Here is a 72089-nt window from a genome sequence, read left to right as displayed (position 1 = left end):
TAAGGCGCGGTTATACTCCGACGTAGCGCGCGCGCGGGCGAGAGCCGGTTGTGGTCGGATACGTCAGATCGGCGACGGTACGCCAGGCTCAGTTCGGGAGCTCTACACTCAAGCCGCTCCGACGCGAGGCAGCGCATGCGCAGAACGTTCTTCGTTCGAAAACCGGCTGGGAGAGGAGGGAAGTGGCGAAGGGGGTAGAGCGGAGGAGTGGCGTGGGTGGCGCGCGCGGTGCATTCTGGGTGGGCGGCTTCGGCGCGCTCTCGGCGCGGCCCGCGCGAAATGCAGCCGGTTGCATTCCGCGCCGGGCACCGTCAGACCGCGCCGGAAGCCGCCGAACACGCCGGCGATCGGGCGCCGCTGGAGAATAGAGGGTCGCGTTTCGCCGACGTGACGTCGCCGTGCCGCGCGCGCACGCGCGCGCGCGCTACGTCGGAGTATAACCGCGCCTGAGCGCCGACGTTCTCTAGCGAGGAAAGTTAGCACACGCGTTTCGAAGTGGGCGCTGCATTCATTACGATACGTCACGAGCAGACGCTGCGCTTGCGGCATACTTCCGGCGCTCCCCGTGCGCTCAGTTTCGGTCGCGTGCGGGAAAAAAGCGTCGTATTTCTTCACACTGCAGGGCTCTAGAAATTGAGTTTTTCTTCGTTTAAAAAACTGATATGACATCGTCTTGTTCATGGCATTGGGACCAACCACCCAGCTAGGATAATTAAAAAGTCAATTAGTGGTTTTTTGCTAATTACCTGGATAATTATAGGGGTTTTGCAGCATATTGTGTCTGCCGGGGCAGAGAGTGTGATCCTACACCTAGTTTTTGCTATACTTAACCCAATATTTTCAGGAATTTTTGAAAGTGTTCGCTGAAACACCAGGCATACCTGTTGGGAAAATGACCACCTGCATTATTTTATTTCAAGTGTTAGAGATGACCGAAAAAAGGAAGGGGGAGCGGGTAAGAATACCCACGCACACACAATTTTTGGGGAATAAAAACGGATAGATTGTGGTTACAATTCAAGTTCGCGCACTTCAAAAGGGTTCGCACTGTCTTACACGCACGTCCGCTCAGACCACACACTCTCGTTGCGCTTCCTGCCGCCGACGCTGATGAGTCGACGCGCCGCACTCGCGAAAAAACAAACATCACAAACACAAACGGCGTCCGGACGGCGCCGGGAAGAATGGAAGAGGATAGGCAAGCGATGCGGTATGCATTCCGGACCGACCGGCGCACCGAGCCAGATTCACGTGAGCCTCTTGAGTCGAGGAGACGACTGCCGCCGTCTCGACGGAAGTAGGCGCCGATGAGAAATTGCGTCGTACGATCGCTTACACAAGGAAGACATTTTTATCGTTTGCCAATGCCATCACCATCATCAATATATTTATGCTAGATGTGATGGCGCCACTGATCTCTGCAAGAGGGCTGAATGGCTCATCGGGCGCCCGAAAGTGAAGCCACCGGAAGTAAGCGGCCTTATCCCGGAAGTCAGCCTTTGGGAGTGCACGGAATCGGACCTCAGCACGGTTTTTCAGTTACAATTTTGGTTTTCAGCCTAGCATTTCGTTTTTTCGCCGTTCTCGTCTTTTCCCACTACGATGCCAACCTGTTGCGCTGTCAACTCCACGAGGAGACTAGCAAAGTCTTCGGGAAAGACGTTTCAAAAATAAGGGTCCATTGCATCGCAATGGGACGACACTACGACAGGACGTCGCTACACACCCAAGTATGGAGCCTCGTCTGCTCAGTTCTGTGTCGTCCCGTTGCGCTAGCGTCGCCAACTCTGCTCTTTACTGTGACGCACGTGCCCGCGCTCAAGCCCAAGTTATGCTATCAATGGGAGATAAATTTAAGAAAGAATGGGTGGAAACTTTCACCAGGCAGCCGACTTTTCAGTGACCATTTTACCGAATTAGGTTTAGACCGAAGCGGAACGAGGGTGAGGCTATCTGATCAAGTGCCGGCGTTGTTCGGTTGGTTCATATTAGCGCCTCCAAAACGTATGGTACTGCTTTTTCGACGGTGTGTGTCATGTACTGTTTCGTACTGTAGCAAGTTATGCCTGAATGGGCTTTTATTCGTGATGCATGGTGGAGTTGACTTCTAATAGCGCTTCTCAGGCGCGCTGCAGCATTCGTCTTTCTCGCCAGTCGTTTCTCTCGCGCTGTGCAGCTGAAACGTGGCTGTGCCTTTGAGTTAGATTAAAAACACTTCTGGAAGGTAAATGGCACCGTAAAGCGATAAACATCACCTGTCATCGATGAGAACAGTCATCATCCGCCACGAACTCGAAACTGAAATTGCAGCACCTGTATAACGAATGCCTCTTCGAGTGTAAGGATTTACGCGCCATCGTGCGCCTTTTCTTTGCTGCACGAAAATTCGCTTTTAAGATGACCTAACCTCATCGTCATTCCACTACTTCTATTTTACTCTCGGAAGACAAGAACGAGATAAGAACATGGTGTTTAATGTACGTACCCCTTTGACGCGGCAGGGTGACACCTGCATGCCTGTTTTCTTCGGTTGCTCTGAAATTAAATGGTTCTACGCACAATGCTCACATTTCTCGCGTTCAGCTTGCTTGTTCCTTTCATACAACAGCAGACATTACACAAGAACGACGCAAAAAAACTGAGAACGAAAGGGTGAAAGACGCGACTTTTTGCATTGAAATACACAGCAGACAGCCACTTCCGGGAGAAGCCATCCAACTTCCGGTGGCTTCACTCGCGCTCGTCTCTGAAAGCGGGAATGTGACATCCAGCCACCTAGTGGAGATCAGTGAATGGGGCCGACTGCTGGCGACGAAATGAAAGGGTGCAGAAAGGGAGGCGCTTTTTTTGCTGTCCAAGAGCGGAAACAGTTTTCATTATGGCCTTTTCATTGCTGATACTGAGAGAGCAGAGAAACACAAAGTAAATGTGTTTAAATAGCATGCATGAAATAGCAGACAATGATGATGACCGTAGCAAATGAACAGGGCAACCGAGCGCCCTAAACGGCCAAAAAGCGAACTAAAGTTGGCGCACGCTGCTTCCTAGGACCCTGCCATATGTGCAGGTCTGTAGTTCAGTAGATCTTGGCCGGGCCAAGTGAAGTGGGTTCGCCAAACTCATTACGGGGCAAATGCGTTCTGCGGCGAGTGTCGCTAAAGCTCATCGTGTGACACTTGAGCGAATGACACTTTAGGCGAATGTCACTCGTTCAAAATGACACTAAATGCACCAGTGTGACACTCGCTGCAGAACGAATTTGCCCCGTAGTGAGTTTGGCGAACTCGCTCCACTTGGTCCGGCAAGGCGAGTCTGCAGTCTTAACAGCAGCACTGTATCGTAATATTTTTTTTTTTTTTTCATAATTGAAAGGTCCTAAAATCACTATCTTATTTTCGTGATATTGCTTTTGCATGAGAATTTGTTTTAGGTCTTCAGCAACTGAAGATAATGCCCACACTTGAACGCCTACGCTCGCTCAGCCAAGCGACGACGATCCCTTCGGCGATGGGCGTAACGAGCCCTAGGGTTCATGTGTGTGATTTCGGCGATTGCTGAGAGTGAATTCAGAATTTTTAGCGAATGGAAATGGCCAGCGAGTGCAACTTTGACAGGTGTGACCTGAAATCGACTATTTCCCAGATTAAAGGACGCGCCAACTATGCACCGGAAGCGCGGGTGGGACTGCCGCGCAATGGTTTAGGCAGCCAGCAGCAGTCTTTGCCGTCGTTTGTGGACAACAAAAAGGACCGTTTCAGTTAATGCGAACGGCTACCGAACATGCTTCCCGATAAAGTGATTTAAAATTAAGTTTTCGTCACATCACAGAAAGCAGGGACAATTAGTGAGAAGAGGTGGTCCTGCGCGATGTCAGCAACCCGGCTACCGAGTGTTTCCCAGGCGCGCGATCGCATCGGCACTTCATACACAGTTGTCACACTGCGTAAACAAGCAAGGGTACAGCCGGCACAAAAATGAGATTATTTAATACAACTAGAGCGAACCTTGCGTTTTATGTCATACAAACGAGCACTAGTTGTTTGTATACAGCGGTATAAACAAGAGTACTGGACTACAGTTGTCTGGCTTTGCTGTGGGCGGGGCGAAGCGATGGCGACGGCTGTTGATTAGTACTGGCTGTGTTGGCGTTTCGAAGGCATTCCAAAATCTCGAATGTCTTTGCTCAGCTCCGTTGATTCGAATGTATCTCAGCTGAATGCCTTTCCAAAATTCGTGCAGCAGCAGAAGGCGGCAGTCGAGTCGAATGACATACGGTTGGAAGGCATTGGAAGCGCCCGTGTAGCGGGTGTATTAGCTGTCTCGGACAGTGATGCTTTTTGTAGTTACCAACATGTGTCCAGATGCGGAAATAAAACCCTAAAAATTAACTTGGAGTAATTGGAATTGCGGTAATATTTTCTCTAGGTATTTACGCGAAAACAAATTTCCACAAGGTGCTGCAACATCCATCTCCACTAGCATCATTTCCAAATGACACTTCTTTTTGCTACATGACAGCGTGCACCGAAAGTGTCATTCGTCCAAGGGAAGTGCACCTCGTGAAAGTGTCACTAAACTTGCCCGTGTGACAGGGGGCTCATCGTGTGACACTGCGCGAATGGCACTTGACTCGAATGCCATTCGTCGAAAGTGACACTAATGGTCCCGTGTGACGGGGGTATTATACATGGCAAGTACTCTACTTAGAGAGATGCTGTCTTATTCAGCGACGTGAGTGGTCGGTTGTTTCTGGCTAAACATGAATTAATAATTGCGTAACAGCTCTGCCAGGGTTACGAACCTCGGCAATGATGTGCTAGAGTGATGCAGGGGTCGAAGGAATTCCATTGAAGTACTGCAAACGGTGGTTCCGAATGCATTTTTTTTAAAGGTACAGTCTGTTGACCTTTATAGACAATTTTTTTTTTGAGCAGTCGGAAGCTCCTTTCCCAAATAAACAAGTACTCTGCTGTGGCGCGGAGAAGCACAGCGTAACAATGTAAAACGTAACTATTTCTTTCCACATGAGTCTCGCTTTCTCAAGGTAAGGTAGACAGCAACGGGGACACGAAATGTGGTCAGTAGAGTGACTCTATGACACGACGACTGCCGCTTCCATTAGGCGGCGTGTGTGAAAACCCAGTTTCCCCCTCCGTCTCGAGGCGGCCGACCATCATCACTATCATGCGTCGGGAAAAGCACCGTTAGGATGACGAGGGGAAAGCTCCCTCCTAAAGGAAGCTGAAGCAGCTACGGGACCGCCACCTAGACGTATACGCGGAACTCTGCGGAGCCGAGGCACGCGCGCCCCCCTCGAGACCGGCCGTGGCCGAGGAGACTCGGGAAAGTCTTTTCGGGTTTCGGCCAGCGTCACGAGCGGTTGTGGCCTAACGCTTCTGTCGCATCGTTGCCTCCCGCAGCAAGCGCACGGAGGGACCGTGGCGTTCCGCCGCCAGACTCCTGGCTGAGGCCAGCGAAGAGTCCGGAGCGGAAGACTACCCCATAACTCCACACGTGCAGTGATAATAATGAGAGTGAAATTGATCTAGATGCATAGGTTTTATTAAAAGATATAGTTGAGAGCACTGAGTTCGTTTTAAAAACACTATAAACAAAATAATACAGATGATATCTATCGCAGATGCGAGCAGCTTTTGTCAGCAGAAGCACTGCCATTATTGAACTAGTGAAGAGAGGGCTGCTCTAAGTTTATATGAGAAAATATAACTCTCTGTAAAACACTGGGGCATGGTCATGACATTCAGTATATACACACTAAGCCTCTTCAGGCGTCTGCCATGTTAGCCGCAACGAGAGAACACAGCGGCGCTAGCATTCGCTCAGACCTGACTTTTTTTGCCAATTTAAAATATAAATTCCTGCCTGAACCACGAGTTCCGCCCTCGTTAATGCCACCATGCGGTGAGATCTACCAGAATATACCAATATTTTTATACTCGTCTCCGACAGCAGACTGTCGTTTTTAGAGTTAATGGATGCTTATGCCTGGAAGGTCTGGGTTCGGAGATGCACGACGAAGTACCTATATTTCATGCATCGTGTTCTAATTGGAACAATAATTTCAATCGTGCTGCTCTGGCACGGCTTTGTAAAGTAAGCATACAGGCCTATTTAAACAGTTGAGGTGGCGAATCACTTGTCCTGCATTTGTTAAAGGTGTATCTATTGCATTTCGGTGCACTTTAGTTGTGTAAAAGGAAGCCAAATTGTGTTACCCTACTCTAGAAATGAGCATATAAATGCGTTATAGGCTAGTAATTTGGTATCCGAAGCGCTTATCGAAGTCGCTTTCTGAGGAAGAACAACCGCCTTGACGCAGATGATACACCCCATCAACATGACTGATGTTGGAGCATCGTTTCTCGCTTGTGATTGCTTCCCCACGCGCTGCCTCCTCTTGTAACGAATACTCAAGGTCTGTGCTACAACGTGTTGTAAAATGCTCAACACAGTTGTGGCATCATCAGCCACAACTTTTAAATTGAACCTGAAGTTACTTAAACAAACTGTTGTACTGTTGCGAGATGCACCGTCTTGGCCTAAGTTTCTATCGCCAAGCACTCGCACTAGCACCGAAGGAGCCGCTGCTCACCTTGCTTTTGCGCGATATCTCAGCGCATGTATTAAGTATCGGAGATCGAGCTTGGTCCGAACACTGAAGAAAAAGTTCGCTTCCTAAACCTGCATGCTAAACGCGCTTGTATTGTTCACTGTAATTCAAGCTAGGGCTTCAAGAATATCCTAGGCTTGGTTCAATTCATCTTTTAGAGGAGTCTTCATTGGCAGGGGCCACAGCTAACCCTTGAGGACACATTGTGTCCCTTCAAGGCCGGGAAAGGAAGCCACAACAAACACGTATAAGCTATTGTGTACTATGCAGACTCCATATAAAAAAATCCTTGCACAACGGCCCAAGAAGTATGGGCAAGCCTTCTTTTGAAAAGCTTTGGTGTTTATAAGAACAGCTGGACAGCGTCCGTCGACGAGCAGTGGAGCAAATTGCTTCGTTACGCCCAGCTGCTTGACGTGTTCAGGCAACGGCAGTAGCTGCATTGCTCCCGTTCGTAGAGGCGCCTAGGAAAATTGTAGAAATGTTTTCCCGGGAAATTTTCACACCGGTTTGAACACCACATCACATTAGCAGTTGTTTTTCTTTACTTGGCTCAGACATTACTTTAGGCAAGAGCGCCGATTTATCGTAATTATTATTCTCTACATTCGGACGACAGGCGGCACAACCACCGCAATGCTTGGGGCGTATAGCTCCGAGCTGGGTACTTTTTCAATGTTATCGAACTTATATGTGGTGCCAATGTTGTTTTTTTAGGTAGAATTAAGAACTTGTATAATTCTTTATGCTGAGAATGCGTCTCAAAACTGATAGGATTAGGGGTCAGCGAGGCATGCCCCTCCCCGTTTAGTCGGGTTCACTTGTGATGGCCACGTCGAAGTGTGATAGATTGGCAGTTTAAATCCGGCACTAAAAGTGCACGAGAGAGCGGTAAAATGTACAATGCTGTCATTTAACATTTAAACGTTTTTAGCATGCAGGCTTTCATCACCTGTACAAGGTGCTGAAAGTTAAGCTTTACAGATTTCGTAAAATTAAGCACCGAGAGATACGTTCAATCTGCCTCAGCGCACATGCGGCCAGAGGCCAGGGGCACACAAAGTGAGGTGAGAATTGTCACCGTCTGGCACCTAATCAACTTGAATATGTTAATGAACTTTATAACCTCTGCGGCTGGAGTGAATGTTTGTACGGAAAACACAGAGGCGGTCGCATTTCTAGGCTGCTACTCTATTTGGTAGAATTCTAGAGTACGCGAGTTCCTAGATAGGCGGTGGCAGTAGACGTGAAACTCCTCTCTTGTGTGACGCAGCTTTTGCGTCGGCGTTTCTTTCATTTCGATAGCCGGAAGAGAAACAGCTGTCAGCTTCACTGGTCGCTTTACGCCGTTGGCAGAAGAAACGGCGCGTCACGACGGCCCGCCGGATTGAGTTTAGCGCCGATCGCCACCGTCTTGCATGCGCAGTTACCTGAATCGAGTTAAAAATTTGGACGCAGATACCTAGAAATACATACGTGCTAGGAGAACTCCACCAAATGTAATTAGGTAGGAATACGGTTGCCTCTTAGTTTCCAATATAAACATGCTCACTCACAGCAGTCACTAAAAAGTTCAGTGAGTGATTTTAGTTAATTAGGTGCCTGGTGGTGACAGTTATAATCTCATTTTGTGCCCCTTGACATCATAACTTATGGCCAAAGGTGCATTTCACGACAGCCCCCGTCAAAAGTATACAGCCCAACGGGTTTGCTTGTGAGGCCTGCAGCATGTCTCGTTATGCATGCTCAGCGGCCGTAATTTATCGAATGAGGAATGGCTTCGCGTTCTCAATTCTCCCAAACTTTCGACTGCTAGATGTGCTAGGGAGCCCCGCTAAACAGCTTAGAAGCGAACCTCTTGGGCTGTATACTTTTGACGGGGGCTGTACCTCTCAACGTCTAATTTCACGAAATCTGTAAAGCTTGACTTTGACCACCCTGTATAATTATAGATTGCGCCATAGAAGCAGGGAGTAGTATTGCTAGGCAGGATGTTGGAAAGCTTTTTCAGGAGACAATGATCTGATTAAGAAACACACAGCATGAAACTATCGGAACAAATCGATAAAACAGAACTGAACTGGCAGACATGTCCAAGCTAATTAATAGGCTTAAGGTAAGATGCTCAAATAAGTGTAACATGGAGAAGATCGAACGATCAAAGAAAGGAGGAAGCACCACGTGAGCACATACTACAAGAACACTTCGCACTGCAAGAAAAGTATGACACTTGCACTGAATTTTCTACTGATGGACCAATGACAGAAATGCATGTCGGAAGCGGAGTAGTTCATGTAGAATAGAAAAAAAAATTATACGATGCCACAGTGTGCATCGGTTTTCACTGCCAAGTATCGTATCATGTCATCTCGGTGTCTCTAGAGCAAATAGTTAGAGAGAACATCTAAAACAGCATCATTTACACCGATTTCCTGAGTATGCTCACAGCACTGCACTCTAGAAGTGCTGACGAACCCTTAATAGTAAACATTATACACGCCGCTGGGTGGCGCGCACTCGTAGGCGTGGCTAGTGCTCTTGCTGGCCGCTCGGTATCTGTTTACTTTATAGCGAAAAGCTTTACTCCTTCCATGCTGAGCCCGAAGGTCAACTGGCTCTTGGATTTGACCTCTAACAGGAGGCGCGCCACATGGGCAAAATCGCGCGTGGCAGGTGCCTCGATCTTCTTCATCGACGCCATAGCTGCGCGCTTGGCAGTCACGTCCGCCGCTGCGCTGCCTGCTGTTCGGCCGCTCCTCCTCGCTAGTTGAGGCATGTGATTTGTCAGGTGACTCGCTCTTGCTCTTGGCAGTCACGTCCGCAGCTCTGGACGCTCACTTTTGAAGCGATAGCTTCACTACGCCAGCCACTTCGCTTCGTCGAGCGTGGTCGCACCTTGGCCCTATGCCCGTGGCTGCAGCTGTGCGCCGGAGCCGCCGCAAGAGCCGTTCCCCAACAACCGCCGCACCTGAGCTTCGCCGCTCCGCCGCGCCATCTGGTTGACGTCACCTAACCGTTGTGCTCGCCACCGGCAAGAGCGTTCGGTGCACTATCTGGCATGACGTCATCTAGCCCCCCGGCGGGGGTACGTACATATAAAGGCAGTTGGTTCGTCAGTAGACGAACCGTTAGGGAGGACGATGGGCCGTCTACGGCACTTGCACGCTGGAATGAAACCAAGCGTAGACGGCGTGCCGAGGTGACGGCAGAAGAGCGCATCGAACGCCTGGAGAAGCGCCGTGAAGGGGATGAAGTGGGAAGTGGAAGAGGATGAAGTGGATGAAGTGGGAGTGGGAGGGATGTTGTGTTCGCTTATCAAAGGAAGACCTGCATCAACCCTTACCTTCTTGCACCTGAATATGCAATCAGCCCGAAATAAGAGTGATGAATTTTGTGCATTTCTAGAACAATTTGAGTTTCATTTCATAGTCATCATGATGACTGAAGCGTGGTACAGTGACGCCAGTGTGTTATGCATCTCAATGGTTACAACCCATTAGTTTTAAACCGTGAATGTAAGCGCGGTGGTGGTGTTTGTCTATATCTTAAATGTGGAAATGGCTATGAAATTATGAGTGAATTATCACTGTCTGCCGGTCATTATGAAGCTATTTGTATAAAGAGTGGTAATTTTGTGTTCTCTGTCATGTATAGGCCACCCGAAGGTGAGCTAAACAAGTTCTTCGGTTATTTAGATTTGGTGTTTTCCTCTATAAATCAGTGTAACTACACAGTGGCTCTTGGTGGTGATCTTAACATCGACATTCTCTCTTGCACCGCGAAACAAAAAGAGTTTTTAATGATTCTTGAGTTGCATTCATTTTACAACGTTGTAGAAACCCCTACAAGCATTACTGCAAATATTGCAACGGCAATTGACTTATTTATTGCTAATATTCCTGATAATAATATACTTAGAGGTACTGTAACAGCAGCAATTAGTGATCATTTACCTATATTTCTTGTTTCCGATTCAAAACTTATACCCGCAAAAAATTGCATGCAAAGTTTTATCATTCAGGATGTTACAGAAAATACACTTCAGCTGTTTCTAAACGAAATAGCTATCACACACTGGCATGACTTGCTACGTTACTGTTCACTCAATGACGCATATGACCATTTTATTTCACTGTTTTCTTCAGTATACAAAAAAACATTTTCCATATAAAGTAGTAAAGAAGCCCAAACCTGCACGGAAGCCCTGGATGACTACCAAATTACTAAAAATGATAAAGGTTAAAACAAGGATGTATCATAATTTTCTTGAGAGTCGTGACCTTGAAGTTCTAAAAGATTTTAGAAAATACCGGAACTTGTTAAATACGTGTTTGAAGCATGCAAAACGCAACTATTATGCACATCTCTTTGACGGAATTACGGATTCTAGACAAGCATGGAAGAAACTGAGCTCAATTCTACCTTCCAGGCATCAGGCAAGAACTTTAGAATTAAAAATAGATGGCCAACAGTACGAGGGAAAAGCTCTTGCAGAAAAATTCAATGATTATTTTCTCTCATTAGTCGAGAGTCCTTACAACACCGACGCCCAAAGGTATCTATCTGCCCCATTAGAACATTCCGTTTTTTTAATCCTACTGACGAGTGTGAAGTCCTCAATTTATTCCATGCTTTGAAAAGAAGCAAATGCGAGGATATAGATGGAATAAAAATGCAGCCGGTTAGCTTTGTCATTGACCTTATTGCCCCATACCCAACCCATATTTACAATCTAGCTTTGTATACCGGTGTATTTCCAGAGCAACTAAAGGGTGCTAAAGTGAGAGTAGTGTACAAAAGTGGAGGAAAAGATAACTTAGGAAATTATAGGCCAATATCAATATTACCAATATTTTCAAAACCACTCGAGAAAATCATTTTTTATAAGACTCACTGGTTTCTTTGATGCTAACTCTTTTATTGTAACATCGCAATATGGCTTGCGGACGGGTGGATCTACTGAGACAGCTCTACTTTATCAAAAAGAATTAATTTTACATAATATTGAAAGGAGGCAACTAACACTAGGACTCTGTGGATTTTTACAAGGCGTTTGACAGAATCAATCATAATATCTTACTAGAGAAACTGTCTTGCTACGGTGTTCGTGGTATTTCTTTTAATTTGATTCAAAGCTACTTGACAAATCGACATCAAGCAATATGTATTGGAAATGAAATGTCCTCATTACAAAAAAATAAGCATGGCGTACCTCAGCGGAGTATTCTCGGCCAACTGCTTTTCAATGCTTACATCAATGACCGTGTATCTCTAGTTAACACCTTAAATTATGTTATATACGCCGACGACACCAGTACATTTTTTACAGGAAGCAATGTAAATGTCCATGTCAAATACGCCAACCTATTCTTGGACAAACTATGTAAATGGTCAAGCGCTAATAACCTAAAAATAAACTGTTCCAAATCAAAAGCAGTTCTCTTTCAAGCTAAACAAACAAATGTTCGCATTAATCCACTGAAGTTCAATAATACAGAAATAGAATTTTCTTCATCAGCAAAATCACTGGATGTCGTTTTTGATGAAAATATGCTATGGGATTTTCACGCCGAAAACATAGAAACTAAAGTGTCCAAATCACTAGGTATATTGAGAAAAGTACATTTTTTACTTGTCCCCCGAAAACTGATGCTCTAGAACACGCTTTTTGCACCTCATCTATTATATTGTCATCTGGTTTTAGGTAATGGCACCAAGAAATCAGTAGATAGGTTGATCAAATTACAAAAAAATGCAGTTCGAGCCATTCCAAACTCTCCATATAATGCCCACACTTCCAATCTATTCCTTAAATACAAGATTACCAAACTTTCTACGCTTTATGAGCGCCAGTTGCTGGCATCCTTGAAATCTGAAATCCATAAAAATATAACAACATTACGAGCCGTTGCAAACTTGCAGATTAACATGTCATCTCGCTCCACCCGCCACCATGAGCATTGGCATGAACCGCGACCACGTACTAACTACGGTCTCCAAATGCTTCGAAACAGGCTGCCTAGTACACTAAACAAATATAAGCTAACGGAAGAGCAGCTGCGGGTTCTAACCAAGAGAAAATTATTCGATATTATTAACTAACCCGTACTGTACGATTTGATTGTATTTTTAACTAATGCACTGATTCACTGTTTTTGCACTTATCTTGTTCTGTATATTTTCTCCAATAATAAATGATTGTTCCTTATTATTCTTCCCATCATATATGTTTACTGTACTTCCGAACTGTCGTGCTTGCTGCGATGTCCGGGGAGACGGGGCCAGTCAAGCTGCCCTTCACGCAGCTTTTATCCCGTCACCCTCGCCACACCTCGTACATGCCCTGTACTTGTTGTAGGAAATAAACTGAAACTGAAACTAAGTGAAAGAGGGAAGAGAAGGAGGGGCCGTAATGAAGAAAATGAAAATTATATTTGAGGAAAGGAAATTGCGCAGTAACTGTCTCGCGTATCTCGGTGGACACCAGTCATCCATTTGTAGAGGAAGGGAGGAAGTGGGAGTGAAAGAAGAAAGAGAAAGAGGGACCGTAATGAAGAAAATGAATCTGAGGAAAGGAAATTACGCAGTAACTGTGAATCCACGTCCAGGGGCGAAGATGAAGAAGGAACGCCCAGCGAAACGCAGCGGCGAAAGACTGACCTTGCAATTCGACTGAGCGAGTTCCACTCGGCCAGCTGTAGCTATCGCGTCACTCCAGGTTTAGCCACATCTAAACCACAACCAATTTCTTGCACTCGTGGCACGTGATGCATCGCGTTATTTGCTCTCTCTGAAACAATCTGCTCCCGCTGAAGTCTTGAAAAATAAAGGTGAACAAAAGCTAAACCGTGTCTAACCATGCCTAACCGAGCTTTCGCTTTGCATATTCTGGCTCAGGTGAGTTGAGCCACAGCCACTTTTTTGTTTGGCACAACTCCCTGTATTGATCTGTTTTGCTTAGGTGTGGAGGCCTGCGCGTAGTCACCAATTCCTTGGATGCACAGTTATTAGCGCTTTATGAGATGAAAGACTAAATACATGTGGGCATGACAGGCGTTTCTTTCACAACGGTTACGTGTGAGGTAACTTCCATCAAATAAGGACAATGAATCACGCTATCAGTGGCACCAACAAAGGAAGGTGTCCTCTCAAGCGCGGCATATATGCTGGGCAGCGGCGTTGATTTATGTGCAGGGACTCCGGAATTTTTTTTTTTGAGTAGGGACTTTGAGTTTTTGTTAGTTATTTTTACTTAATGTTTTATTTAAATAATTGTTCTTATTTCTTGTTTATATTTTTCCCTATTTCGCACTGTTCAAAAGTGTACTTGTTAATGCATATGAAAGTTGAAATTAAACGAGGAGCTTTGTAACGCTACTCAAGATGTACTGTACAAACGAGGAGTGATTGGCTGCACTGAAAAAGTTTGCGCGTAGTCTGTTTTGAGTTCTGCTAACCATGCTCATGAGCAGGGGTCAGACAATCAACGACTTCTGCTGGGGCGTCAATGGTTTAGGAATAATCCTTCATTGAAGGACTATGGTTTAGGGTACTGAAACGAAATATTTTACGACTGGCTACGAAACCAACTAGCTCAGCCCCACTGTGCTTTACATTAATAACGTCCTAGAATTGAAGCGTTTGCCAGAAATTTGATCTGTGTGCAAGCAGTTGAAAACTGGGGGGGGGGGGGGGGGGGGGGCGACCGCCCCCCTTGGCCCCCTGCTTTGGGGTTCCATATATGTGTTCCCTTTTCTTTTTAAATGTGTAGTAGCTGTGGCCTGGAACGGCGCTTGGGTATTCCTTGTGGGGTGGCACGGAGGGGGAGGAAGGGGGGGGGGGGCTGGGTGTGGTTGATGCATGGAGCCACATTTCGGAAATCATGATGCCTCCGTGGCATTGCGCTTTTTTAAAGTTGACTAGAGATTCGTACATTCACTTACCAGCAGCAGTTTAATGTACGATGTAAGACATGCAGTTGCGTTGTTTTATCCTTTGTCACAAGGCCGCAGCGGTGGCTCAGTGGCTTTGGCGTTCAGCTGCTGCTCCCAGGGTCACGGGATCGAATCCCAGTCGCAGCGGTAGCATTTCGATGGAGGCAAAATTCAAAAGCGCGCGTGTGCGGTGCAATGTCAGCGCACATTAAAGAACACCAGGTGTTCTAAATTAATCCGGAGCCTCCACTAAGGCGTCCCTCATAGCTCATGCGTCGCATCGGGACGTTGTACCAGTACCTTTTCAGACGTTCAAGCGCAAGGAATATGAAATAGGCACCGCAGAGAGTGACCGATCGGGATATACTGGTGGCATGAAGTGGATAACTGGGCAAGTCGGTGGACTTTTGTTTTGATTGGCGTGGCCCGGAGCAAAGCCGCCTTGACTTTAATGCCAGCCATGACAGCTGGTTTTCGAAAATAAAGCCCTCTCTTACTACATTTTTCTTTTCGTACGGTCCAGGAATTCATTTTACTTGCGTATTCAGCTGTTTTACGGACCAAGGAACCAAAAAATATATTAAGGTATCAGGTGCAAGCGGAGATACTGAATAATAGCAGTGTGTCCTCAAATGAGGACGCCAGGGTAGTTGCAGGAGTCATGAAATGCGCGAACAGTCTTTTACCCACCTCTCTGTCCGCGCAGATAGTTTTATGCGACAGAAATGAAGTCTTCCTCCAAATGAGCTTGAATGAGGCGGAAGGCAGCAATATTAGTGCGCGTGAATAGAATTCAAGCAACTTTTCTTTTTTTCCCATTCCACAGGCACGGATCCGTATTTCGTTTCTTCCACGTGATCTTGGGTTTCGGGGTACAAGCTGTTGCTGCGTCTTGGCCGCACATGGCCGGTGACCATTTTAGGTCGTAGCAAACATTCACGTCTAGGCACCGAAGAAAAACTGAACGTTTGCCTCCGGCACAATGGGGCGGACGCAACAGGAAGGGTAATGGTGGCTTTCCACGCTGTTTGTGGTGCAAAATAGTGCCAACTGTTGTAAGCGCATGAACTGCGCCAGGGTGCAATGCGAGCAAACGCAGTTCCCGATTTTTTCTTCTATTACTTCTAATTACAATTGTGATTAATCAAACAACGATTTTCCTTTTTATTTTGCCTCTAATTAATTTTGTTTACATCTACATCTTCTATGATTCTGCATGTTCTGCAACGTCTACTTCCGCAGGTCCTCACCAGGGCCTCATTGACATAAATGTCAGCGAAAGGTAAAAAAGAAAGGTCCACAGTGCAGCTTCACTGCATTATGGATCCTTCGTTAAACTACCACCGGAATTGCCCCGAAACCATTCCGGTGCGCAGGTGCCCACGGTAAGGCCCACGAGAATGGAGCCGTATGCGCTCAGGTGCAATTTATCGAAGATACAATTGGGGTCCAATCCCCACTGGAGCGCACCAGTGCGCGCCGGTGTCGTTTATCGAAGGTGATACTAGATAAAAAAAAATTAAAATGCTTCGGAGCGCGCGACGAAGTGGCGGCAGCGGAGACGAAAGCAATGGCTTGGTCGGGAGATTCAGGGGGCAGCGGGAGACTGCGATGCTGCCAGGAGAGAACATTGAAAAAACAAAAAGGTTGGAAAATGAGTGTGGCTTCTCTTTAACAACCCCGCAATAGGGTTACGACTGATCAAAGAAGATATATACTTCTAGTCTTTCAGAACAGGTTTATAGTCCAAGGTGTTCTCTCTTTGTCAAATTTACCGAGCATAAAGCAGTATTTATGCTGTTCGAACCCCAGCATTGTCAGCCACAGTTTGACATGGATAAATAGCGTGGATATATGTGGTCTTCATACATTTTAGACATGTTATGAGATAGTATGACACGTTCATCAAAACTTCTCAACAGAGTTCTTCATAACTGGACAGGGCTTCACAGGGGAGGAAAAGTGCTATTGCACATATAACGGATTTACAAACAGGATTAAGTCGTCAGTAACTTTTTTCTTCGTAACGACTGCAACTTTTTTTTTTTCTTTCCAGCCTTGTAGGCTAGATATCGCAACTATGCTTTCCTTCGAAGATAGGTATATGCAGCGGGGGAAATCAAGTTGCCGCGACAGCTTGGCATTACGCTTGGCTGTAGCCGATAAACAGCATGGGTTGCTTCACACCGAGCAGAACAGCCTAACAGACAACGCTCGCTCTACTGGCCGGATTCATTTGCATGCTCTAACCCTTCGCCCACTGTCCGCTCTGGTAATGTGAGCTAGATCACTTTATCTCTGGTTCATTCCAGCGGTGCTACGCCGGGCGGTCGACGGTCGCTGGATATTATTAAAAAATTGCAAGGCTGTAAGATCCCATGGGGTGCTTGATTTGTGTCGTGCCCAATTTTCCTCGTATTTTCCTCATCGTTTTCAATCAGAGTAAAAATTACAGAAGTGTGAGAAACGAAACCAGTATTTTTAGCGATTACAGTTGTCTTCTCAGTGACTTTAATATATGTCGGGCCTGAAAAAAAAACAAACATTTTTTTTACCTCATTTGAGCGCATCAGGGCTGAAAGGGTTAAAGCTTCTTTCTGCAACTATGCATTCAGTCAATGAACTCCAGCTGAATCGTTAATCCTAATGAACCAGTTTCTTACTTTTGATAATTTGCCAATAACTTGGCTCATGCGTGGCCAAAGTTGCTGTTATGAACGCGTGCTATAGCCAAATAAAAGTGAGCTGTACCTAAGCTTGTTCTTCTTCCCTTGTCCTTCGACTGAGCAATACTGGGCAAAACCTCCTCTATTTCAATACCAGCCACATCACTCGCTCTGCAACGGGGCCCGTTTGGATGCCTCGATTCGTTTACTCGTCGCGTTGCGGCGTCATTTATGCAGGGCGCTGGCTTACGTAATACTCCTTAACAAAGAGCTGCGTCGAAAAGCAATATGTCTGTTCATTGCCCGTGTTACGTCGATAGTTGTTTGGCGCAGTCCATTTTTCCATGCACGGGCGCAGCATGCATGAAAGCTGGCGCTTGAGAGAGCGGAAGAAAAATGTAGTAGGAGAGGGCTTTATTTTCGAAAACCAGCTGTCATGGCTGGCATTAAAATCAAGGCGGCTTTGCTCCGGGCCACGCCAATCACCGACTTGCCCAGTTATCCACTTCATGCCACCAGTATATCCCGATCGGTCACTCTCTGCGATGCATATTTCATGCTCCTTGCGCTTGAACGTCTGAAAAGGTATTGCTATGGGTCGGCACAACCTTTACGCCAAACGGAGATACGCTGATATGTACCGAGTGTGAACATACATCAACAGTCATTTTCTGCAGTATTCATCCTCCGCGTATGCGATGCCATTGTGTGGCCATTCAGGGAAAGCAGAACGAACGACTTAAAGAAGCCGCGACCGTCCAGTCGAGTGAGCGTCCCGCAGAAAGCGTCAGCTACTCAGACACTTTTAGAGTCGCTGTCTTCATTTGGGAAAGAAATTGGCGCGAAAAGTCTACAATTAAAATTCTCCGACGAAGAACCGTGGAGAATACCACCGTTGTGCTACCAACCTGCAGCCTGTTCGCTAATAACAAAAGAGGTGGCTGCACCGAACTCGACGCAAACAAACGAACAGCCGACGGTGGCCACTTTGCAAGACAGCAGACCGCAGGTTGGGTCAACGCTACGCAGCTGCCACTCAGCCCGGCGCTGGAACGCAAGAACGATGAGCCGTCGAGCATGCAATGCACATAAGTGGCTGTGCATGTGTTACGCGGCGGCCGTGCTCCTCGACTGCTATAGTAGACCACCGCGGACGTCCACAGCTGCGCTGACGCAAAGCCGCTTTTACTATGCGATCTTGCACTCACGTAGCCCACAGTGGGGCCTGGCGACGCATGCGTGATAGTACACAGGAGGGTTTGTAAACAGCTAAATTGAGCTGTTCGCGCTCGTCACAAACTGCAAACCGAGCCCGACGCGACGGACGCCCCGTGGCGTAAAGCGCACGACGCATGCGGCCCGGGGAAACAATGCAGACAAAGCAAGCGTCGGCCCCTCTACAGATGAGCGGACTGTAATTAGCGTTCTGTCAAATCGCTTCGGGCCTTTGCTTTTCTTTTTTTTAAACACCGCAAACGGTCACTATTTGTCAATCATCTAAAATCTTGACAGTACCGCACGGACGAATCCGAGGCACAGCCTGCCAGCCAGCTGTTAAGGCACAGGTCATTGAGGCGGTACCTCGGGGCCTTACGCTGCTGTCCCATTGAGCTGCTGCGACACTGCAGGGAGCGCTGCTTTTGCGCTCGAATTGTCTGCGCTCGATTTCACTGTCCCCGGCCATTCACAGAAATCTTCTGAAAAGAACATTTTGCCCCATCCCTCGGTTCTTTTGTTTCGAGCGGAAAATTTTCTCGCCATGGCACTCAAAGATTGTGTTTCTAAAGGGTTCCAAGTGCCTAAGAAGGCCAATGTTAGAGTGAAAATTGACAACGGGGTTGTTGCAGCATACGCGCAGGGGGTGACAGTTCCGGACGTCGACTTTTCAACTTTTTTTAGGGACGTCTTTGGCACATACAAGGACGAGACTGCTGTGGTGAGTTTCTAGATTTATTTGCTAATCGTCTGTAGTGTCAATCTTCTGTGTCGTCTACCGAACGCCTGCATTTCGTGCTATAGTTGTCTATGCATTCGGGCCTTGCATAGCGACGTCAGCTGCTTGCGCTGTGGCTAGTGGAAGTTATTGAAGAGTGCAAATGGCTTTGTCTTTTTTTGAAGGGTGCATTGATTGGAAACTTGGATAATTCTGAACTGCTTTCCAGCAGCACATTGCGTTTTGCTCTCGATGGAATAATATGGAAGGAAGACGCGTGAAACGTAGTGGAATGACAGTATACTTAACTATAGTCGGGTACAACTCAAGAACGCAGCGGCTTTTCCCCGTCAAAGGACCCCCTTCCAGCCAGTTGCGTCGGCCGATTCTCATGACCCATCTAGTGTGACACAGCAGAGAGTAGTAGATGTCTCCTCTCTCCACGATCTGGAATATGCCCATCTCTCCACTGTTGTGCCGCTCCCTGCACTGTCACGCTAGCAGGGTTAAGAGAGTTGGCCGACTTGGTTGGCTGGAAGGAGGTCCTTTGGCGGGTAACAGCCGCTGCGTTCTTAGGTTGCACCCGGCTATAGAAGACTATCGGTAACTGCCAGAATATGATCTCGGAAATACAGCAAATTCTCGATGTCTCACTCTAGTTGGTCATGGCGCGAATCGCACGTGCTTCCTACAGTGCTGGAGCCAGCGTTAGCAGCGGAAGACTTGAAAAATGCGGCATTGTCCTTCAAATGGAGTGTGTCCATCTCTTGTATTTTGTTTCTCTCTTTTTGTTTAATTGTTAGGCTGTCATGTTTTATTTTGGGAGGGAAGTAAGACAGGTATTTATGGCTTGCGTATTGGCCGTCAGTGCACACCTGACGGCCAATATGTAAGTAAACAGAAGTGAACAGTCACGCTTCGATGCATTTATGATGCCATGCTTTGGTTTGTCCTGGGCAGGCCGACTCTACAGCGTTGGGTCTTTAACTGCGCCATAATCTGTAACCATTGCGCGAACACTTAAACGGCTCTCCCTATGCCAACCTTAGAGTGTCGTGATTCTGGCTGGTTTCCAAGTGCGCACAGTAGAGCGCCTCCTGAGCGGGACTCTTCGGACGGCCTTTGTCTCCGAGTTTGAATATGGCGAAAAAACAGCACCCTAAAAAAATTTGCCACGTGCTTCCAGTAGCTCCCTCCCCGCATCGGAGCCGCTGGTGACGCAGAAGCGGAGTGCCTATAGCGCGGGAAGCCAGCCGGTCTCACCCGGCATCAATGATAGTCTTAATTTCGAAGATCTGGCGTATTCGTCTGCATGTTCGTTTCTGAAGGTGTCGGGACGACTTGGTAGCAGTTTTAAAACTATGTCATGGCCTTTGTCAGCGGGGTTACGTCGCATATGCCTAAGTTCAGCGAGTGGTTGCTTACGAGATTCTCAGTGTGTTGTAGCGAGTAGCGAGTAGCAAGCACAAGAGAGTCGCTTTCAAATTTTTGAGTGAAGACAAAATGGAAGACTTGGAAATAATGAATTCGGAATCAAAATTGGGCTAGTAATAAGTTCCTTTTACTCTGCATGCATTTTACACTCAGTCTCGTAAATTTTTGGCAGTGAATTAAGAACTACAGATGACGACAGAAAACTAGGGGCCGGGTTCTGAAAACTGCTCTCATATTAAAATAGTGCGTAATTAGCTCGTACACGAGGCTGCCGCAACTGCCGAAATGAGGACAGTGTTCTCGCTTGTTATTCGAATTGAGAAATTCAGCGAGAGCTAGCGTAAACGTTATCAGCTTTTTTTTAAATATCTGTCCTTTCCCTCCTTTCTTAACTGAATACCTTCACGGAACTGTCCAGGTACTCACCTCTGTAAGACTATTACCACGCCTTTCCACGTAACTACTTAAAACCTCTACGCAGAAGCCCGCACCCCGTGGTTTCGGCAGAGCGAGCACGCCCATGAATCGAGCTGTACGCTATGAATCAGGTGGGACTCGTCACCAGCGCAGACAGGCGATAATGCGTCCTCTGCAGGTGTCCCGAATTACACGACATGGCGTAGATGCCGTCACTTTTTTTGTCTACGAAATGTGTGGGCACAGACTCGCGGATGTTTTAGGGTAGCCCGTGTGCGGGCAGCGTCCCTACCAAAGCGTCCGTCTCGAAGCGTGTGGCGGCGTCTTGCGACAGTGTGTCCCACCTGTAGGCGACAAAGGTTGTTCGAAGCGCGAGGCAAAGCGTGTGCCCCCCCAAGAAAGACGCCGAAGGCAGCGTGAGGCACCGGAAGGAGTGGACACGCGATGACGCAAAGGCACCACGCGTCGTAAGCGGGGTTATGCCGGCTTCACGTGCAAGCGAAAACGCTAGCGAACCCTGCCGCCGCGGCGTAAAAACCTGCGATGAAGTTTGCCGCGCTGATCACAATACCGTAACACAAATCTAGTGAGAAGACCTTGCATTTCTTAGGCCCACTCGCAATGCTTTTCACACCACCTTCCTGCGCCTATTAAGGCATGAGCGTCCGCGCTTTGTCGAAGCCACATGTGTCGTGCGTCAATTAACTGGGCTATGTCAAGAAGACCTTGGCAAGGAATGTTATCAGCCAAACGCACGCCTTTAATACTTCGGAATATGGTCTCGTGTTTGTCGGGGCCCAGGCGGCTGACGGCAGCAGTTTATAGGCGCGCAGTGGAACAACTGCGGCGCCGCCAGGGCACTGCAGGTTGCCTATAGATGCGAGGTGCTTTGACAGCTTGGCCCCTGTCGTTGGCGCAGGCTGTATAACTTTCACTTCACTTGCAGAAATTTCTGAGGCATACTACCGGCGGTCACCATTGCATGTACCATTTGAGTTATCCCTTATGGCTCGAAACATGCACTAACCATTGCATTCAAAGAAGCCTGGCACCCCCACCACCACCGATATTATCGTCATAATCATCATCATATCGGGGGCCATATTTTGTAACTATTTATTTCCTGATTCATCTTTGTACCTCTCGTGGCTAGCAGCTGCCGCGTGTTACATTGCTGTTGATAAATAAACAATCAATTTAACTCGCCAGCTCCGGTATCAAAGGCAGTGCTGAGCAATAGCAAAAGAGCAAAACAAAAGAGTGGAACCACAAAAGAATCGCAACATAAATACGCGGCCAAGCCAGATGCATTAGTGGTCATACCATAGCATCACAATAACCAGCTATTTAGGAAGCGCCGCGGGTGATTCAAAGCTTGCACCAACCACCACTCAGCATCCGCACCGCGTTGATTGCCTCCTCTGTCGCCATTATACGTCGTGTTAGTCACTGCCTGCAAGCAGCGACACACTCAATGCACGCGTCACGCTTATGGAATCAAAACTGGGTGCGTGACTGGTGGTCGAGCGCGAACATTGTGACGGAAAGACATCTTCGGATGCATCCATTTGACCTTCATTCTGCATCTGTGAATGAGTGCTCTTATCAGAAAAGGACTGAAACACGGGAAATCAGTAAATTTGCGTCTCTTAAATAATATCAGGAAGAGCCTGGGGTATTCTAGCCGTCGCGTCAAGCAGCAGCTGCGCATTTTCTTTCGTGTGTTTGGCTGCCTCTTTATCCCCATAGCTGAACACTAGTTGCACATGAACCTTGCTGTATAGTGCGCCAGTTTGTGGCATCAACTCCCAAGCACACGCTATACTGTAGGGTCTGCCTTTCTCGGCTTTCATTGATGATCTTGCGTGCGCGAAGGACGCATTCACCCCTCATTCGCACTTTTAGGGGTCTCATTTATCCTTGAAAAGAAGTGCATACCGTACAGATAGTTTCTGTTTTCACCACCGTCATGGCAGCTGAGAAGGTACATTTTGTTGTTCTCTTTTTATTTTCGCTGTTCGTTGGACGAAACAGCCTCCAGCAGCTGCGAGCGAAACTTATGCCGCACATGTCTCTCCTCCCTTCAACGACATCGCGCTGCCCTACCATCTGACATGTGCACATAGCAAATGTTAGGTTAGAAGACTATAAAAACAATGGCTGGAGCCAAGTCCATTGCCATGTTGGTTCATTGGCTTTACTGGCGACCTGGCAGGTGTTACAGAAAGTCAATTACCTAGGCCGCGCGTTTCTGTAAGCTATTGATAAGTACGGCCGATTGCAGGGCTTTGCGGTATGCGCCCTGATAAGTGTATTGCCTGAGTGCTTAGAAGGGAGCACAGGAAAAAAAAATATGAATGCATGTCACTCTCTTAATTACTATCCCTCTACTAGCTATCAGCTGGATGTTTGGGCTGCCGATTATTTTTTTTATAAACTTTTAAAATAATTCTCTTCTGAAGCCCACGCAAGTTTATGGTGCACAAAATATTCACAAGCGACAGACACACTTTATGCAAACACGATAAAAAACAAATAACTGCGGTTAAAGCACGCTGACAAAGAGGCTCCAGTTCGACTTTGGCTTGCTGCAGTGGCCAGCCGAGGATTGTGGACACCACCATCATCATCATCACCATCATCATCAGCCTGACTACACCCACTGCAAGGCAAAGGCCTCTCCCATGTCTCTCCAATTAACCCTGTCCTTTGTCAGTTGCCGCCACTGTATCCCCGCAAACTTCTTAATCTCATCCGCCCACCTAACTTTCTGCCGTCCCCTGCTACGTTTGCTTTCTCTTGGAATCCACTCCGTTACTCTTAAGGACCAGCGGTTATCTTGCCTTCGCATTACATGCCCTGCCCAAGCCCATTTCTTCCACTTGATTTCAACTAAGATGTCATTAAGCCGCGTTTGTTCTCTCACCCACTCCGCCCTCTTCCGATCTCTTAACGTTACACCTATCATTTGTGGACACCATGGAATGCGTGAAATAAATAAACGACTGCACTGACAGTATTAGCGTTTGTAGGGAGCATACTGGCGCTTCTGAGGCGTAGAGCCCTCGGGGCAGGCACGACCTTATCAGTAACGATTGTTTTGCGTCTCGACCCTGAGCTAGAATTACACAAATCAGCAACAGCAGCAGAAAGCAAGATTATATAGCTATGAAGCACTTGTTACTACTATCATTCAGTAAATAATGCAAGACAAACAAAAAAGAACCTCCACCTCTGTATTATCAAACGCAGCCTCCGAATCCATCTGCTAATGCAACTATATTAACGCGGAAGAGTTAAGGCACCTGTTCTGCAGAAGATCCGGTGTCGCGTCGGGATCGAAAAGCAAGTGGCCCACCTGCTACCTACGTCACGTGACCTAGTGACGTCGTCACAATCTGCGAACCGTTGCAGGTGGCAGTTAAATTAATTATATGTCGCGATGGGTTGCTCTCCTCGAACAGCCTGGGTCTCACAAGTCCCATTGGTGGCTGTGTTTGAAGCAGCCACCTGCTGGGGCACGGTCGCATCGCTTAACCGCTACTCCACTGCGCCAGGAGTGGTATGGGCGCCCCGCGATCTAGAAACGTAAAGAATGACCGTGTCTGCGAAGTGACACGCATAGGGGACCCCAGGCCGCTGAAGGGGCCCATTAATACTATCGCATCATACCCTGAAAGCGGAGCTTAAAGGGCAACTGCACCACTTTTGGAGAATTTCGCGATATTCAACGATTCAAATCCATATAGGTTGTAGGTGAAGCATGCCAAGTGTTTTTGCAGTCACATTTACAGCAGTGACGTGATCGATTGTTGAATTTTGTGCTTCTACTCAAAGCACCGGAGCGCAGGGAAGTTCAGTGTGACGTCACGGAAGGTATGATTTCAAATTAACGCTGCCGTCAGCGACCACCTGCTGTGTCTCGTTGGAAGCTGCCAAACAGCGCTCGGCGGACTTTGCCTTCGGTGGCGTTGTTTCTTTCCTTCAAAGCAGGCGTTTATGCATTGGAAATGTACTGATACCTTCAATGATGTCATCATGCGTCCCCCACTTGGCGTTGTGCGCTGCGGAGAAGCTTGAAGGCCGTCGCGATTTTAATTGGCGATTACGTCACCATTTCAAATGCTAGCCCAAAAGGACTTCGCATGCTTAACCTGCAAGTTTCACACATTCGACCCTTTTAAGCTCGTCGATTTCTAAAGCTTATGCAGCTTCCCGTTAAGTATCCCTCAAGTTTGTTTTTTTTTTTTGTAGAAAGTAGTATGTGTGGTTTAACGTGCCGAAGCTGCACGCGAGCTTCTAGAGACGCTGACATCTCTACCGAGCAGATAATCGGAATAGCTCTTTACAAAGAGAGGCAGTTCATGGGAGCGTCATTTCTTTTACCTCACAACATCCTCGAACTGAGTGAAGCTGACGTCAGCAAATCAGAGGCTGAATTAAAAACGCTGATAGCACGTTAGAACTGACCTTAATTGGCCGGTGCCTTTACTTTCGTGCGTCGGGCTACCATAATCGTCGAAGTGATGGCCGCGATCAACACACGAAATGTTCTTGCCTGCGAGATGCTTTACTATTTTGGTCGCTGATTTGCTGGCGCGTGCTGTAGCGTTTTGTTACAAGTCTTACCGAAATTTTGGCTAAGTGGAGTGAGGCTTCCCCGTTAATCCTTGTTCACTTTGTTTTGTGTTGCCAAGGAGCTCATCATCCTCACTTCTCTCTTTCGCGTAATCGCATATGGTCGGACACAACTCAAGAACGCGGCGGGAAATGCACCTCAAAGAAAGCCCTCCAGGCAATGGCATCGACCGATAACACATCGTGGTTAATCCAGCTGATTAGGCTAATCAGTGATTAGTACTCCTGCCGCTGGGGCTTGCAGGAACAAGAGGATTGACTATGGATTAACCGGACCAACTGGATTTACCACGACTTCAAGACATTCGGTAGACGCCATTAGCTGGAGAGCCTTTTTTGAAGGGCATTTGAAGCTGTGTTCTTGACTTGTACCCGACAAAAGACTTTTACCTGATTCCCGGTTGCCTGCTGACACGCGCAGCGGCAGAAGCATGGCCGGTTAAGGCGCGCATCTTTCCCTGCTCATGAGCAGCAGATATACGGTAATCGGACATACGTATACCCTGATACGTCCCTGCTGAGCTAAAACACTCTAATGTTCATACTTTAGTTTGAGCTAGTTGGTTGTAACGAGGCATAATTGCACAAATTCCGTGCCTTCGCGCCAGTTCGCATTTGTAAAATTATGGCTGTAATTCGACACCGTCGTGTGTGAGCGCCAGCTCATCCCCGCCGACGGAGATCCTTCGCCGGAGGGCGAGCAACCCGAACTTTGAGTCCGAGCAACCCGAGCCGCCCGTGGGAGGAGAGAGTGATGTGAGGAGAGCATGAGGAGGACGAGCGCTCGCGCGGCGCGTAAACAACAGACTCAGGTGTTGGACACGAAAGAAGCAACACGGCCTCTTGTTAACCCAGAGCTCCTTTGTAACGAAAAGACGAATAAAAGTCTTTTGAATTGTTCGTTTATCCTAACAATTCAGAAGTGGGATAGAGTCAACGTTCGCCCGAACTTACGAAGTTAACCGGCCAGCCCCACCACGCCTGTCACCCGCACCGGAGCATCTTCAACGGATATGGCAAACGAAGATGGCGGACGACCGAGCAACGATGGCGGGAACGACGACGCCGACGACTCAAGTGAAGGCGGATCCGACAACGTGGTGACAAGTGGAAACTTATCCCTGATACCTCCGTCAACGATTAACGTGGCGGAAATCCTGCAGGCCAGCGTTCAGGCCGCAGTGAGAGAAGCCATCAATGGAATTGCCTTGCTTCAGACGCAGCAAGCAGCGGCCACACCCATCTTTGGAGCGGGAGAGACAGCTCGATTAGTGCCATCGTTTGATCCGGTGTCATCCAGCTCTCCGACAGTAGACGCGTGGATAGGACGCGTGGACGATTTGGCACAAGTCTACCATTGGTCCGACCGGCTGACATCTGGCAACGCACTCTCGAGGTTGGAAGGGCCTGCGAAGACATGGTATGACTCCCTCTCTTCCGACGACAAAACATGGCCGGAATGGAAAGAAGAAATTAAGCGCGCCTTCCCCACGACAGCGGGATTTCAACGACTCCATCGAGAAATGCAAGAGCGACGACAGAAGCGCGGTGAGCCCATCGAGTGTTATTACTATGACAAGCTCTCGAAAGCTCGCCGTTGCAACCTCACAGATGAAGCATGCATTGAATACCTCATCACGGGGCTATACGATGACGACGTAATTAGAGCAGTGAGCGTACGCACGTACGAGTCGCCGGAAGACCTTCTTCACTGCCTGAAACGCCTCGAAGAAAGATTAGGAAACACTGCCCCCAAAAGTTCAAAATCAAGTGGTCCCCCGAACCATTCTCGTTTCCCTGCATATGCCAACGCCCATGGCAACAAAAGCGAAGCAATGGCGTCGACCTTGAACACTACCGACCACAAGAACCTTTCTCCGAAGGCGAGGAGGAAGCCGCCATGGAATGAAAGAGGAGAGCCCCTCTGCTTCAACTACAGCGAGTACGGTCACGTGTCCCTCAATTGCCCGGCCCCACAGCGAAAGGCGAGATGCAACGCTTGCGGACGAGTGGGCCACGGAGAAAAAGACTGCAGGGCAAAAACGGAGAGAGGAGCGCGCGTCGCTCAGAACGCGTTGGCTTTGACCTCCGAGCCGCTGAAGAGGCGAACGAAAAGTACTTTATGATGGCGAAAGCGAACGGCTGCGACATACGAGCATACGTCGATCTCGGTAGCCAATGCGTAACTCTGCGGAAGGAGGATGCCAACCGAATCGGAGTCGCTTACACGAAGTTGACAAAGCCGTTCACTATCGGGGGCTACGGGTGCGGACATGTGACACCGTGTGGGGAAACGAACATCACCCTCACGGTCGACCAAGCTACAGCGGACGTTCCCGTGCTGGTCGTGCCGGACGCGTCACAGTCCATACCCCTACTTGTGGGCCAACCTTTCACCGAGCAACCACACATCACGATTGTGAGGCGGAAGAACACAGTGCGGATTTTTGAGGAGCAAGGAACGAGGACAATAGAGACGACACGCTTCAGTCCATTGAAATTCCAGAGCTCCCAGAACGACCTGTGTGCCTATGGGCGAAGGAAACAACGGTTGTGCCCCCAAAATGGTAGCGCACCACGCTCAGATGTCTTCGTGGACATGCAGCTCAGGTGCCAAGAAGGTCGAGAGCATTGCATACCACGCTGTGTCCTCAGCGTTGACGGGACCAACGAAACAGTAGTCCCTATAATGAACATTTCCAATCATGAACTGACCATCAAAGAGAACGAACGAGTCGCACGAGCGGAAATTTGATACCCAGACGATGCATCGCCACGAGAGGGTGAGTCGGACATTAGCACTGACCAGCCCTTATTGATACCGAGCGAAGAGATTCAAGTAGGTCCTGGTGTTGCTCCTGAGGAACGTGCAAAGCTCGAACAGCTTATTTTTGAGTATCGGGACTGCTTCGCAACCACCGTTTCAGAGATTGGCTGCACAAATGCCGCTGAAATGAGCATTGAGCTAACAACGCTGGAGCCAGTGAAATTTCGTCCCTACCGACTCTCTTACGCCGAACGGGCACACACAAAAGAAATGATTGAAGAACTAAAGCAAGCTGGCATTGTTGTCGACTCCAAATCGGATTATGCAAGTCCTATCCTACTGGTGCGAAAAAAGACAGGGGAGCAACGAATTTGCGTGGACTACCGTGCCCTCAACCGTGTCACAAAAAAGGACCGGTATCCACTGCCTTTAATTGAGGATCAACTGGACCGTCTGAGAGGGAAATGCTTCTTCACGAGCCTAGATCTTGCGTCAGGCTACTATCAAATTCCTATGACCGAGGAATCGAGACACAGGACTGCGTTCGTTACTCCAGACGGCCATTATGAATTCGTTCGAATGTCATTTGGCTTGGCCAACGCACCGGCAGTGTTCCAGAGAATGATCAACGCTGTACTGGGTCCCCTACGGTACACCGTGGCTCTCGCCTACATGGATGACATCCTGCTGCCCACAACGACCGTGGAAGAGGGGCTTGACCACCTGAGAATGCTTTTGGATGTCCTCCGTGGAGCGGGATTAACGCTGCGATTAAGCAAGTGCCGTTTCTTCTTCGAGAAAGTCGATTACCTTGGCTACGACATTTCTGCCAGAGGAGTGCGACCCGGAAGTTTAAAGATCCAGAGCGTCGCTGACTTTCCCGAACCAAGGAATGTACACCAAGTGCGTCAGTTTTTGGGTCTGGCAAGCTATTTTCGAAGATTTGTAAAAGGGTTCGCCAGCACTGCTAAACCTCTAACGCGACTGACGTCTAAGGACGCAGTTTGGAAGTGGACTTCAGTGCACGAAGCCGCGTTAACTGAAGATGAAGTTGACTGAAAGGCCAGTTTTGGCGCATTTCGCGTTCGACGCAAGAACAGAGGTGCACACGGATGCCAGCAAAGACGGCCTAGGAGCAATACTTCTGCAAGAACAAGCAGATGGGCAGCTTCATCCTGTCATCTACGCAAGCCGGCGGACAACTGACTACGAAGAGAGATACCACTCATACGAACTAGAAGCGCTTGCGGTTGTTTGGGCGTTAGAAAAGTTTCGACTGTACCTAATCGGGATGAACTTCAAGGTGGTCACTGACTGCAACGCAGTACGGGCAACGATGAGCAAAAGGAATACGCTTCCCCGTATTGGCAGATGGTGGCTGCGACTGCAAGAGTTCACCTTCGACATGGAATATCGTAAGGGGGCGGCAATGGCTCATGTTGATGCACTAAGCCGCTCTGCATACGACCCTAACATGCATAGCGACAGAAGACGTGCTAACCGTTGCCCAGCTGAATGATCCAAAGGTTCAAGCTTTGAAGCAAAGGCTAGAAAAAAAAGGAGAATATCCGAGAAGACCAACGCAAGCAACAGGAGCGGTACAACAGGAAGCGGGTGGAAGCGCCGACATACAATCCCGGAGATGTTGTACTAGTTGAGCGAGAACCGGCAGCAAGTGGGGAGTCAAGGAAACTGAAAGAAAAATACAAAGGACCGTACGTCATCCGAGAAAGGCTTCCCAACGACCGCTACCGCATCGAAAACGTGCATCCGGCGCGGCAAAGGCGAAGAGCATACAGTAGTATTGCACCGGTTGACAAGCTGAAGCTTTGGGACCGGGAATTCAACGAGACAAGTTCAGAAGAATCGGAACGCGAGGATGATTCCGACCGGGACGGTCGGTGGTACAGAAGACACAAAACTACGCAGGAAACAGGACACAGAAAAGAAGCAGACAGGACGAGCGTAGACTAACAACTGATTTATTGGTCGAAAACAACCTTCCTTCAAAAGCAACGCATGCGCAACCAAACTTAACGCCTAAAGCAAAAGTACACAATCTTATCAACCCAAAAAGTCGAGTTCCTTCTGATACAGGTGAATTGATGCCTCGCTAACACATTTTTCCGCACCGTATCTAGCAATTTGCCAGGCTTCAAAGATATCGCGTGCCTTCTTGTCCTTCGCGCAGCCTATAATCTTCGTTTGCTTGAAAAGCGGCGTACAAAATACTTGTTTCTTCTTGTCATTGATCTTACAAGACTGGCAGTGCCTTGCTAAATGCTGCCCACCGTGCTGGCTCAAAGAGTTATTGTGCTCCTGAAGGCGTTTATTTATTAATGCAGCGCCCCGTCTGCCCTACATATACGAGAATGATCTCTTTGAGCCAGCACGGTGGGCAGCATTTAGCAAGGCACTGCCAGTCTTGTAAGATCAATGACAAGAAGAAACAAGTATTTTGTACGCCGCTTTTCAAGCAAACGAAGATTATAGGCTGCGCGAAGGACAAGAAGACACGCGAGATCTTTGAAGCCTGGCAAATTGCTAGATACGGTGCGGAAAAATGTGTTAGCGAGGCATCAATTCACCTGTATCAGAAGGAACTCGACTTTTTGGGTTGATAAGATTGTGTACTTTGGCTTTGGGCGTTAAGTTTGGTTGCGCATGCGTTGCTTTTGAAGGAAGGTTGTTTTCGACCAATAAATCAGTTGTTAGTCTACGCTCGTCCTGTCTGCTTCTTTTCTGTGTCCTGTTTCCTGCGTAGTTTTGTGTCTTCAGTATGTCTTACCAACTAGCCTCTCATCACACACTTCCGGTGGTACAGGATGGCCGAATGTGAGCGCCAGCTCATCCCCGCCGACGGAGATCCTTCGCCGGAGGGCGAGCAACTCGAACTTTGAGCAACTCGAACTTTGAGTCCGAGCATAGCCTCCTTTATACTTTCTGTGCCTGTCAACTCCGCGCTCCGCGGCCGTCGTCGCCGCTCCTCCTCCCTTGAGAAGTTACGCCGCTGGCTGCCGAGAGATGGCGACAGCGACGTTGGGGCATCCTCGCGAGGCGAGTGCCGGGTGCGCTGTGTTGACGGCAGCCCGGATAGCCACGTGCTGTTGATCTGTCGTTGTTATGTGGGCTGTTTTGCAGTGTTTGCAGTATTAGAGTGCTTTTTTAAAGCTTTGATTATTGCCACGTCTTGAACAGTTTTGCAGCGCTTTTTTTAAGCTTTGATTATTGCCACGTCTTGAAAAACATCCGCTCTCAGTTCCTTGCACGCGACCTTGGAAAGAAAGGAGAGGTTTCGTCATCTCACTTGAAGAAACTCTACGAGATGTAAAAAAAGATAGGATTGTAAAACCTGTGAGGAGTCTAACCAGAAAACATGTTTTTCCGAGCAATATTGAAAAAATGAACGTCTAACGAGCTGTCCAAGGTTTTCTCCAGACGTTATCATCTGCTCAGGAGTTTTTGAAAGAGCACGCAGGACAGAGCTGCCATACATCATTTGCCTATGCGGAACCAACAACTACTACACGACACCAGCAACAAGTGCCAACATATCGAGCAAAATTTCCCTGACGCCGGGCACTTTGACGACAAAAAATGATTCTAGGCTACAATGGCTGGAAGTTACATTTCCGCTATATATCGACCAACTAAAGAAAGATGCAACTTATCTTCGTGCCTTTTTCACAGCCGAAACGTACCAGGCCCTTCTGCTCACAACTTACTCGACTGCTTGCTGCATTCGCTATCTGGTAGCTGAGGAGAAGTTCTGTTTTGTACTAACGCGGAAATTCAGCAGTGACCCAATTGAAGCGCTATTTGGAACCCTGAGGCGGTCACTGGGATGCAACGACCAACTTGACGTGCGGCCGGTACTCAGGACTAGAAAAAGTCTTGAAGACGGGAATTGCCGCGACATCTGAACACAGCAACGTACTATATCATGAGAGTCACCACAGCACTGGACTTAGGACTGCAGGGCTATGTGCACTTGGGAGGAGCGATGAGCTTCCAGAGGCTGCTTTGGAAGTCTTGGGACGCTTAGACGTGCAGCATGTCCCTGCTTCTCTACCTACATCGCAGCTGTCGACCACGTTCTAAGTAGGTGGCTACATCGCTCGTGTGATAAGTGAACATATGGAATGTGAGCAGTGCTGTTTACTCACAACCAAGCGATCTACTATACCCATTCGAGAAGTTCAACCAAGAACAGGACCGTGGTGGGCTGCTTTACCCATCTGACGAATTACTCTGTCTTAGGCTGCGGCTGTTTGTGGAGAGAAGCTTAAAAGAAAACCGACGACTTCAAAATCCATTAAAAAACGGACCGATTCAGCTGTTACAGCCATCTGTAAATCAAGGTTGCTGAAGTGCCCTGTCAGTGACAGCAGTCACCGTGAACATTTTTCTCTACTTGTGGCAACTAGATTCATCAGACCACTGCTGGTGAACTACGCATCTTCGATAACAGACAAGAATGATTTGTATAAGCCGCTGTTTCGGCAGAAGCCACTTTCACGATAAGTCATGAACTGTAAAAGTAGTTACTCTTGTAGCACAACTGCTGTTGTGAAATGCGTAAATAAATGGTGGTGCCTTTCTTCTTAAATTTTGTTTCAGCGCAGCGTAGACTACCATTGTAACTGTTCTATTACCACTGACGCTAGCGGAGCAGTCATGCAGTTTTTCGAGCCATGCCCTGATATCTTGAAATTACAGTAACATATCGTTGATGTTACTGGCTAACAACTAACGTGATCACTTGTTATCCATAGAGGATGTCGGCCTCACAAGTAAATATAACGAATATGTACGATTCATGCTTAGTAGCAGTTATCCCGCGAGGGAATAACAGCGCTCCCATGCTCGCGCCGGCATTCGCACCAGTGCGTCTCGACACCTACATCAGTGGCGCCCTCAGAGGCGGGAGCGGCAGCGCCGCGCTACTTTACCCGACGGCGCCGCTCCATAGTTTGCGCGGCGCGTTGACAGGCACAGAGAGTATAAAGGAGGCTATGGTCCGAGCAACCCGAGCCGCCCGTGGGAGGAGAGAGTGATGTGAGGAGAGGATGAGGAGGACGAGCGCTCGCGCGGCGCGTAAACAACAGACTCAGGTGTTGGACACGAAAGAAGCAACACGGCCTCTTGTTAACCCAGAGCTCCTTTGTAACGGAAAGACGAATAAACGTCTTTTGAATTGTTCGTTTATCCTAACACGTGGGTGTTCTCCCCGTAAGCCATACTGCCAATTGCGACTGCGATGACGGAACTTTAGACATTACTCACATTTTTATTCTTCCAATTATTACTAATAAACAGAAGCGGTAAAACATGAAACAAAGAAAGACAGGCTGCCGTGGCGAAAGAGTAATCTACACTTAGCCGTGCACGATGATCAACAGGCTAAGTTGTGATCGAGAGCTCACGGCATTTCATGTAATGGTGTCGTTTTCTTTTTGTCTTAAAAATTATCAATCGTCAAAGAGAATGTCGCGCCAGTCATTTAAATCGTTGATTTCACATAAAATATGCAAACGAAAGGACAGGTGTAACAGTTCCGGCGGCATTTACCGTAAGCGCTCTGAATAGTGTCACTATACTGTTCCCGAGTCGCACGTGCCGCTTTGTACGGATGTTATCGCGACGTTCAGAAATCGGCGCGGTATGCATCGTAGTAGCAGACGTTTTGCTCAGCTCACGGGCTGTACAAAAAGGAAGTGCGAAACAGCCTTCGTGTTGTGTACGAATCATGCTGCGACGTGATTTGTAATACTTTTTCGGGTAACCAGCTGTGATGCACAAACGTCTTTGACGTCGAACTTCCTGTGGAGCTGTTTCTATGCAGGTCCTATAGGTTTTGCGGAGGCCAGCACACACCTTAAGTCTGGTCGAATTGCTTTCTAGCTGCTCTGTGCTCAAGAAGTAATTGCCGTATCCAGATCTTTTTTATGTGGGACGTGATCCTTTAAATCGTAAAAAAGAAAACTTTTAAAGTGTTCAGATGGTTTGCAGTGCTAGTTGTTAAGCTGAATGGGAATCTCCAGTGCCCGAGCAAGACTGCGCTGTGTCATCGAAGGCGTCCTTGAACTGATAGCTTTGAGCGTCCGAATACAACTCTAAATATAAGATGTCCTTGGTTTTCGAAGGCAACGTTGTCAAGAGGTCTGCTGCGAACAGTATCATACCAGATGTCGATTTTTCGACGTATTTGACGTGTATTTGCAAGGAACATGTGGAACAAGCTGCTGTGGTGAGCGTATGCATTTTACATGTTTTTTTTTTATGCTACTCAGACGGGAACTGTTCTTGAGATATCGAAATTGTAATTCCATGTGTCACGGCGCAGCCTTTGTGTACATTCGGAGTAAAAAATTTATGGAACGCAATATTAGCTGATAATTTTAATTTCCTCTTTTCCTCGCACGCTGGATATGCAGTTTAATTTTTCGTGTAAAAAGTGCACAATGCGTCATTGAGGACTCAAGAAATGCGCCCCGGGAGTGACGAAATTAAATCTCTTTGCTAGAGTTGCGTTCCGTGTACTTTTGACGGTGTGTGTACAAGCCGTATCTGGTCCGCATAATGGCGACCTATAGTTCAGACTAATATTCAAGACAGAAATATCATCTGGTATCCAGTGTTTCATACCGAAGCCGCATAACTTTCTTCATGTTTTCTCACTTTAGGTGATTTTTTAGAGCTGTACAAAATCCCATTGACGTTGTCATGTTGATGTTTGCCCTCAGAGGAAAGATGACTTAGGAAACATTGCATTTTGGATGCTAGCCTGCTTCTTTTCCACCTGTAGCGGACACCACTCGCATGGACAAATAATTCCATTTGTCGAGTAGATGCATGCAGTATGTGATAGCTGCCGCTTGTCCGCTGCGGGGTTGTCAGGTCTGTTCGCGCTCCTAAAACGGAATTGAAGTTTTATGAAAATGGCAACAAAAGTGATTTGCGGTATTTTCGGTGGTGGAATATTCCGCCAGTAAAAGGCCGTGGATATAATACAAGGGAGTGCTGAGAAGGAAGCTGGGAAGGGGGGGGGGGGGGGGGGCGGGGGTTAGTTGGAGGTCACTTTACTCGAGCGCAAGATCATACGCCTTTCGGCTCATGAGCGAGTCAGTGTTGAGACCTATCACCACATCAGGCATTTATGCTACATTTTGGCAGAACCAGGTTGCAATTTCATTTACTCTGTCTTTTCTAAATGTGCATATAGAGAGAGACCCTGAATAATGGAAATGTTTGCTGCCCTACATATGGGGAGAGAAAGAGATAAGAGGAATAGGAGATCAGACCACAATATGGAACGTGTCCGTGGGAGTCATTACCCATTGAAAACACAGGAGGCAGACAGAGACAGACAGGTGCTCAAGCCTGTGTCCTTTAATCATCTCAAGAGCGCTTTCACATGTCTTTCTGCTCAGACGAATGCTGGGCTAAGGTGCCAGGATTCTTGCTCCCGTTAGGGGACGAGATTTTAATCACGGAGCATTGTACCCAGGTATGCTCGTTCCCGATCAAACCGAGGGCACTCACTTAGTGGGCGAGCAATTGTCTCTTCGCACCCGCAGTGCTCACATGCTGGAGAGTCTGCCATTGCAATGAGATGGGAGTAAGCATTTGTAAAAGCCACTCACAGCCAAATGCGACCCAAAATGACCCTATGTGCTGACCGAAAGTGCGAATCTTACCGACTTCTAATGATAATGAGCAAATTTAGAGTTGGCCACAAAGTTTACCCGACTGAGCATAAACGAGAAAATCACTCTGAACAGCGCATCAAATAAAAGGCGAACCTCAATCGGCCACAAGTAAGAATGCAGCAAGAGAAACTAGATGTTCAGCTAAGCGGCAAACGTGCGTATCGCCGCTATCGAAATGAAACCAGCTGTGCACTGTGTCGCTAACACAATAAAAAAAATTAATGCTCGCTGGTATTAAACACACATCGTAGATAATGTCACCGTAGCAAATAGACGCAAGGGTGGTTTAATATAACGATGGTATTTTGATGATATTCCATTCTTCTTGCTCTTCCTCATACACTGAAGCGAGACCACAGCCCCGCTCCCTCTTCGTTATTGAGCGGGCAGCGACGGTGAGACGTTCCATCGCTTGAGGCAGTGGCGAAGGGCGAAAAAAAAAAAGACGAATTGGATCGAAAAGGAATTACTTTAGTATAGAGCACCTAGTGTGTGCAATACAAGTAAAACCGTAATGTAGACGCTCGGGAAAGGTAGCAGTTAGGCTGCCACAGAGGCATAAAAATCCCCTCGCAATAAACGGCAACATAGCTGGTTGTACACAGGTGAAGATGGACATCGTTTCTGCTTCAAATTTCACCAAGAATGGTCACATTTATCTTGTGTCTCTATACAAATCAAGCTGTGAAAGAAAAGCCGCTGGATACGGAATCCATATTGTTCGGATACAAAGATAGCAAGCTTCCGTTTGGGAAGACGATATGACAAATAATACGAGCGAATTAGTCCGCTCAAAAATTAGTGTAAAAACTAGCATGCGTCGTAAAAACGCGTCGCCTATCATTAACCACGCACTTACTGTCGGCACTTTAAGGTTGCTGCCTCGCTCTTCGTATGGCTCGTGTAGACGTACCGGGCTGACCAGGAGGGTAGCGCACGCGTTTATAGTTCATTCGTGGCGTAAGCTAAGAATGGTGCATATCCTGTATGTGCGGACGTTAATGGCGGGAAAGAGAGTTTGTGTTGTCACTTCGCGTTTCGGAAATTTAAGAAATCGGGACCGCTCCTTAACAAGTAGGAATTCTGGATTATGCACCTTTGCCTGCACCGGCCAAGTTTTGCGCATGACAACCGCCAAATGCCGCGGTAGAAGTCCTGCAGTGTCGATTCTTCTGGGTCGTAGAGTATGTGCGGGTCACCTCCGTAATAAATCTTTGTTCTTGAATTGGTTGAAATGAGTGACTGGCTGCGTCAGGGGAAGCCGAACTTGATTTGTTGCTTGAGAAGAGTAACAGTTGGACAAAGAATTGGCATTCGTAAGATTGCGGCTTACGATAATGCGAGAGGAGGGGCAATATTTTTTGCTATACATTTCACTTCCACCTGCGAGGTTCATTTTTTTTTTATTTGATACCTCAAAGGCCCCTGGTATGGGGCATTACATGAGGGATGGGCATGACAGTTATACAATAATGGTCTTGATGGCGTTCTTAAAATGGATGGCGTTGATGTGATGCACGGCGTCCTGTGGTAGATCATTCCAGTCCCGGGATGACGTGACGAAAAAAGATCGAGAATGAGCGGTAGTTCTTGCGGTGGGGGCGTAGACGGCCTTATGGTGGTTAATACGGCTTGAGAGGCGATAAGCGGGATAAGCGCCATTTGCAGCGCTCTCAACTTTAAAAAAAAAATTGCGTGTTAAAAACCGCTCGCTAGCGCCTGAGTTGAAAAGGACAGCCTTTTTCTTTTTAAATATGCCTGGGTTTAGCCGGCTCAGCAGGTGCGCAAGATATCGTCCAATTCAGTTATGCAGTACTATTCGCAATTGCTTTTGCAGTAGAAGCTGTCGCGGTTATTCACTCGGCACCCGCCCTGATTTGACGTCGTTGTTTCTCTTGAATATTAGCATTGGATGAAACGACGTCGCGAGAAGCAAGAGTTACACGATAGAGCTGCCCTTTTCTGTACTTTCTGGTGTCGTCATTTCGAGCGCTGTTATCAAGTCTGCTTTATCAACTTGTCGAAGCTTCTACCTTATGTCTCTGCCGTTCAAACATGATGGAACGTAAATGAAATATCTGAAGTTCATATTACACTTTGGCATACACTTACACTGCCTTTACTTTTACCCTCACCATTTGTAGTGAGTAGCAGCAGTGATTGCAGAATTTCTTTCTTTTCCTTTTAGTTATACGGGCAACGTCCGCAGTCACACTAGTGTAGTAATTACAACCTGTAGTGGGCTTTCTTGTAGCGGTTTTGATACATTATTTTAGCCCTCTAACACCTGTGACGTCAGTGCTGATAGTGAGAAAGGTGACCCTTCTTGTGTAGCTTCTTGTGACTTTTCTTGTTAACTGGCATGTAAGCCGAAAGCGTGCTGTTCATGAGAATTGCTGACACGTAAAGTGCCGCATATTTTTCTCTTGTGCCATCCAAAGCAGTGGATCTTCGCATAATGGACGTATATAGTTTCGTTTGTGCTTCATATCTCCTATGCAACCGACGTGTCGCATCACCACAACTTTGTTGTCCAGTTGGTTACGCTTTTGCTCATTTACCCTTTTGCCCATAGCAGGGCAGCCATCAGCAATTTCGTCTGAAACCTGCCTTTCAGAATCTTTTTTTGTCTAATGTGAATTAAAAGATGGGGTAGTGGAAAAAGTGGGAGTTGGGGCACATAGTCCGCGTGAAGCCGGAAATATCAACTGCCGACAATGGCACTGCAATAAAGTTAATGGTACTGGTGAGCTACTCACTTCTGTAGAGTTTCTACCCAGAGTGAAAGCAGGCGCCCCTGCACTTCATGCACCATGGAGAGCAGCAAAAAATGCCGGGAAGATGAGGTTTTACATTTGGCTTGGCTGTTTTTGCCCGAAACGTGGAATCGGCCATAACTATGCGGCTATTCCCCTGCAAACCTCGAAGAAATGCGGCGAAAATTTTAATTCCAGCCTAGCACTTGTATTAAATTTAGTGAGGATGTGAAAAGCTCGCTAATAAAATAATTTCATATGCGCTCAGAGGGGGGCATCGTGGCGCAGCTGCCTATTAATAGGCAGAATCCATGTTTTCGGCGCAATAATCAGTCTGTAATTTCTGTGTTGGATGATGTACTCTTTTAGAAACTCGCATAGACAGTAACGCCGGCTTTCTCTCGGGGTAATGTTGAGAAACTCTGTTCACGAACAAACGAGCAGACAACGTTGTTTCAGTATTGCTTGTTGCTTCAGTCGACACTTCTGCCTTCACGCCGCAGCTCCCTCTTTTTCACTACCTATACTTCTGTAGTCGGATACAACGTAAGAACGCAGCGACGTTTTCTCGTCAAAGGACCCCTACCTGCCAAATGGTGTCGGCCGATTCTCGTGACTCTGCTAGTGCGGCAAAGCAAGGTGTGGTAGATGAAAAGGGAAAATCCCTTCCCTCTATGGTCGCGAATAGCCTCTCTATCCATTGTGGCGCCGCTCCCTGCTTTGTCATACTAGCAGGGTCATGAGAATCGGCCGACACCATTGGCTGGATGGGGTTCCTTTGACGGGGAAAAGCCGCTGTGTTCTTTAGTTGTATCCGGCTATAGTTCACTACACTTTTGTCCCTCTCTCTCTTCGCAAGACAGGCGTTTCTGCCCTGTAGAAAACTGCAGCTGTCATTCAGCTTGAAGATTTGAAATCCTACAAGTTACGGAACTACGAATCAAAATCCGACCAGGACCTGCGGCCAGTTTATGGAGGTTAGAAGATTGGGGCGCCGCGTGTGAACTTGGCACTCAGGTGTCGTCGAGTTCATTCGATTGCCGCAAGTGGCGTGACAATCTGTTAACCTACAAGTTCTGGCCGAGTCAAAGAACAGCGTTTGGTTACGCCCATGGGCCCTACGGGGAGTTTCGCACGTGGTATGATCAAAGACCCCTGACTCGGGTGGCGCTGCCGATCGCCAACTTGTCCTCACAGAGCAACGAGATGCGTCTCCCTTCTCGCAGGTTGACGCCAGGACGGGCGCGCAGTACACTTTCGGAGAGCTGTACGATGCCTCCCTGCGTGTGGCAGCAGGCCTGCAGCGACTTGGCTTACGGCCGGGAGACCTGGTCGGTTTCCAGGGTGCCAACGGCGCCGAGCTCCTGGTGACCATGTGTGGAACCTTCTTCGCTGGCGGCACGGCTGCGCTGGCGAAGACTAAACTGACCGAAAGTTAGTGTTCATCTTTAAAGTCCCTCAAGTTTATCGCGTTTTTCGTTAGAAGTGCGAGGCATAAAACGAAAAAAAAAGAAGAAAGAAAATAACATAAACGGATAGCCTTAGATCTCTGTTCAAAAAGAAGTAATCTTTCTAATGAATACAGTAACAACAAAGCTAAAAAATTGCTGATGGTTTAGCTTGGTTAAACCCAGTGTGTACGAGAAAGCTTCTCACACGCTGCCGAATCGGTTGTCCGTGAAGTTCTGGTGAAACTGATTCGTTCCAGACTAGGTAGACGCTTGGGCATATTGGTTAGACATCATTGGTGCAGCACATTCGATGAGTACGAGATGAGACACAGACACAGCGCTGTGTCTGCGTCTCATCTCGTCCTTGTTGTATGCGCTGCACCGATAATGCCTCGTTACAGTCCCAAATTCATTGAAACGAATCACGTGGTTAGTCCGTCTCTCTGACTCGGTTTCCATCGGCTGTTGTTGAGTAGACGTCGAGGCGGCGGCTTCGTTCGCGGCTCGTTGTCGTCGTCGTTTAGCGAGCCGGTATTCCCGTTCTTCGGGTGTCTCGGCCGCACGCTTGGCCTTCCTCGCTTCCTTCTCGCGCTGTCGGCCGGCCTTGTACCATGCTACGACTTCGGAATCTGTCGACGTAGCTTCTCGTAGCCTTTGCTGATGCCGTACTGAGTACGTATGCTTGCAATCCACCTCTTCATCTATTGAGCATCTGACAAGCGAGCGCACGCTCACGATCACGCTGACAAGCGAGCACAGCTGCACGCGCCGCCGCGGAAAGAGCACAGCGCATGCGCAGTGAGGCGGATAGCTGAGTGATAACATCACAAGCGGTGACGCGGAGGAGACCGGCGCAGCAGTGGCAACAGCGCGCAGCGAACATCTGTGGCTCGACGCAACCGGTTGCCATGGAAACGACGCATGCGCAGAAGTGGCTTGCGCCCGACCTGGCGAAATGCTCCGCAGCTAGCGTAGTGAAGCTTTCGCTTCGATATGCACGTACTGAGCTCTTGTGTGTATATTTCTCTCGTAATTTGCGAGATCGTCTCTGAAAACAATGTTCAATTCCACCGCGCCACCGGCACCAGTGCCCCACAGTTATGCCAAATGGTCACACGTGCGTCACTTTGCAGTACCGAGAAACGGTCACATTATGGCCGATTCGCAGAGAGGCCACTTCATGAGCATGGAGAAACCAATCACGAATCGCTCGGCCATTTTCTCTGAAATCTACCGACCGCATGTCGTGTGTAATTAGAAGATCAGCTACTATGCCTTGTTTTTATTGGCACCTAATCTACCCTCTACGCTAACATCATAGCTGAGCATGCCTCTGAGTATACCACTTGTGCCTCTGCTCGGTCCTGGAAGGCTTAGACGCTACCGGACACCAATTTTCGGGGAGGAGTGAAGTCAAGTGAAGCTACTAAGATATTCAGTAGTGGCCATTGCTGAATTCTTCCGAGGGATCTTCCCCGGCCAGGACTCAGTTCTAGGATAGTTGGTGTAGAAGGCGTTTCCTTCGAGTAACAAGCAGCACGAGCACCAGCAACCGTTCAAAAGGAGTACCACGAGATGTGCGCATATACTCTCCGTCCGGTCGCCATTACTGCCGTCTGCCCCTAAAGTGAATGGGTTTTTGTGATGTAAACAAATTTGCTTTGCCAATTTTTTATTCTGTAATTTAATGTATCTAATGTTGAGATGTACTGGCACAGCTGACGTCTATGATCTACCTTGCGCAAGTACATGCTCCATTGTGCCGTTCAAGAATATTTGAGGGCGCTTCCTGACATGCTCCATGCTCTAGCGCTCAGAAAGGCACCTGCAACGGTTTCGGCCTTCAAGGACTCGAAGAACTGGCAGGCTGAATTAACTCGTATTTTGGCTCCATACCCTACTGAATAAGCCGCCGCGGTGGCTCAGTGGTTATGGCGCTCGGCTGCTGTCCGAAAAGATGCGGGTTCGATCCCGGCCGCTTCGGCTGAATTTCGATGGAGGCGAAATTCTAGAGGCCCGTGTGCTGTGCGATGTCAGTGCACGTTAAAGAACACCAGGTGGTCGAAATTTCCGGAGCCCTTCACTACGGTGTCCCTTATAGCCTGAGTCGCTTTGGGACGTTAAACCCTCTTAAACCATAAACTATATCCTACCGAATTCCCTCGTTTAGCCGCAATTCCTGGGGCACAAGGGCCAGGTCACTATTTCATTAGCGCTCTCGCTCCTGTTAACAGAAACTGCGATTATAAATGCAGGATGCATCTAGTACCTCTCCAGATCGAACCTTCATGTCAAAGCCTCGTACCTAGTGGTTGCCTACGAACCGCGACAGACGGCGCCACATGCACTGTACGGGGAGCTCCGAAGGAGCACGTGTCAAATTTGAATTGTGAGAGCGGAAGAGTGGTCGTAAATGCGACGGTGAGTTTAAAGCACAGCCGAGCGACGGCGTGCAAATGCAACGCGGCTGCTTGCTCTGAGCAAGACGAGCCAAGGCAAACTGCAGGTGGAGGTTTCACCGGAAAGGCGCTCTTTCCAAAGGAGAGGTGCGTGCTCATCAAACCGCGTAAGACTGCGCTGAAGATAGCTGGAGGAACCCTGCTGCTGATAGCAAACTGCTCGCTCGTGAAACCGAATAACACGTCGAAGTTAGGAAAGAACGCTGCGTGCGCTGCTATGTATTTCCAAATCTACAATGGGCTGCGTTGTCCCCTAGTTTTTATTTTCGTCAAATGAGCTTTCGGTTGATGCATGCTGTCTATTACATTACGTAACACTAATTTTAAGAAATCTTGAGGAGTCTTAGAATCGTTTTTAAAGACTTGTGGGGTCGGAATCAGATTAGCTTGTTTACACATACGGTGTTCGCGCCACAGAACACTAATCCTGCCTGTCGTCGCGCATGGCGCCTTTTTTCGTTTTTTTTTTTGTTTTTCAGGAGAGATTCATTACCAGTTTGCCGACACCAAGCCGAAATTTGTCGTGTGCGACCTAGATGAAGCGCGAAACATGCTGAAGGCTTGCGAAAAAATCACGTCGGTAGAGGTAAGCCACTGTGCATGTAAGCTGATGCTGTCGTGCAGCTTCTATTAATACATAGGAACAAACCAGACACCTGGAGCGGAAAACTAAGAGCTCAGCTCACGTCGCCTCACTCACCTAGTGCCGTAAGCTGAAGATAAATAAAGTGGTAGGTAAGTTGGCGAGAACATAAAACATTTCTCCGAAGTTATTTTATTTTCGCAAAAAAATGTAAAATAGACAAGCCAAATACGAAGAACGAACGAACAGATATCCCTCAGTCCTGTAATGATGATTAATGTTTTTAAAGATTCTTTAGCACGTAAGGCGGACTCCGAAATTCAGTTTTCGGCTGATTGCTGGGGGATGCTACGCCGTCCTTCGGCTATACAAGGAATATGTGCTTCGAATGCATAGCGATCTTTTCCCTGAGACCACGGCAATGTGCGACAGGGCAGTGATATTAACAGCGCTGATGAATGGAACATGATTGGCAAGCCTAGTTGTACAAGTCGAGGATTCTTGGAGGATTTTAATTGTGAGGCAACTGCGGAAGATTCTGAGGTACTTTTATAGAAATATTGAAGGTGGAATGAAGATGATGATCCAGCACCGCCACCAACGACGACGAAGCGCTAGCGCCGCCCATGAAAGGCTCGTGCTGGAGAACTGCCGCTTGTGTGCCGGGCTCTCGCCTCGCTGGTTCCTAGACGACTTGCGCCCGGGTCTTCGTTGCCGGCGCTTCAACGTGCCAATAAACCAGCCGTGGCCTTGAGGTAGAGCGCCCGCCTCGGCTGCGGGAGGTTGCGGGTTCGACTCCCGCTACCGCCGTCCCACCCAGTCGGTTTTTTCGCAAATGGGTACCAGCGTTTCTCCCGGCCAGGCGCTCGGCTCTCTCGGGGATGTGAGACGATTGGTAAAAGGAGCCCGCGCCTACAAATCCCGTGGCCAATTGTGAGCATTCTTCGTCGTCGTTGGTGGCGGTGCTGGAGACGTATTGATTCTTATAGAGTGAAATCTTACTAAGCATGAAAAAAATGCGTTCAGAAGCTATTTGTTGTTGAAAAATGCGTTTGCCGCGAATTACTGGGTATGGTTTTTCGTGTATGATGGTAAGTTCTTTTGTGGTTCTCGTCGCTTGATTGGCGTATGTTATTTAACGTTTCCAGCATGTTATTGTCACCACCGGCTCTTATGAAGGGGCGCTGAGCGTTTCGGAGTTGATGAAGACTCCTTTGGAAGACAGTGACCTCCCTGTGAAGCTCAGCCCGGACGCGGTGCTCGCTATAATTTACTCCAGTGGCTCTACGGGACTGCCAAAGGGTGTACAATTAACCCACCGCAATATCATTGGCCAGGTGGTGTCTTATGGGTAAGAGAAGCCCGTAAACTTTCTGTATTTCTTTTTTATTTAGGAATGTACAAATGACTGTAAGATGCACTAAAGCAGCCAAAAGTGCGCATCGACTAGATTCCCTGATCCACAAAATATCTGAGCTAGAATCACGCAGAAAAAAAAAAACGGAACCAGAAAGCTATTGACCAAAAACAATAATTTCCAATGAATTCTGGTATGACTTCTGGTCTGGTAATGGTATGACTTCTGCCAATGCTAGAAGTCATACCAAGACCACGTGCCGAAATCACTGACTTGTGCGTGATCATTTCACGCTCGTTCGTTTACGCCAAGGCTGCAAAATAACAGCGAGATTTTCGTGCGCATTTATTTTCGTTTTTGTGCAGTATTTTCTGCAGACAAGTGAAGGTAGTTGTTGCTTGATGAAATGTCTTACCTGACCGCAGGGTTCACAGAGATTGAAAATATATGTGCTGATCTAAATTATAACTATTCATAATCTCATGAAGGCTATAATGGCTGTTTTTATTAGAGGTTAATACAGATCATACGTGTTGTGCCGGTCCCAGTTTTAGACAGGTACTATAGATCATGCTGCTGTTTGCATTCACAGTGCTTGCACACAGATATAAAAGTTACTTGTGTTTCGGAAAGGAAATCAGTTAAAAGTACGCGCTTGTATCCTTTGTTTCTTTTGCGCTTCATGTTTTAGCCTTGTTTTATAGCAATTAGGAAGGAGTGTTGTGGTCTGACGCGTAGTAACCGCTTAAGTGACTTGGAGAAATTACGTTCGAGCAACCTGAGAACAAATATCCCGCATTTTTTTCCGAATGTAATTGTGGATGACGCTTGATTACGGGCTCATTGTGGTGCGCAGATACTCGAAGTCAGCTCATTTATCTTGCGAGTGTTTTTGAACGTCAGCTTGTTTATTATTTAATAGGTGCGATTTTCATTAGTTAATTTCGCCGTAAATTCTCGCAAACACAATATTTCGTCAAGGTTTTGGTGAGAAACAGGACGCTTACGAGCGATTGCGAGCGTCTCCAAATATGCGGACCCTGACATCCTCTTGATAATGCGCTCAGAGAAAACATAGGAGGCTACGCTCAGGGGCGCATTTATGAGTTACTCTTAGAGGGGGCGGTTGGAGAGGGCAGTCTCATATGAACCATGTATTTCTTAGACTTTTTTCTTTCAAAAAAGGGGGCTCAGCATGTTTTTTCTGCATAAAATTTCTCGCTTACAAAGGAAGGGGGGGGGGGGGGGAGGGTGATCTTCCCCCCTGCTCCCCCTCCACGAATCCACCCATGATTGCGTGTCGGAAAGGAAACTGCGGCTTGCAATTACGGCATAAGTAGCCTCGTTTGTCAGTAGCTTCGTTTACGTGATCCCGATAGGAGCGTGACGACTCAGGCGTCGTCCTGAGCAAGTCCTTCCCACTCGACTAGACGAATGTCTGTTGCCATGGAGACCGAGGGAACTGCAGGTACGCCCATCGTCGATCAGCGCAGTGCGAGCGCGCAATGACAGCCTCCAAGAGCGAAAAGCAGGTTCCCATTTATCCTCTTCCATCCCGCTAACCCAACTCTCTGACTCGACAGCTTTTACAAGCACCTCGCCTGTCGGGTCTGGCTGGGTGAACGTAACCCGCCCTACAGTCGGGCTGACACAGCCCGACTTGACGGTCACTCAGCCCGCAGTATAGACACCTAAATTTGGTGCCTTTTTTTCTCCTCTATAATGATGCCGAAGACATTACTACTCATGGATCATCGTGTGGTGTTCGCCTATGACCGTTAAATAATTTATAATCGTATTTTTCTGTCATGCTCTTTCGGTTTCGGTTTCAACAGCCGAACAATTACTGTGACGTCAAGGAGCAGCTTTATGTCACGTGAGGCATAGAAAAACGCCGATATAATCGCTGCTTCATCGTTTAAATTCACCACAATGCTGAAGGCAGCCTTGTTCAAGAGCCAAAATGACAACGAATGTTGAAGCAGCGATTATATTGGAGTTTTTTCATGCCTAAAGTGATATAAAGCCACTCTTTGACGTCACAGTCTTCATTCGGCTGTTGAAACCGAAAAAGCATGAAAAAGGAATTTGATTATCAATTATTGAGCGGTCGTAGGAGAATACCAGGTGGTAATCTATATATAATAATATCTTACGCATCGTTACAAACAAGAAAACACGAATCTCAAAATTTTGGCGCCTATACTCCTTTAACGTACACGGTAAACACGAGCCTGACAGGCCTAATCAATCCACCTTTTTCGGGCTCATGTAACCGCCCAGAATGTTTGAGAGTTCTCTTAATGGACGGATGGTCACGAACGTAACATTCGTCTTCTTTTCTTATAGTGAGTGTGCGCAGCGTCAGGATGACAGCCATAATATTAGTATGCTCATTTCACGCTTATCATGCTTATTTCAACAGTAGTGGGGTTGGGTCTTCGGCCGATATGGAGAACCCACATCAGCAAACAGCCGTCGCATATGGCAAGTGACAACGAAGCGAGCGCCATGGCAGCTTCACAGGTAGACTTCGTCACCCTGTGCTACTAGAATGTTCCGCCAGCATCGACGAGTTTGCCACTTGCGATGTAGAAACCGGTAGATACAATGTAAAACCTAGGGATCTAATGATGTAAAAAATAGCGCACAGGGAACACACGGGACGGAAAGTAAACGACGCAGACAAGCCTGCTAAGCCTGTTTCTACCACGGTGAAAGAAGCTCATTCTAATACCGTGATTTCTACTATTCCTCGGAAGTAAAAACATCGGTAGATTTCATTCCTAGCTTAGCTGTCTGTTCTATTCGATGACTGCACAACGGAGCATCACTCCAAGCAATATTAACGCAAATACCTGCCTCTCTTACTGCAGTCATTTCTAAACGACCCACGATGATTAAAAGGGTCAGTAGGCTTGACCCAGGTATACTAATGTGTGGGTAGAATGCAGCGAAGACGTATTAGAAATGAGTTTCCTGTATTCCTTCTGCTGTACATGTAATTCTTCCGGAAACTGAACACAACCGTAGAGTTCTGACCTCCTCTCTCGCTCTTATTCATACAGGTGCCTGGACGAATCGGTGTTTAAGAAGGGCGACATCTTTCTTTGCTTCGCATCGCTAATGCATGTTGGTGGCTTCTGGCTCACTTGGTGTTACCTCGGTCATGGTTGTAAGGTCGTCTTTGTTCACACCTCGGACTTTAGTGTAGTTCTGCCAGCCATCGAAAAGTACAAGGCAAGTAGTGTTCACATTTTCACAGGACTCTTCACGGCAGCGAAATTAGGCAGAAATTAGTGCCAATAATAACACCCTTGAAAATATTTCATCATGCAGTCCACTGACAGTCTACAGACAGTCTGTGGACTGTCTCTTGAAAATTTTTATGGGTACAGTATTCTTATTTTTTTTTCATTTGAGGTTTTTTTCAACCCACTGCAGCGTCTGGATAGCAGTGATGATCGTAAGTGAAGAATAGAAGCAACTGGAAAGGGCGCACGGGTACTACTATCTGTAACAGACGACATGATGGAGGCAACGAACCGAGAAGTTAAGAGCATTCCGCATCATTAAATGCGAAGTAAAGGCCTGACTCGGGGAGACGGGAAACGAAAGAATGCGAATGATTTACTATCTAAAATGGGATAGAAATGATGCGAGAAGAAATGAAAGAAACCTTGCTCCAGCTGAAGCCGTTGTGGTGTTGAGGACGAAGTGCGCAGGTGAACAAACTCTTGTCAGAACACGGGAATTTCGTCTGTGTACCCAAATAAAGGCGTCAAACAAAGACAATTACGTGAAGAACGTGTTCGACAGTTGGCATTTGCGTCAATTTATTTTCGCTATGCGGCGGAATGCGGCTGGCAATACAGCCCGGCGTGTTTCATATGACCGTAGAGTCCACTGACCGTCTGTTGAGCGATCATGCCCGAAGTCGACAGTTTGACAGTGTTTGGAATGGATATTTTCATTTTGAGCTGTCGAGACGTTTAAAAGCGTTCCCGAGATTGGTTTGACAGGGAAAAAACATGGCAGATGTAGGGTTTTGACAGAGTCGTTTTTCTCTATAGCCGGATACAACTAAAGAACAAAGCGGCTTTTCCCCGTCAAAGGACCCCCATCCCAGCTAATAGTGTTGGCCAATTCTCATGAACTTGCTAGTGCGACAATGCAGGGAAGGGACTATCCCCGATCATGGAGAGAGGCGACTATCCCCTTTAATCCGCCACTCCCTGCATTGTCACCCTAGCAGGCTCATGAGAATCGGCCGACGCCACTGGCTGGAAGGGGGTCCTCTGACGGTGAGAAGCCGCTTCGTTCTTGAGCTGCACCCGACTATAGGCAGGCAAGTGCCCTTGTTTCCCGCATAGAGCGAATGAAATGCTTCACTGACTACTTTGAATTTTAGAGCCGGGTTAGGAAAAGCCTTCTTCTTCCTCCATGGCAGTGATTCACTCTGCCATTCACACAATATTATTTTCATTCCTTTTTATTTTGCCCATACTACGTTATGTTTCCAATCGTGAACTACCGTGCGTTACGTGACGTTCCTGCTTGGGAATGTTGGTCTCAAGCTTCCCATCCGCGGGGCCACCACTCACGCACTGTTCGCGCCTTACCTGCTCCCAATCTTTGCTCCTACCATCAACTTGACGAAGTTCATGATAGGCGCGACTGAGCTGCTTTTGGATGCATGGAGCTGCTTTCGGGAAGCTTGAAGGATACCGAATCGACAGTGGCACTTTCATGCTGGCGCATACGACGCTCTTCGCAAAGGGGTGAAGGCAAAAGACGGGGCTGCCATTTGCCGTCTTGTCTCTGTTTCGTGAGTACAAGTGCACTCGTCGCCGAGACCATGAATTAGCCAGATAGAATAATCACTCTTCCTCACTGAAACTGACTGTGCCCTTGATCGAGCACGTGCACCTGCAAACTTATTTGCGACAGTCAGGGTCTGCAATACTACTCGCACTTACTTCTGTCCGAACTGGGGCTTATTTTCAACCCATTTGGAGCTACCCCTAACTAAGCACTACGCATCGTATTTATTCAAATTTATGCTTATAGTCTTTTCAAAGACACGATATATGAAACTCTTAGGTCGACCTAGGTTAGAGGATTTTGTCGTTGCATTCATGAAATACCACAGCAACGCGTAAAAACGAAAAAAAATAGCGCGTAGGTGGCGCCCCCACGAAACGCCAACAAAAGACGGTACTGTAGCCGTTACTACCGTAGCCGATGCCGATAAAAGCACACACGACAACTGGCTGCCATTTTGGCTGCCACGTTGTTTTTCACCGACATCATGGCACCGAGCAGACGGTGCCATAAGAATGCCGGCTTCAAGCGAAAAGTTTCACTCGCTGCAGAGCAGTCTTCAAACCTGCAAGTCAGTCTGGGCTTCGGCGTGGACGAAAAGAATGTTCGCTGTTGACGGAGGCAGTGTGATGAACTTTTTGCTTGCGCCGCAACGAGGAGGGTCTTCACGGGCCCGAAAAAAAAAAAAAACGCCATCCCAAAGTGGAATCAGCACTGGCAGAGCTCTTGTAATCGCGGAGGCCAGCGGCACTTTTAGTGTCCACAGAAGTGCCACAGGCCAAAGTGAGAGAGATGGCAAGAGGGCGAGGCATTCCTAGGGACCAGTGAAACACTAACTTCAACAGTCCGCATCAAACGCGCGTCGCTATAGGAGTTGTAGCTAGCTGGATCGCTGCAGCATGGGATGAAATCCCGGAAAGCTTGGTTGCGCGCTCATTCCGAAAGTTCAACATATCCAATGCACTTGATGGAGCAGAAACAGTGATAAGGAGGTCAGCCATGACAAGGACGAGTGAGCGGGAGCAGGTTCGCGGAAATAAATGCCGTTTGCGCGCTGTCCCTGCTATCGTTCTCAATTGTTTTTTCTGCCGGCTTTTATTCGAGGAATGTTTCTTTTTTATTTGGCCTTCAACTTTTGGTTGTCGGTGTAGAATAGTGGCCGGCTTAGATTCGAGAAAATACAGTATGCTATGCTTAGCCTTTCCCGCCGTGCTTAGCAGTAGAGTGGGACAGCACTTTGTGATTCACAGCGCCAACACAGACATGCCTAGCCGCTCCAGACAGCCCTTGCTGGGCCAGTGTTCAGAGGCATATTCGAGTATGTGCTAAGCCGAAGCTCGAAAGCCTCCCGAATGCGCGCGAGTGTAGGCCTCAGTGCTTTTCGCCCCAGCACTACTTCAAGTTCTGACCCTGCACATTCAGGCGTATTGTAGGGTTTGCTTGAAAAGAAGTTAGATTTCCTCGCGTGCAGACACGGCATGCTTACGAATACCGGGATTACTTGAACCTTTCGCACAAGCGTGGATCACATTAAACATTGTATATCCGAGAGCTTAAATAAATCACAGTTTTGGGTGCTACACAAAATGTTTCATAATAAGTGATGCAGAACTCATCCAAAACATACGCTGCTCATTTTGTTGAATCAGGAACTTAACATTCTCCAAAAAGCGTGGGAATACTTTGTTTCGGGTGCCTTTTTCAAGGCGCGGCTTGAAGAGCAGGTGTACGGCAGTCTGCTGACTTTCCACCCTCTCTCTTGGCACTTGTCGTCTTAGCGTCCTAAAACTCACCTTTTTAGATTAAAATTAAAACAACAGTGAGATTTGGTTTATATTACAAGTAACGTTGATCTTACCATTCTCGCAAGACGCGGTGGTGAACTGGTGCTTGACGTGGTGCTTGGTGACAGTGCTGCTAATTTTTTATTTGAGACAAGCTTTAAAGAGCGGCTAGGCCTTCCATTTTCAACCCTTAATTGTAAAACTGGCCTAGCGTGATGACAGGCAGACGTGCGTATTCCAACGTTTATCGTTTTATTATTGGTAATTTAGTCTAGTGTACGCCGTGTTCTCTGTGGTCAGCGGCACATTTCAGGACAAAATGGCCTACTATACATTCACGCTGTCGCAACACAGGCAAAGAGACGAAACGCTGACTTGTTTCAATGCTTTTTTTTTGCTTACCATAAGAAGAGCTTAAGGGCTCACAATTTCAGGCCTTACACTATTTCTAGTGATAGCGACCTAATCAGCCACATGAGCGAGCGTAAATACTCGTACAAAAGCTACCTTTCTGGAAATTTTCTCCCGTGAATTTGTGCGCGCGAAAAAAAGAACTGATGGCAGACATAAAGGCAAAGTATAAGTGGCCACAAGAAGTGTCGAAACATGGGGGCCTGAGAAAAACTCAGGCTTATTTCAATCGATTTGTTCGTCCTGCATGCACAAACAGGTCGCACAGATCTTTTGCAGCCACACCGTGTGAATAGTCTGTCTCTCAGCAATAGTAGTAACGCTGCGTGTAATATTTCCGCAGCGAAGAAACAAACGCGGTCACGTACAGATGAGGTGAAAAGCGAAATCTGTAGCTTGAGACTTTGTCACTGCAACGAAAACAAGAAGTTGACGAAGAAAAATTAAAAAAAGGAGCACTACTCAATAGTGTTGACAAAAAAATTAGCATTTTAAGTTTTTTTTTTCTGTTTTCTACACAGGCGACAACACTGCTGCTGTACCCAACGTTCGTCCACAAGTTGAAGGTACACCCTCTTCTTGGCCAGTCGGATACGAGCACCCTGACGAAACTAATAGTTGCGGGAAATACCGTAACCAGCCCTCTACTACAAAGCGTAGCCAGGAAGCTCCGGCTGAAGGGTGTCATACAAGGTACGCTGCGAAATTTCTTGGTTTAGCTCGTACAGAAAAGAACTAGCGGAAAACTAAGGGTGTGCAAGACAGGGGCGCCATCTGGAAAATATGTTTTAGGTAAGGCACGCACCGATGTGCGCAGAACGGTGCGAAGGGAAGAGGCACGTGAGAATAACGTATTAAGTTCAAAGTGCGGAAAATATCGCTGTTTTGCTTCATAAAATAGCAAAAACTAAAGAAACAAGAGGCCACGTTGGGGCAGATTTATTATTGGCGCAGGTGATCCTGAAACGAGCATGGATCCGTGCAGACACTGCTGTCAGATCCGTGATGATGTGCGTTGAGTTTCTCGTATAGAGCCTGCCACAGTTTTTTTCTATCCAAGCAAAAAATAAAATAAAAAATAAAAAAGGTAGACAGCAGCGGTCAAGGTAGGAGGGAGGCGGGGTAGTAAGGAGAGGTGAACTGTTTTCCATGGCCTTATGGCATAAAATTTGCATGGAATTAAAAATGCCGAGTCACACAGTCTCCTGCTTCTCAACCCCGCTGCTGCAGTTGTTGCGAAAAAGCATGTAACAACTGATCTAAATGGAACAAAAAATTTAAAAAGAAACTGGATGATAAAATGACGCATTCGCTTATTATTTTCTCGAACAAGATGGCGGGAATCGCAGTTACTCACTTCCGAATCGGCCCTTCGTCTTATCACTACTGGTCTTATTTCCACGTTTACAAAAAAATAATAATAATAACCTCATGGGCTTTCCTTTAGTTATAAAAAAAAGTAGCTTTAAGCATTCTGCTCCGTCGAAACTGTGTGGGAGTTTTCACTTTGTCGGTATATTGGCTTGAGATTTAAGAATGAGGAAATTTAAGGATTATCAGCGAAAACTAATGGGCACACAAAAGTGTGGCAAGGCTAAAATTTTCACACGTAGCAGTGAGGTACACTGTTTCGGCCTTGCTGACTGCTAAAAGATATAAGGAGCCACATAATGAATTTCGGCGAGGATTTGTCGGCATCGCCTTCCGTACACTTTTCGTGCGCTGCTTCCAGAACATTGCACGCACGTTTAATTGAGCAACTAAACAAGAATATCACTGCATCCGACTTGTCACCACGTATTGCTTCCATTTGTTCGTTACCGGGCCGTGATTCACGCTGATAAATCCCCTGCATATTCCTAGAAGTTTGACCATGACAACGCGCAGTTTTGCATTGCTTAAAGCTGTATTAATGTAGCGCTGAGTATTGATACAAACAGAAGTTTATAGCGCTGAATTCAGACATTGCTGACTTCCCCAAAAAACAAGAAAGAAATGGTAGTCTTCGCTCAATTAAATGTCATATAATTGTTCAGCTTCAAAACGAAAACGTTTGCCAGATCTCGAAGAGTGAACACCAGAGGGGCATACCCGTTGTTCTAGTTAACACGCATATAATTTGGCTCTCTGCCAATATTTATTCTCTCAGACGAATATTCAAGCTATTGCTTCCACTTGAAGCCCATCATCTCTTCCCTCACTCCCCTCCTGAAGTGTGAAGCAAGAGCGAATTCTAATAATCTGTTCATTCAGTATTCAGCTCGTAAAAGGGCCGTTTTCTGTCGTTCTCAGCCAGCAGTAACCGAACTACATCACCTTAACGTGCTCTTGAACGGAGACATGCAAAGAGAAAACCGCGCCCTCGAAAAACGGTCAATCAGGTTTTGACAAAAGGTGGGGGACCACCAAATCTTGTTCACACCGTTCCTCCGGTTATGCCTCTGCCCGCCAGAGCAAGCTTTATGAGATCAAGCCATGCTTGAGGTTACCTCGGCCCGTACATGTTGTTTACTGATATTTCTTCCGCAGCTTTTGGAATGACAGAATTGACTGGATGTATCACGTTTTCCACTCCTCGACATGATGATTTCAAGAGCGTCGGGCAGCCTGTGGCGTTCACAGAAATGAAGGTGAGTGCGCCGTGCAAGTGAGTTATAGTTTGCCTTTCATTTTCTTCACCATATGGCTGCAAAAGGGGCACAACCCTGGTCTCACACACATTTTTGGCATCCCTCCACTAACGGATGCCTCGTACCAGTTTGTATTGCGTCAGATGGGCTTACCGATGCACTTTTCGGTGGTATACTCATAATCATTGCTACAATTTCTCGTTAACTTGACGCTGACATCCCCAGCCGTGTAGTGTTCCACACAAACACACATGCGTTAACATAAATACATACATAAATACATACACTCTCGTCTATAAAACCATCAAATAAAGAGCATGGAACAGTATTGCACATCTGCAACAGTAAGCGCAATTTCAGCTTCACCCTTATATACTCCGACACATGGGTGTCTTCGCAGGTAGAGGCCTGCCGATCAGCAAAGTTATGTCAATTACAACTATTACTATTTATTTATTTTATCTGTTGTAAAAGTAATCAAGTTCACAAGCAACGTTATGTTATTTGAAGACCTTGATTCAGTCAAAAACGACAGAAATAAAGCACTATTTAAGCGCCCTTTTTTATCATCGCATATACGAATCCTCCGAAGCATGCAGGCATGCCTGAAAGAGCATATTGCACCACTAGCACTTTTTGTATGCAGAAAATGACTTTGAGCGGTTTACGAGAGTCTTAACAGGTGCTGCATGCGTTCTTAATATGTATAATGTGGTAAGGTTCTGTTTACACGATGCATGTCGAACTGATTTCATTTAGTTAGGCTCAGAAACGGCTGCCATGAGACTCGACTCAACGTAAATTCAACAGAAATTACTCAACAATTAATGCGTTTACTGCGTTCAACAAAAATTTTGTTTAGGAGATGTTGAGTAGGCTCAACATAATTGGGTTCATGTTGGTTTCCATTTGATTCAACAAGAGCTCAACAAGGCGTCAACTGAAGCTCAAAGGTCCTTTTTGTAAGGGGCTTTTTCCGACATGGGGTTCTAGTGTTACCGCATTAAAAATTGACAGTTACGTTATCACGCGTCAATCACAAAACTCGGCGACAGCCAAACTAAGTATCGCCATTGGCCTGTATACGTAAGTACACAGCGCCCGCTATACTCGCGCCATTTCAACATTGCCGCCTTCCTCTGGATCTCCGCGCCCGTAGCAGTGCTGTCGGCCGTCCGGGCAACCCGCCTTTTGCGTAAGGAGCCTTAATTCGCCGAAGGGTGTGGCGCCATTACGCGGGAGTCGCGAGGAACACACTGAACGTCAACGTAGCTGACGACACGAAAGCGCAGCACGCAAAACGGCCACGCCAGCGCAGATAGAAAATGCAAGCTCCCTGTTTTTTTTGCCCCCGCGACGAAAAGTATTGATAGTGACTGCTGTATCATGTTTCGCGCAGTATGGGGGAAGGTTTCATCGTTTTCACAGCCCACTCATTAACGCATGCAGCTGCAGACTCGGCATTGCAGGAGCGTATAGCTCGGGCGCAGTGTGCGGGGAGGGTGTATATTCGCTGCGAAGCAATAGTGCGAGAACTTGGCCGGCGCGTGGCTCCCGCGTGGTGGCGCCACACCCTCCCACAAAAGGTGGATTCGCACCATCTGCCTGAAAGTTGTGGCGTAGCATACACCGCGCATCTCCACTGTCGCCGAGCCAGGCCGAGCGCGCTCCGATGCGATAACGATGCGATCACTTAAAGTGGCCATCTTGTGCCAACGCGGCCAAGCCGTACTATTCCACAGCCCCTGGCGAGGGCCGTGTGAACCAGTACGGACCGACACGTGCGTGACTGAGCAACGGAAAAAAAGTCAGATTTGTAATGTGCCGCATAGAGCTTTCGCTCTAAAAAAGAACCATCTCAGCTTCCAAAGCAGATGCGAGGATGACGTGATCATAAGCGCGCTATATACCCCTATACCCAATTATTGAATTGCGGCGAGGCTGCGACGTAAGTTTCACCGCTAGAAACAGGTAGGCATCTTTTAAGTGATGTGTTGCACATTAAAACGGTTCATGTCCTTCGTTCTTTAAGGCCAGCATCATCGGAACAAACGGGCGAGCAAGAACTGACAAACTTCTTGTTCGGTTGCGAACTACGTTGAGTGTGAGCACGATAAATGTGAAGGCAGTCACCTGCAACAGTTTTTGCACATTTTTGTTTTGTTTTCTGCAATACAAGGTGGTGGATCCTGACACTCGAAAAGCTCTAGGACCACTAGAAAAGGGAGAAATATGTGTGAGAGGCGCTAGCACATTCAAGGGTTATCTCGGCAGACCGGAAGACACTGCTCGCGCCTGGGAAGACGGATTTGTTCGCACAGGTGGGACATTTTTTTTTATTGCAGCGATAAGTGGGCATTCTCACGCGGCTGAATGGTGCCGATGGGAATCCCTGAGTGTAGCTGAAGTAAAGCGTCCATTGAAATTTCTGTCTCTTGTCGCTTTTAAGTGACAGGCCAACAGGCCTGTTGGTTTGCGCAGCATGCGGATATTTTTCGGCGCGGTGAAACTCGTTCACTTGCACTTGTGGTTTATGGCTGCCTCACACTGGAGTGAATACGTTAGAGTGATCCTCTGGTCGCTGTAGGATATTTAGAACTGTCTGCGAAGCAGCACCTAGACTCTTTACCCCTTGACTAGAAAGTGCAGCGCAGCTGCGCTCTGAAGTACTCCTGTACTCCATGTACTCCATGTACTCCTGGCCTGCAAAAAAACAAAAAGGCGAGATGCCCACTGACTGGATTGAAAGGGCAATCGGAGGCACAATTAGTATGCATCAGGCAAGGGTTCATAATTCTGATAATAAAGGCAACTTTAGCTTCCAGCTGATGAGCCATACCGGCAGCAGCTTTGCTGCACGTGACAGTGCAACGAATATACCTGGAAAATCATAAAGGTTTGTTTGTGCGAAGCCAAAAAAAAACTTTGTAAAATTAATGGCAGCGATTAATAAGCAGCGTTGCATGCCAATATAGAGGGTGATATCGCATTAGTAGGGGCTAGAATCAAATTTCACTCACTGAAAAGGCCGGTCGAAGTATGTACGTACAGTACACTTCACATCGTTGCCCTTCTTTTGCTGCTTATCACACACAGCCTGTTCTGAGAATGCAACTTCAAAAACAGTTTCATTCTTTTATTTCTTCTTTTTTTTTTTACGTCAACAGTCGTTAGGGGCATACACGAAGCCTCGTGCGGCGTCCGACGAAACGACGTTACTAATTTGGTGTCCTTCGTGCCCTCGGGATTATTCTTGCCACTCGTCGGTATAGATTCGGTCATTTCCCTGCCCACACCAAAGGGGGTGTTCGCACACGCTTGTTTTACGCGAAAGCCTAAAAGCCCGGTGTCGCCGCAAACCCGATGTCGGCTTTGCCGTTGTCGTGGCAGAAAAGTCCGGACTGCTCGTAAAGGTAGCTGCTACAGTAAGGAGGCTCCCATAGATGGCGCCAGCCACATCAGCGGCGCATCGGACCTTGCGCTTCGCGTGACGCAAGCTGCTACGCAGTCGACTGCATTCTTAGTGACCGCACCTATATAGCCTACACAAGGATCTAACATGTAACCCTCAGTTTGCGAGTCAGACACGCTACAGCTACGCCACGCAGGCACGTTCGTACGGCTTGGTTACCGGGGCTTTGTATGTATATGTATCCATATGTACCAGCAGCGCGAACACACACAGGAAGGAGAAGATAGTACAGAGCGCTGAACTTCCAACTTTATTCAACTTTTGTTCAGCGCTCTGTACTATCTTCTCCATCTTCTTCCTGTGTGTGTTCGCGCTGCTGATACATATGGATCGTAACCAGCTAGCCCGGAAGATGGTGTTATTCATATGTATGTCGTGCGGTCTTTCACATGTTGATTGTGAAAGAGAAAACAGTGTACGTGCCTTCGTGGGCAAAAGGAATCGCTGTCGCGTCATACTCTTAAAGGCGGTGTTTAAGTGTCCAAAATTCTTCTGAAGGCACCCTCTTGATTCGAAACGATTCTGATTTTAATTCGAAATCATTTCTCGCCTCATGGATGGCGTGACCACATATGTCCACGAGATAACGACAAGAACGATGTTAAGTAACGATAATCAGGTAATTAGTAGGCAATGATAATTGAACTAAAATAATAACAGGTTATTATTAATTAATAAAAATAGTGACACTTATTGTTAATGGTAGTAATAGTTAGTGACTGTAATAATATTTCGCGGCTGTAATAGTTATTGATAGTAATAGTGACCGCAATAGTTAGTTTTAGTAATAGTGATAGTGGCGTCATCAACGAGTCACGTGATGGGACCCAACTAGTCACGTGATAGGAACATGTCTAAATAAGAAGTTTTCGACGAGTTGATGACGTAACAAAAGACAAAAAGAAAAACGTCTAGACAAGAAGTTGCGTCGGTCTCGGTCAATTCGTTCTTGGATGCCGACACATATGCGGTACTCTAAATGTTTTCTCATTTCCACACGTAAGGAGACTGAACTGCACCCCTTGGAAGTTTAATAGTGCCGGAAGAAGGGCATGTACAGTATTTGTCAAAAGTAACCAGACTGCATGGTTTGATTCTAGCTCGTACAGTAGAGCCCTTACAGCCTCCTTCAAGCTGAAATAGTCGTTAAAGGTAAGGACTGGGGGTCTTCTTACCTTCCAACACCTTTTGATCTTTAGGAAAGCCACAAGGGCTCCACTATACAAGCTAGAAGCAAACCATGCAGCCTGGTTACTTTTGACAAAGACGGTACGTGAAGGGACATATTGTCCATAGGTTGCTTGTGGTGGAAGAAACCACGAAATAAAAAAATTAAAAATTACCACCGTTTCTCCTCAACACCCCCCTCCTTCTAGAGGTTTACACAACCCCAATTTCAATTTCTGGTACGTCTCGGGTTGGCCTCGGGCATTTCGAAGTCAGATTCCTGAGCAGCGTCAGTCAGTAGCAACGACAGAAAGCATCATGAACGCAAGCGACGGAAGGAACAAGGCACGGAAAGTCACGCGCAAGAAATAGCATACAGGCTGAAGTGTTGCGCCATCGAGTGGAAAGAGGCGGCCTTTGCTGGGCTCAACGGTCAGAACGCATTTGTCGCAGGTGACAGAGGGTTCTACGTGCCGGACGGCCGCTTCTTCGTGTGCGGCCGGATTAAGGAACTCATCAAGTGCATGGACCAGCAGGTGGCTCCCGCTGAACTCGAGGAACTGCTGGCTTCAGACCCCGGTGTGCGACACGCGGTAGTGGCAGGGGTGCCACACCCGGAGTTCGGTGAGGCCGCTCGCGCTTTCGTCGTGCTCGAGCACCGTGGAGGAGTCGCCGAGGAAGCTGAAGCGGCCGCCAGGCTGAAAGCGCTTGTTGCGGGTAGGTAGCTTCAGCTCTTGGTGACTCGGTGCCACAGGGAATGCTTGAGGTATAATCGGTATAACCGCGCTGTCTCAAGTCCCAACTATAAACAATGAGCTAGCCCAATGGATACTCAAGCGGCAATAAAAGCGAAGTTCTATGTTCGCTCTGGAGATCTATTGCACGGGTTCTCTCGATGTGTGTTGCTACTGCATGCTATAAATGTGAAATAAATGTGAGCTTGCCGTCCCGGTTAGCTCAGTTGGTAGAGCAACTGCTCCGGTGAAGCGGTGGTCCCGGATTCAAACCCCCGACCAGGACGAATTTTTCTTTAACTGCGAAGTTTATGAGAAAGCTGTACAGTTTTCCTTTGTAGGCACATGGCTGCGCTTTGGTGGACGACAATCAGTAATTACTCCCATATTAAAAATGTCAAAACGAGGCAAGCTCCGGACACTCGATAGTTTTTAACTAAGAAGAGATGGCCTCTGTGTCTGTGCATGGAAGGTACCCTACTGCATACTCCTTGAATGAAGGATGGAGGTACGGATATCGAACACATAAGGAGGCTCCTGTAACGATGAAATACTTTGTACTCAGCGCTGAATTTCGAGTGCTTAAACGCACGCGATTTGGACGCTCGCTCATGTTAAACAATTTTTTCAGAAGAGTGGGAAAAGGACCACTATGGCAGAATTTAAGTGAGAAGCGAGAGCCAGCCCATTCATTCACTAATTCCACTGAAGCGTAGCTATTATCCCAACATAAAAAAAATATATTTTTTGAGGCATGCGGGGTTACCGTGGACTACATGAATCTTTCACCTCTGACGCGCCCGCTCAGTCCTTTCACAGCCTGCGTCGTCAGCCTAGGTTGACACATTTGAGTCCACTGTCGTGCAGAGATGTATGGCATGTGCAGACAAAGACATGTGCGATTACTGCAACAAAATTTTATCATATTTACACCTCGCTCATCATGACGTTTAATCCACAAAATTCATTCCATAGTGTCTGCTGAGGGGAAATACAAAATTTGTTTTCGGCAGTTTTGATGCGCATTTCCAACTGTGGTGAAGTCTTGTGTTGAGTGAAAATTTACTGGGTACACTCCTCACAAGTTACAGCCGACTTTGAGGCTTACTTATTAAGGCTGCTCTGCCCTATCTTTTTGAATGCTCTAGCATTAACGCCACACCGGGAAGAAAAAGTGTCCGGCTTCCGGCGGTATAGTGTTGTGTTCACTTGCGACCGGTCACCTGCCATGGTTGGCTGGTGGAGAAGTGGAGAGAGAGAGAGAGAAATACCCCTCTCCATTTGTAGCGAAGAGTAGGAAGAGGCCGGAATGTGGGTGCCACAGGAAGAACTACGAATGCCTTAGCAAAGAGCACAACAAAGTTGCTCTTCCGTGTGCTGCAAAGCTTAGAAAGGAGCCTTTAAAGAGCAAAGAAATACAGTGCAATGTTTATAAGAATATGTGATGAGAAGACAAGAAGTAGCGGATAAGTAATAAAAAGCAAGAAGACCTATAGCTAACGTAAAGTCAGACATAATGGTAATTAAGCACCTCGTAATTTTTTTAAGCGTCTTGATTCCTGACTCACAAGTGCCCTACAGTGCAATGGCTTTCGTGCATGGGGCAACATGGTGATATGACTGAGTACATAAAACTTGATCGCTGTGTGCAACGAGGTGCCGCACATTGCTTCAACAGGTGCTCTTCGTCTTCCTTTCCAGGCCAGCTGTCTTTGCACAAGCATCTGCATGGGGGTGTAGAGTTCCTGGAAAGCATTCCACACACGGATAGCGGTAAAGACCTCCGCAGGGCTCTGCAGGAGTCCTACCTCCGGAAGCACAAACAAGCGCTCAAGGATATCTAGGCGTATTGAAATAAGAAAAGCGCAATCGAATTATCTACGGTGTGCCTCACGGAGCTGGCGGCAGCTACCGCAACAGTACTGGACAGGGGTATAGTCCCGGTCTATTTTCTGGCGATGCGCTGTGCGCATTGATTTTTGCACCAAAGGATCGCTTACAGTCATGTTTCACGCGCAATGTTACCAAGGAAATGCAGAAACTTTGCTATGAAGTTAAGGACACATTGCCATTTGACAAAGCTTATTGTTTTATGTGCTCGCTTTTGCTCATGCATCCGTGTCCTCTGCATGAACTGCTCGGTTCTCAGGGGTTAAACGGTAACAGATTCACGAGTCACCGTAGACTTTTCATGGACGTCGTCACTTGGATTGAAATGGTGTATTTTCGACAAATAATTTCAGCTGCAAGAAGTATTTATATCTATACAAAACACTCTTATACAGCACTTTATTGATTTCCACATAAGATGAATACACTGTTTATCAGGGCCGCCTAAGCCGTGAGCGACTTGTGAGACTTGGCCCGGCAGATTCTATGTGCACTCAAGAAGAGCAAAACTCAGACGAAAAAAATCCCCGTCTTAATGAAATGAAAAATGAAATACTGAAATGATGTGCGCAATTATTGCGGTCACATGCAGGATGTAGAAATAGTATACATAACGATATAGATAATATATCATGCCTTTATTGAGCTTTATATCCTGAATATATGGCGACCAATGCAGCTTTATAATCAAAATTCATTGCGGGGGTCGATCATCCGCTCGCTGTCTTCCTCCTCAAAGATGGGTTGCGCAAAAGGGGCAAAATTATTGTGGGACTATAAAAAGAAGGAAAATATAACGGGCAATAAGTATAAGTACTAAGTATAACAGGCAATCACATGAAAGAAGACGGGACAAGCGCAATACTAGAAATGTAGTTCAGCAAGATGAGCTGCTGGGCAAGTTGGTTCATTGTACGGTGCAATGTACCAACTCTCCCAACAACTCATCTGCCTCCTTAAATCCACCTATGCTGTATACGCTTGTTGATCTTCGGCCGTGATTGATGATTTTAAGAGCTTAGCGACATTCTTCATGCAACTTCTTGCTGATGGACTGTTACAGAAAGGCGAATTTGAATTCTTATACTCTCTTCATATTACGCAGCATGATGTTTCTTGTAGTTAAAGATATTGCATGCCAAATTATCCAGGCTTTGTTTTTAATTCTTACCTGATGGTGACCATCTGCATTTTGTTTCTTTGTGTCAAAGTTTCCTGTAAATGCTTCTTCGTGTTGAGAGCAACAGAATAAATATGCACAGTACTACTTTAGTTGTGTCGCTGTGCTTTTGCTCAGTAAAGAGGTTTCTCATCCTGAAAGCTAACAACAATTTCCTCACGCCGAGGAAATGAACGAAGGCGGTATGATAACTGACACCTTCCAGGATATTTCGACTACCCGTCGTTGCCGGAGCAAGTGTTCTTCCTTCCTAAGCGGTTAACACTGTTGCACTTAATCAACCATGGGCTTTCACTGCTCTCGGATGGCGTCGCAGCTGGAAAGAACTGTTCTGGAGCTCTGCGCCAAGAGTTGCGCCACAGTGCCAGCCGAGAGCCACTTGCGCTGGTGTTTGGGGTACTGAAAATTCGCTGCCGTAGGTTTTTTTAAGAGCGTTATCTCTTATTCATCCCGTTTCTCGATTTCTTGGGATCTGCTACCACCTACCTTCGGCGTGAAATTTTCTAAGTCCGAGGAATTCAAGATGGCGGTCCCCATAGTAAATCGACATAGCAACCCCATTGGTGATTGATTGGTCACGTCATTAGTATATCGAACTGGTGAAGTCACTGATTTTGTGACGTCATACTTAACAAGTCACTTGACTGTGTTTAATCGCTGTTAACTGAGTAATTAATGAGGCATCATAAAACGAATTAGATATTTGGAATCTTCTTTATGAGTGTCACCCACACTTCGCGCACTTTTACGTGGGAAGCTCCCAGACACCCTTAGAGCGTGTGGGGGTAGCGGTTTCGGACTCGAAGGAGCTGCCCTCGACTCAGCGTGGCAAGCTCAGCGGAGACCAGCCACCAAGTGACAAGAGGTTTTTGGGCGTTCGGTGCCCAGCTTTCGCTGGTCGCAAGCCAGAGAATGGGTCGGAGCCAGAGGTTTACAAAACAAAACAAAGTTTATACAGCAAAGAGACGATACAGAGAATTTCGCAGTCACTAGTACAGACACATACAAAGTGATTAACGAAACAATGCAACTCGTGCAATGTTAAACTCGAGAGAGAATACAATACAGAGGCAATATTGCACCTAAAGTGCACTAACACAAGAGAGAGAGGTAAACAAACAAAACAATTTGTTCACCGGGCACTGCGGCTGTCCGATGACCAGAGTTCCACGACGATGCCGTCCCGCAGACAGGCGACCGTTGCCTCGTTGGTCCGATGCTGGCCGAGTGGTGTTTTCCCGGGAGTCGAACGGGCGCGCTTCGATGAAGCTTAACTCTTTCGCTACCGCGGAAAAATGCACGATTTGGAGTGTACTGAAAGAAAAAAATTTTTCACAAGAACTAATACACCCAGCACATATTGCAATGCATGAAATTGTAGCTTATTAGTTACACTTCTGAATGAAACAAACAGAAGAGTTGTGTGTGCAAAAGTAAATGAACATTTATTTGTGAAATTTGCTAAAAACACAAAAAAAGTACATATCAAAAACAAAAATTACCGGCTGCGCTAAGCCCGAACTTGATTAGAGGAAAACTGGAATATACAAACTGTTGCACATGTTTATAGCTGTCATTATTCACAGTTTCAGCTATGAAAAAAATTTACTGCACTTTCCATGGCTTGTCAAGTCAGGGGTCATGACTGTGGTGCCACTGTGAAGAGCAATCAGGGGTGAAGATGTGAAGCAGAGGTAGACTGACAAGTGCTTAACATAAGGTTTTATCTTTGTTCCTCTTTTGTTCTCTGATAGCCGAGATTGCAGTTTCTTCTTTTTTTCATTCTTCTCGGTTGCTGTTGAATGGATTCTATGGGAGGATTGGGGGCGTGGACTTCTTTTCCCTCATCGTACCCGAAGATTTCTTGAATGAGCTGCTCCCTGAAAGCCAGGTGATAAAATTTGGCATATTAGGCAAGCTCTAAAACATCAGAATCAAGTTTTAGCGATGTGGTTCGAAAGCCAGGACACTTTCCAAGTCTTGCCAATAGGTGCTGCCGCCACTGAATCATCCGGGTCCATTACGTGCAAAAAAACAAACAAAAAAAGCGAAAAACCAATTTTGAGAAATAATTTTTGATGGCAGTGGGCCAGAATAGATTATTCTGGTATTTCAGTAGAGATACAGTCGTGGCAGGTCAACAATTCCAATGTATATGATAATTCCAATGAACATCAGAATCTCCAACGGATTCACGTCTTCTTATGAGCCGTCAGGCCGAATTTGCTGAAAATCTTCATCTATGCATACTTATTAGTGTTTCCGCACACGGTCTTCATCATTTCCGCCGTCAAGAGCATAAAAAAAAAGTCGAGAAGTCGAGCGAATCTCCGAGCGCCGCTCCGCAGCGATGTGCCGATATGGACACCTAGCTGTCGTCTTGGTTGAAAAACGCGACGCGACCTTGAGCATTTGGAAAACTGCCTTCGCCATACGTTGTCAAGACCCTGAAGCACAAAAATAAACCACTGTCATCAATTACAAACCGTATGCACTGCAGAAAACACACTGCGAACGAAAACAGAACTTGCATGCAAGTACGCGCTGACGTTCCAGGCTCCCGAGGCGAAGTCTAGCTGTCGAAACCGAAATCCGACGTTTGTACATTGTTGCCCGACTAATAACCGCTGCTTTCGTCGCAAAAAACGAAACCGAAACCGGCCGACATGCTCAGTGTCAGCTTTCGCTTTCGAGGAGCGCGCGGCGACGCGGACGCCATTTTCTCCGGCTTACGCTGCTGCGGCCGTTCAAAGTTTTATTTTTCACAGCGCCCCCTCATGTCTAAACACTGAAACCAAGACTGCAATCGAAAAAGCAGTTGTTGAGCTCGCTAACTAGATGGCGGAGCACGTCCACGACGCTCCAAAATGAGCTTTTTTGCGCGGGCGATTTGAATCGATCATATGCGAACGATGGCCTATGGCGCGGTAGCGAAAGAGTTAAACGGCGGTCCGGACTGACTTCACAGCGGTCAACGTCCTTATTTTATAGGCTCGCTCTCCCGTCTGTTTGTTGTAGGCGCCAAAGTAGGCGCGCACATACACGCAGCATTTGTAGTGCTGTCTCCCTTCGTTCTTCTCACTGGCCGCGCGTCCCCATTGGTCAGAGGTCGGGGGTCGCATCTCGAAGTTTCGAGCGTGTTCTTGAGTGGCGCCGTCGCCGACGGGCGAGGGGGACGTGTCTTAGTGCACGCAAGGCTACGCCCTTTCCCCCCGTCAGCTGCAGAAGCAACTCGTATGTTCCAGAGAATTCGGCGTGGATGACTCATTCCCTCGGCACACGCCGTGGCGGTGGAGAGAGAGGCACGCGCTCGGCGGGGGCTTTCCCTCTCTCCCGTTGGGCTCGCGCCGGCGAGACGCCGTGCGCGCGGCGGTTTTTCTTTGTTTGTTTCTAAAATGCGCCGAATTTTGTGACAATGAGTAGAACAGGTTAGACACCAAACTTAACTAATGAAGTTAATATTTAGTTATCGTTATGCTTATACATAATTGCTTATAATTAACTAACCGATAACATCATGATCTGCCGCCGCGGTGGCTCAGTGGTTATGGCACTCGGCTGCTGACCCGAAAGTCGCGGGTTCGATCCCGGTACCGGCGGTAGAATTTCGATGGAAACGAAATTCTAGAGGGCCGTGTACTGTGCTGTGGTCAGTGCACGTTAAAGCACCCCAGGTTGTAGAAATTTCCGGAGTCCGCTACGGCGTCTCTCATAGCCTGAGTTGCTTTGGGACGTTAAACTCCATAAACCAACAAACCAACGTCATGATCTAACTAATGGATATTCGTAACGGGCTGTCGGGTGACTGTGGATATATTGATTGCTGTAATGGAACATCTCTGAAACACACACACACACACACACACACACACACACACACACACACACACACACACACACACACACACACACACACACACACACACACACACACACACACACACACGCACATGCACACGCACGCACACGCACACACACACGCACACGCACACACACACGCACACGCATACATGCACACGAACACGCACACACACACACAAGGCTTGTGGCGCAAAACCGCATCTGCCGCAGCGCCGACGCTGGTTTGAGGAACAGATATCATAGGTCTAGAAGAAATCACAGCGATGTCATCAGTAATTGACCTCAATGTGGTGGCAGTATTCCCGAATATATTCACCAAACATTCTTGCAACCGTTCGTCGTACAGCATTTCGGGTGTTGTCATAGCATTTCCCTTTGCATACAGCTTATATGTTTCAGTCAAGTTGGGGGCTAGATTGCTACAGGGTTCAGACCGATGACATATGCATGCACCTTCAGTTGCATGCTTTAAGGCATGGTTGCGTCCACCGAGACATCGAGATTGGAGAGCTACTGCACCCTTTCCTTTCCTCAAAAACCTTTCTAGCTTTCCTCAAAACACATGCTTTCGAATTCCTCAACTAAGCAGACAAGTGCCCTCAGATGTTTTTTGGCCCAAATTGGTCAGAAATGTCCGACCTCAAAGCGGTAGGCGCCCATTCACCGTAAGGTATGGAATAGTAGCCTAATCACGTGGCAATACATCACATGGACGATGGACGGCGCATGCATGGTTTGGCGCTAGTTTTTCTCTAATTCAAGTATGCACTGACTAGCCCAAAAAGAGGTGTTAATACCGAAAAGCTAACGCTCGTTACTTCAACGCATTCCAGATGGTGGCGGAATTTTTTTGGCTCAAGATTATGGCACTTATTCATAGCCACCGAATGCGAGCTGAACTCTACAATGTCAGGGCAATTAGTAGATGCCAGAACGGCGTTCGATTTTATTTTGGTACTTTTGCGGGGCCCATGCGGCCTCGTCATAACTGTCGTGGAATGCTGGCAGACGTGGGAATTGGTGAAAAGGGTCATTGAGAGGGATGGAAATGATGCGTATTGGCCATTTTTGATAACGCAACTGTTCATATGGAGAGACACGTGGTTAATCGAACGATAACCTACTTACATAGAATTAGCAGAAAAAAAAACTAGAGCAGCATCGGAATAAAAAATATGAGTCCGCTATTTTAAAACATTCCTTTATAGCCTGTATTTATGTTTAACCAGGAATGCGCTATAGCTTTGGAGCAGGACTAAGCGCAGCGGAAAAACCACACACAAACGACTCAAAGAATAGAGCGCAGAACTTCAACTACCATTTATTTTAGTCAGTACGCATTTTACAGGTCCCCGAAAAAAAAGAAGAAAAAGAGAAAATAAGAAGAACAAAAAAGAACATCATAAAACAAGCAAGAACAGACGGGACTCAATGAAGCCCGTAAGCAGGTAAACACCTCTCCCCCCCCCCCCCCCCCCCCCCGCTGTCAGAACAACGTAACACACACGCGGTGCGAGCCCGAAGCCACAGAAATGGCCTCACCCCTTCAGAGTTACTGAATAACCTGTACTCACACCTGGCGCAAAACGCAGTTTGAAGCCTGAACACAGTTTGAAAGACAGCCAGTATTCTTTGCTCACCGAATTTGTAAAGTTTTCTGCTGCTGTAGATAAGCGCGTTGTTATTTGTTGTGAAGTTTTTCCTCAGCAATATCAAGCGAACATAATGGACAACCGGGGAGAGAAACCAGCAGAACAGGACGCGTACACAAAAGAAGGAATTCACACGGACGACGTGTGTGGGACCAACTGGCACAACAAGCTACGCTTCTACAACTAATGGAGGACAACTCTTGCGCTTGTTTAAAGAGGCCGTGAGAATGATCAGAAACAAAATCATTTTATACAATTGTTTGTCTGCCGTAGATTGAAAAGGTGAGCGACTCTCAATATTTGCCAACAGCACATGAAAGAGGACGTAGAACGGGGACGGCCATAGTCACGCCGTTTTCATGTCTTGTTTTTAGTTCTGCTTTTAACATGAAGACCTACCAAGCGGGTAAGCTTCAGGCTTTAATTGGTTAGATGTTTAGGGGAAGCCCCCAAGGTGGAGTAAATTTGTAATAAGGGAGTAATTACTCATTGGCATCCACCCAAGCGCACCATACGGCTACAAAGGAAAGCTATACAGCTTTCTCAGAAACTTCGTAGTTAAAGAAAAATTCGACCCCGGACCAGGACGAATTTTTTTTTAACTACAAAGTTTCTGAGAAAGCTGTATAGCTTTCCTTTGTAGCCGTATGGCTGCTCTTGGGTGGATGCCAATGAGTAATTACTCCCTTATTACAGGCTTTGATTGTGGAATTCCTTACTTCGCTGGTTGACGCCCAGAGCTGTGGAGTATTTGTCAAACAACTGGGTTTTGTAAGTGTTCCTAGTCGGTATTGCAAACACCAGGTCAGGGGAATGTTCCTACCAATTGGACTTATTCGGCTGGCTGATCGAATCAATTGGTACATGTTCAAAATTATTCGAATCGAATCAAATATAATATTAAGTTTTCTAATAGCTTTCGAAGAATAGAGACCGAGTTCGAATGGGGCACGCCGTAGTTTTATTCGACGGCTGTTTCAGAAACAGGATCCACTTTGACACCCCACAGCATGCTACTGTGACTGTTCTGCGCGAGCAGCTCCACGACGCGGTCCGTTCGTGCGGTGTAGTTCATGCTGTTCAAACATATGGCCTCCAAGACTAGGCAACGCGGCAGGCTCAGCCAAGTTGAGCAAACTGTGCCTTCACTCCCTATATCGGAACTCATGGCTCTTAACTCTCGTCCCCCTCATCAACTGACATGTGGCGCTGGTTTGTTCATCGTTGTCTTCAGTAGCAAAATATGGTGTATGGTTTATAGGGGTTTAACGTCCCAAAGGGACTCAGGCTATGAGGGACGCCGTAGTGATGGGCTCCGGAAATTTCGACCACCTGGGGTTCTTTAACGTGCACTGACATCGCACAGTACACGGGCCTCTAGAATTCCGCCTCCATCGAAATGAGACCACCGTGGCCGGGATCGAAACCGCGTCTTTCGGGTCAGCAGCCGAACGCCATAACCACTGAGCCACAGCGGCGGCATAGTAGCAAAAGATAATTTCCCAATGCGCATGACATGATGGTTATAGGATTATTATACTGACTTCGTGTTGCGTGCCCCTCTGTAGCGTCTTCCGACCTCTACAGCTTTAACTCCATGATTTATAGCGCCGCCACTCGTGCTTTGCTGTTTCGCAAGAATATTTGTTTTGTACAAACGTTCGCACAAGATATTCTATTCGTTAAGGTGAGAAACAGCGCACAACAAACGAGAACGGTAACAAGGTGCCACGGACTCGCGCTAACAACTGATCGCTTTTATTCCTGCGGTATGAAATATATAGCAGGAAAGAAAGATGGCGCGAAAGATACATGAGCGACACTAAAACATATCACACAATCGCCACGTCTTGAATGGCTACTAGAGTGGCTAATAGTGGCCGGTCTAAGAAATAAAAACAAGACAAAACTTAGCTCAAAGCACTACAAGTTACCAATGCGCTTGATTTCTTCTTTAGAGATATCGATGGTGTGTCGACGCAAGTGTCTCCTTCTTGATGCATCCGGAGCGCTTCAAATATCCCCCTTTTGCGCGCGTCTCTGTACGGTCCTGCCGTTTTAGTCTTATTAAGGAATGGCTTGCAGCCGTCGCATTTGCGACACTGAATAACCAGATTACTTCCGGTCGTTCCTTTTGAGGTGCCAGCATGCTGACTCAGCCGTTCGTTTAAACAGCGCTTGGTCTGACCAATGTAGCAACGTCCACACGGTAGCGGTATCTTGTATTTCCCGTTTTTTTCGGCAATCCACATGGCAGATAGCATGCTTTATGGGGCAACTTGCCCTGACTCTCTCGCGGGCATACACTTTTTTGCATAGGCATCCGAGTTTTTCTACTCCGGAGAATAAAACACATACTCCCGCTTTGCCGGCAATCTTCTTGAAGGGAGCCTGAAATGATTTCGATAGGCATATATTCTAGTGCAGCAGATCTATAGAGGGGATCTTTGTAGGTATTCCAGTCAAATTTGAAAGCTCTGCGTGGACCCTATAATTCAGAAATAATTTTTAAAAATCGCTGTTCGTAGCAGTTCGCAACCGATTAGGGCGACACCTTACCGCCGCGCGTCCCGTAGCCCGATGACGTCAGTAGGGAGACTGAGCGAGCAAAGGCTGAACGAGCAAAGCAATCGGTTGCTAGCTACTGTGAGCAGCGATTTTAAAGAAATTATTTCGAGATTATAGGGCCCATGCAGACATTTCAAATTTGGCTGAAATTCGCATAACGTATAGCACCAAAGTAGCATTTTCTTGGAACGACATTGCAGTCTTGCTGCCACATTCAGTGCAAGCTGCCATGGAATTGCACTGGAATGAAGTGAGCCACCAACAGGACCACAGCTCTAGCTGCAATGTAGCTGTACGATTTCAACGTTCATTCAAGGTCCTGCGGCGCCAATCGGCCTTGCACCAGCGATTATGGCTTGGCGTGACGTACGCCAAATGCTAATGGCACAAGATCGAGTTGGCAACTAACCCGAATTGTTTGCACTGCAGTATAGCGAAGGACATTCATCCACTTTTTTCCCGAGTTCCCCCAATACACTGGTACGAGTAGAGCACTTGAAGCTACCGTCAGATGATTGGACTCTTGCCCTGTCTCCGAGGAAACTCTCTTGGATGCCAGGGCTAAAGTCACTTATGGCTGGTATGCGACGGAGACTGTTCTCCAGTTTCTTAATGAGAGACAGGCTTAGATACTAGTCTCTGCGACGTGCTTGAGTACTATGCATGCCTACACTGTTAACAATGCGGACCACGGATGCACCATTCTTGCCAAAAGTATCCAAGCAACGGGGTTTGTATCTTGGACGTGTAGCGGACCCCTTAAGCCCTAAATCTGTGTAAGGTAAAGAGGACCCTTGTCCTCACCTTCCGAGACCCTTTGGCCGTTAGTGACGCAGTAAGGGCTCCATTATACGGGCGAGAAGCCGACCCCGTTGCCTGGTTACGTTTGGCAAATACGGTATCTGCTAGTGAAAAGTCTAGCTTTCTTGGACATTACTTTTGATTGCGAGGTGACAGTGGAGTATTGGAAGATACTATTATGAACACATTGTTGGGAATGTTCTGAACACATTGTTAGAAATTTATGGCACATTCTTGATAAATGTGAAAAAAAAACTGCGGTCATATAAACAACTTTCCGTTGAAAAAATGCGCTTGCCCAGAATTTCGAAATGGCTCTTAGGACATGCGTGCGTGTATGTGCATGAAGCCAGTCTCTTAAGATTACGTAGACTTCA

General features: G+C 47.2%; 2 protein-coding genes across 2 annotated transcripts; both read left to right on the top strand.

The window, feature by feature from the left end:
* Window positions 1-26335: 26335 nt before the first annotated feature.
* LOC149352524 (uncharacterized) lies at window positions 26336-30301 on the top strand. The gene has a single exon (XM_089581698.1). It carries the CDS (start codon window positions 26667-26669, stop codon window positions 27777-27779), a length of 1113 nt encoding a protein of 370 aa, XP_089437824.1. The 5' UTR covers window positions 26336-26666; the 3' UTR covers window positions 27780-30301.
* LOC149352523 (luciferin 4-monooxygenase-like) lies at window positions 29000-62904 on the top strand. Its single transcript, XM_089575701.1, has 10 exons — window positions 29000-29323; window positions 40040-40322; window positions 43278-43384; window positions 44530-44732; window positions 47807-47978; window positions 52279-52450; window positions 54287-54387; window positions 56567-56708; window positions 59480-59743; window positions 61462-62904. Exons 1-10 carry the CDS (start codon window positions 29000-29002, stop codon window positions 61602-61604), a joined length of 1911 nt encoding a protein of 636 aa, XP_089431827.1. The 3' UTR covers window positions 61605-62904.
* Window positions 62905-72089: the final 9185 nt, after the last annotated feature.

Source organism: Amblyomma mixtum, chromosome 3, assembly GCF_055824585.1.
Source record: "Amblyomma mixtum isolate Tamu chromosome 3, ASM5582458v1, whole genome shotgun sequence".
NCBI lineage: Eukaryota > Metazoa > Arthropoda > Arachnida > Ixodida > Ixodidae > Amblyomma > Amblyomma mixtum.
The sequence above is the reverse complement of the archived record's forward strand: the minus strand, read 5'-3'. Positions and strand labels throughout refer to the sequence as shown.

Bases quoted from the DNA above. Each gene is read 5' to 3' on its own strand.
- LOC149352524 (XM_089581698.1), top strand. From the start codon at position 26,667: ATGGCAAACGAAGATGGCGGACGACCGAGCAACGATGGCGGGAACGAC.
- LOC149352523 (XM_089575701.1), top strand. From the start codon at position 29,000: ATGTCATTTGGCTTGGCCAACGCACCGGCAGTGTTCCAGAGAATGATC. The intron at 43,385-44,529 runs GTAAGCCACTGT...TAACGTTTCCAG, and splicing joins AAAAAATCACGTCGGTAGAG to CATGTTATTGTCACCACCGG. The intron at 59,744-61,461 runs GTAGGTAGCTTC...CTTCCTTTCCAG, and splicing joins GCTGAAAGCGCTTGTTGCGG to GCCAGCTGTCTTTGCACAAG.